This window comes from Apium graveolens, chromosome 7 (genome assembly GCF_009905375.1).
Source record: "Apium graveolens cultivar Ventura chromosome 7, ASM990537v1, whole genome shotgun sequence".
Classification (NCBI taxonomy): domain Eukaryota; kingdom Viridiplantae; phylum Streptophyta; class Magnoliopsida; order Apiales; family Apiaceae; genus Apium; species Apium graveolens.
This window is the reverse complement of record NC_133653.1, coordinates 73,700,788-73,772,876: the sequence shown is the minus strand read 5'-3', so window position 1 is coordinate 73,772,876 and position 72,089 is coordinate 73,700,788. Positions and strand designations below refer to the sequence as shown.

Sequence of the window (72,089 nt, the reverse complement as noted above, 5' to 3'; positions counted from 1 at the left end):
ACTTAGACTGTCAGTATTTTCAGTATCAGAATTTGAGTCTTCATTTTCAAATCTCAGCTGATCATGGTCAATGAAATCTTCAAGACCAGAAATCTTCTTGTCATCAAAAGAGACATTGATAGATTCCATGACCACTTTTGTTCTCAAATTATAGACTCTGAAGGCTTTTGTGGAAAGTGGATATCCAACAAAGATTCCTTCATCAGCTTTTAGATCAAACTTTGATAGCTGTTCAGGATGAGTCTTGAGAACAAAACACTTGCATCCAAATACATGAAAGTATTTCAGATTTGGCTTCTTTTTCTTCACCATTTCATATGGTGTTTTTCCATGCTTGTTAATGAGTGTTGCATTTTGAGTAAAACAAGCAGTCTGCACAGCTTCAGCCCAGAAATAGGTTGGAAGCTTTGCTTCTTCAAGCATTGTACGTGCAGCTTCAATGAGAGTTCTATTCTTCCTTTCAACAACTCCATTTTGCTGTGGAGTTCCAAGAGCAGAAAATTCCTGCTTTATTCCATGGTTTTTGCAGAACTCTTCCATTATCAAATTCTTGAACTCAGTGCCATTATCACTCCTTAAAATTTTCACAGAATCTTTGACCATTTTATCCAGATGTTTGACATGATCAATCAAGATAGATGCAGTTTCACTTTTTGTGTGCAAGAAATACACCCATGTGTATCTGGTGAACTCATCCACTATGACCAACGCATACTTCTTCTTTGCAATAGACATGACATTTACTGGACCAAATAGATCAACATGTAGTAGATGATAAGGCTCAAGAATTGATGATTCAGTCTTGCTCTTGAATGAAGATTTTCTTTGTTTGGCCTTCTGACAGGAATCACAAAGACCATCAGAAGCAAATACTGACTTTGGCAGTCCTCTCACAAGATTTTTCTTGACCAGTTCATTTATATTGTTGAAATTTAAATGAGAGAGTTTCTTATGCCAATTCCAGCTTTCTTCAATTGATGCTCTACTCATCAGACAGATTGAAGAACCATCAGTACTTGTTGAAAGCTTAGCTTCATAAATGTTACCACGCCTGTATCCTTTCAGAACAGCTTTGCCTTTAGATTTACTCACAATTTCACAGTGTTCTTCAAAGAAATTAACATGATAACCTCTGTCACATATTTGACTTATACTCAGTAGGTTGTGTTTAAGTCCTGAGACCAGAGCTACTTCTTTAATTATGACATTTCCAAGATTGATATTGCCATATCCCAATGTTTTTCCAATATTGTCATCTCCATAAGAAACACTTGGGCCAGCTTTCTCCACAAAGTCTGTTGCCCTTTGTTTCAGCAGCTTCAGAACTGCTCTCAGCACTTTCTTTATCAGCATTTGCCATCAATGCATAGTTTTCCTCACTTTCAGAGTCTGAGGTGTCTGTCCAGCTTTTCTGCTTTGTGACAAGAGCCTTGCCTTTGTCACCCTTTAACTTCTTGCAATCAGGAGATATGTGGCCTTTCTCACCACAGTTATAGCATTTAACATTGGTGTAATCTCCTCTGTCAGACTTTCCTCCTCTGCCTTCAGATCTTCTGAAATTCTTCTTATCAGAACTTATGCCTTTCCTGGAAAACTTCTTTCCCTTCCTGAACTTCCTGTATGCAATCTTTGTGATTCCTTTCACCATAAGAGCACACAGTTTCATCATCTCCTCATCAGCATCAGTCTCAGGCAAGCTTTCAGAATCTGAGTCATCATCACTTTCAGAACTTGATGACTCAGTTTCAGACTTTATGACAAGAGCTTTACCCTTGTCTTTCCTTGAGGAAGCTGCTTTGGGGAATTCTTCTTCAGCCTTAAGAGCAACTGTCCTTGACTTTCCTCCTTTCCTCTTGCTTCTTTGTTCCCTCTCAAGCTCATGAGTCTTGAGCATTCCATAAATTTCGTCAAGAGTTGTTTCATCAAGATTGTAGTTGTCTCTTATTGTCGTTGCCTTCAAATCCCAGCATTCAGGAAGAGCTAACAGGAACTTAAGGTTTGAATCTTCAAGATCATACTCTTTATTAATCAATGACAAATCATTCAAAAGTTTGACAAATCTATCATATAAATCATTCAATGACTCATTAGTCTTTGAGTCAAAGTGTTCATACTCTTGAGTGAGTATTGTCTTCCTATTCTTCTTAATTGTGTCAGTTCCCTGACACCTTGTTTCCAGAGCATCCCATATCTCCTTAGCAGTCTTGCAGTTGATTACCCTGTTTGACATTACATTATCAATGGCACTATGCAGTAAGTGTCGTACCTTGGCATCCTTAGCAATTGATGTTATATCTTCAACAGTATAATCACTCTTCTCCTTTGGTACGGTCTTTGCTGCTTCACCTGCAACTGCAACAGCGAGCTTGGTTGGTTTGTGAGGCCCTTCCTTGATTCTATCAAGGTATTCTGGATCTGTTGCTTCCAGGAACATGGTCATCCTTACCTTCCATATGGGATATTCAGATGGTCTCAGTATGGGAACCCTGATAGTCTCATACCGACTTTGAATTTGTGGCTTTGGAGGTTCTTCAGTTTTGGTAGGCTTAGTTGGAGTTTCTGTGTCAGACATGATTGTGTTTGGATCTTTAGCTGTATGTGTATTAACAGATAAGCTCTGATACCACTTGTTAGGTCACACACACTGTAGAGGGGGTGAATACAGTGTATAATACAATCAAATCCAACTTTAATATATTAAGTAACAGAAAACAAACTTTATTGAAACAATAAACTCTGTTACAGTATGGAACCGTTACCTCTCAGTGATGAACAAATATCACGAGAGCTGCTAGGGTTATAATGAATAAACTTCTCGAATATATGATAACACTTATAGTGTAAACCCTATGTCTGTGTTTATATACTACACAGTTACAAGATAATTGCTAATTGATATGGAATATAATTCTGCTTCCTAAAATATATCAATCAGATATCTTTTCTTCCAAGTATTCCATTCTTCACGGAATTCCTTCTTCATGCATATCTCTTCTTATGTTTATCTCGATCTTCTTTCCTTTAATCAGCTACTGTCCTTCTCTGATCATCCTTCAGCACTTAAGTTCTGATATCTAACTTCTGATAATTATCTCCTGATAATATAAGTACTGATATCCTTAAGTCCTGACTTCCAGTATAAGTACTGATCAACAGTTAAGTACTGATTTGTCCTGTTAAGTAAGATCTGAAATCTAAACACAAATTATATTAGCCATGACATTATCAAATATATCTAACAGTCAGAGATTTGGGTTCTTCTCAACAAAGTAAAAAGAAGCTCAGAATTGAATGAAGTTCTTCGAGAAAGGCTTAAAGAGTTTGCCAGCAGGGCTAGTCCTCAAGTGGTCAACAATCCTCATCAGGTGAGATTCTTTAAGTCTGATTGTCTTCAAATCTGTCAGCTAGATGCACAATCTCTTAAAGACTACTCAGCTAAGCATCTGGTCTGGATGGAACATCATTTAAGAATTGCTGGATACTCATCCATGTTGAAGACTCAAGTTGCTGCTTTGATTCAAGCTTATTGTGAAAAGAATATTAAAAGGTACAATCAGTTCAAGAATAAGCTGAAGTCAATTGGAGTTCAACCAGTCAGACCAGCAAGCTTCACTTTAGAAAAGGATCGTGTCTTTGACAAGGAGTTGCTTCAAGATTTAGAAGAAGGTGAAGTCAGAAGAGAAGACAACTGAAGTCAATTAGCTTAAAACTCAATGTAATATGATTAGAGCTTTATGAATCAAGATAGACTAATGTAGTTATATGTTCAGGCTAGAGGAACATCTATCTTGTATTCACTTGTAAATTTCTTTTGGAATCTGGAAAATGTTAAATATAATCCAGAACTTTTCTGCTATTTACTTTGCATTACTGTTTATATCTTTTTCTTATTTGTTAGTTGAGTTATCCTCTAGGTATTTGTTGTTATTGTCTAACAAACAAATAGGGGGAGATTGAAAGGCATATGTTAAGCCTATTTGTTTATTCGAGGATTTAACTCAACTCAAATAAGAATGTAATAAGTAAATAGTGGATCTATCATCGGAGAGATCTCACAAAGTAACATCTGTCAAAGGGTTAAGAAACATTGTTCATCTACAGACTTGAAGATTCACTGGAAGAAGCTCAAGTAATTGATCAAGCCTCAGTGATATAAATCAAGATTGTAGATTTAACCAAGTGACAGAGATCTCGTCAGGGTATCAATTAATTACAGGAATTTAATCTGAAGAAAATCAAGACTTGGAGAAACATCATAGAAGTTAGTCATTCATGAACCAGACAGTACATCGAGTGTCAACATTCAAGTGGTGAAATGGATTCAGTGATTTTTAGAAGATTGTCAGAAGAGTGGTTGTTGTTCAAGAATAGTATTAATTCTCTATTAATTAATTAAGTCATTTAAATTAATTAAGAAAATAAATTAAATATGCAAAGATTAATTTATTGATTAATTGAATTAATTGGTTAATTAATTCTGAATTAATATTATGCATTTTTCAGAAATGATTTTGAATTTATATTCAAAAAGAAAATCAGCAAAATAAATTTGAATTGGTATGACAATTGGATTGTCATACCGAAAGTCCTACCAAGTCTTTCTGGATAGTTCTACCAAGTCATTCTATTGTCCTACCGATAGTCTTTCCAAGTCAAGTAATTATCCTACCGAAAGTTCTACCAGTTCAAAGGATTGTCTTGCTAGTTCATTTTGGATAGTCTTGCTAGTTCATTTTGGATTGTCTTGCCGAATGTCATGCTGATTCAATTCGAGTGATCTGTTTACTTAAACAAACAGAAGCAGATCATTTTGTCAACACAATTGAATACACAACCAACCACTGAAGAACACAAAACAAACAGAAGCAGATAAATTATTATAAAATTCTCAGAGCATTTATTTCTAGCAGTTATTGTTAAATCCAATCCACTAGAAATTCTTTTGTTGTTCTTGTGTAACTATCTAGCGGATCAAAATCCCTAGAACTTAATCTCAAATCGCTTTTAGCATTTGATTCTAATTATTGCAAAAATAGAAAAAGTTCATGTCGAATTTATTCTAAATTTGTGATAATTAATTTGAGATTAATTCCTTGTAACAGATACCGTTGTTGTAACACATTTCAAGTTTAATAAAAGTTTTATTTAACTTGAATTTTGTTTCAATTTTTATTCCGCATTTTATTCGATTAAACGGTATAGTTTGTATTCAACCCCCCCTTCTACAAACATATTGGGACCTAACACAGGGGTATGCCTGATGATTGAAGGTCTCCTCCTGTATTCAACGGGTGTCCTCGTTGGGGATGCGGGGTTAACTTTGGTGTGTGCTTTGGGAACTCTATTCTTGTATTCAACGGGTGTCCTCGTTGGAGAACTTTGGAGTCATCCTGCACTTTGCACCCAAGAGCTTGGGATCACCTGTCCTGTTATCTGGTGGGTTATCCTCATTCGGGGGACAGGGACGCATCCGACATTTGGGGTGAACCGTGGTTATACCTGCGTCCGTACATCAAGGGAAATAGCTGTAGCGGAATGTTATCCTTGCGCAGGGAGATGCACTATCCGTGAAGTCCTGCAATTACGGACGAGCCTTGAGCCTTCGTGGTTGGGCCTCATAGTTGGACATTCCTAAAGCTAGCGGAAGACGGACTTTGGATGGGCTTCTACTGGACCTAGGAATAAGAAGTCTAAGTCCATTAGATTTCTTGTTCTACGAGAACTACGTTAGGCTTGATCCCTATATAAAGGGTACTAGGCACATTGAGAGGGTAAGAAGTTGAGAGCTGATAAGAGAGCAACCACTTACTCTGATCAATCTCAGCCTAAAACAACCATAAACCACCACACACCGCATGATTTTTCGGCAAAGAACCACCATCACATATCTTAGTTCCGGCGAGAAACCTCAATCTTTGTTATTACCAGATTCCTCCGTCAACAAATTGGTGCTAGAAGGAGGGGAGCTAATTAAGGTCGTAATCTTACGAGGAAAAGATGTCTTATAATCATGATGGGAGTTCTTATGATGGAAGTGACAGCAGATCTGAAGGAGAAGGCAGGAGACGCTACACTCGCCATGAACCTTACGTTCCCAAAAACATGGCGGATCCACCGAGAGCTCCGGATGTGGGGGGGAGACCCCCAGTTCTCATCAGCAACGCTGATATCTTGGAGCAGTTGTATCGCATGGGGGATACTCTTAACAGTTTTCACTCAAGACTGAACATGGTGGAGCGTCGGAGGACGAGGAGAGGTCGTCGTTTTCCCCGTCACGGTCATGCCTTGGGGAAAGCCCCTGTAGTTGAAGGAGATACCCAGGGCAGCGGGGAAAACCCGCGAATCACTCCGTGGCGCTGGGAATATTATGATGATGTCAGGCCTATTGTGGAGCTTGCTGATGAGGACACTGATGGTAGGGAAATGCCTCGCCTTGGTACCCAGGTGGTGCCACACCCACATAAGTCTGGGCATACGATGGACGAGCGTCGTCGTGCGGAAAACACTCAAAATCAAGATGAGGAAGGAAGGGATCTTTCAACCTTGAAAAGGAGGCTTGGCATAAGGTTGGAAGACGACGATTTGAGGATGTTGCTGGTAGAATGGCAAAGGGAAGGAAACGCCGGAGAAGCGAGGCCCCGTGACCAAACGCGTGTGCCCCCTGCATTCCAAAGGGATGACAGGGAGCGGCACCGCGAGCACGAGCGTGCCCCTCCGCGAGGAAGGCCCGGGAATTACTACCAAGGATATCAGAGGAATGGGCGAGGAAGGTTGGGATACCAACACGGAAGAGCACTCTTCAATGGTAGGAGAGGTGGAGCACCCTCCGCTGGAGAAGCCCCTGCCGTTATTCCCGTAGCTTCCCACAGTGCTACTGGTAATGAGTCCAGGGCGCGTTCTCATGACCGGGACGGCGGGCGAATTCAAGTAAGAATGCAAAATAACGATGAAATTCTGCAACGCGATCAAGAAAAACCTCGCATTCGGGAAAATGTTCAAAACCGAGATGGTAACATGCCACAGTCGCAGCCTCAGGGCGAGGGGCGGCGAGATCCACCGCCACACCCGGGGGGTAATCAAGGGGAATTGCAGCATGTCGCTGAGCAACCCCAACATCTTAATGTTCAAACCATTCTGGGAATAGGGACGTTTAACGTGAACGATCTGAAGAGATTGCTCAACCATCTTGAGGGAGGAAGGGTGACAGCAACTGTGCAGGCTCCTTCCCCTTTTGCTGCTGTTGTGAGGGAGGCGTAATTGCCTGCAGGATACAGGAACACGACCAATGACTTGCGTTTTAATGGGAACTCTGATCCCGTGGAATTCCTGGGGCGCTTTAATATTGAAATGGATGTATATCAAGTACCTGATTTGGCTCGATGCCGTCTCCTGGCGGCCACTTTTAGAGAAGGCGCTCAGCACTGGTTCAAAAACTTGGTCCAGGTGTGATCACATCCTGGGAGCAGATGAAAACTTTATTTTTGACTCAATTTTAAGCCGCAGTGAAGTACACACCACCTGTTACCACACTGGCTAATGTAAAACAGAAGGAAGGAGAAAGTTTAACCTCATACTTCAAAAGGTTTAATGCAGAATCCACTTTGGTGAGGGGTGCAACTGATGAGACACTAAAAATACTTCTTATAGCTGGACTGCATGTGGGAACGGATTTCTGGAAGCACCTGCAAGGGAAACCCTGTGTCACTAGCTGATGTGCTTGCGCAGACGGAATCATTCAAAGCAATTGAACAGTCGCTTGCAGAAACAAAAAAGAATGACAACACACATAACTCCAAGGGGCGATCCAAGAGAAGGGATAGATCCTTGAGCCCAGATTTTCGGCAGAATGCCAGAAGCCCCAATAGAGTAAACACCGTGAACACGCGGAGAGAATGGAGCCCGCCATCGAACTACGAGAGGAGGGTCAGCAATTATACGCCGCTGGCGGCGTCCATTGATCATATCTTTGAGGTAAATAAGGATAGAGGAATCTTCAAGAAACCCGAACGTCTAACTTCATGGCAGAGCAGAGACAAAAAGAAGTACTGTGACTACCACGAGTCTACCGGCCATGACACCCATGAGTGTCATCACCTGAGAGATGAAATTGAGGAATTGATCAAAGTTGGATATCTGGGAGAATGGATTGACAAGGTGAAGCGATGCAGGGGAATCGATGACAAGGGTAAGGATGAAAGACAGCCCCCGCGGGCGGAAGATGTTGAAAAAACAGCAGAAGTTAAGTTTCAGAGGGCTGGCAGTATCAGGGCGATTTTTGGAGGTCACCCTTTTGTTGGGGATAGTAATCGAGCATTGGAAAGAAACGCGAGAGAGGCGCGACATCCGCCGTTCACCAACATTCATAGCTTGGAAGACAGACCTCCGAAGAGCTTTAAGGGAGAGTCCGCTGATATTACGTTAAAGGAAAAAGAATCAAGGTGGGTACATCATCCCCAAAATGATGCGCTGGTGATTACCATGCTTATTGGGGAAATGAATGTACATCGAGTCTTCTTGGATAATGGGAGTTCTACGAACATCTTGTACTACAACACTTACAAAAAACTGGGTTTCCCGGATAGCGATATGTATTTTGAAGATGCGCACGTCTATGGCTTTACTGGGGAAGCAATGAGAGTTATGGGTTCGGTCAGGCTTCCCGTCACGCTCGGGGAAGGAGCTTTGTCAGTTACTCAAATGATAGACTTCAAAGTGCTGGATCAGGATTCCGCGCATAATGTATTGGTCAGAAGACCTTGGTTGCTGATAAGTGGCATTTTATACCACTTAGAACGTCTTAAAATGGCTTAAATTGGTGTCTTGAATTCAAGTATTTTGTGTATTTGATGCGTTTTTCTAGTGTTTATGCATTTCAGGGTATTAGTTGCATTTCGGGGGAGGAATCATCAAGAATAAGCCTTGGCATGTGTTCACCATTGCGAGAGGAAAGGAATGGGCAGATTACGGCGAAGAAACGGAGCAAACCTGGATTTTTTCCAGTAGAGGCCTGCGCGCCCGCGCAGCAATGCTGAGCGGCCGCGCAGCAACCTGCGCGCCCGCGCAGCTATGCTGAGCGGCCACGCAGGGTCGGGGAAAAAGATAAATTATTTTAGACTTCTACTTCTGTTTGGCTTCCAACTTCTATGTAATCTGAGTTTTATGGGACTATTATATAGGTAGATTTGAGACATTTTCACGGAGAGTATTAAGGGGATTATGTTTTAGATTGTGTTTTACGCAAGAAGCGAAGGAGATAAAGAAGAAGATCGATTTAGCACACCGCAACGAAGAGGGAGCATATATTCTTGTGATTCTTGTTTCGTTGTAACGTTGGATGCTAGTTTTCTTGCTTTGACTTATTTACTCTTGTGACGTACTCTGTTTTAATATAATTAGTTTAGTTATTATTTGCTTGTGTTTGTTTATCATGATTTCATATGAACCCATGATGGCGATAAGTTCTATTATGGGCTAATCCTGATCATGGGGTTGCAACGGATTTATTATGGAATTCTTTAGTTAATTGTTTAATACTTTAGTGTGTGATAATTGCATGATATCTAGTATTGGTTGTGCGTATTCGTCTTATGTGCGTCGCGAACATATAAGATAGGGTGTTAATCTCTTGTGAAGCGACGGTGGATCTTGAGATTTAGAACTTGCCATGCTAGCATAGGTTCATGTACGTTGTGCATGATTAGTGGGTAACTCTAACAGTTTTATTTGCTCTATGTAATCAAAAATGAATAACTTGTGCTTAAATCGTTGTGTTGTCAATTTCTGTAGACATATAGGAACTCAACATAATTGATGACTATTCAACTTCTATCTTAATTGTGGATGCTTGGTAGAATGGTATTAGTACAATGAAAGTTGGCTTTTATCAGTTTCGTGTTATTCGATTAATATCATCACTGTCACATGCTAAAGGTAATAACAATGGCTATAGAAGGAAGTAATAATGAAGTTGTGATCTCATGAGTGTTTTATTATTGATAAATTGAAGTGTTAGTTAAGTGGTTAATTAAGTAGTTAATTATAGTTAATATTTAATCAACAATTTTAAGTGTTATTATCTTAACATTGAGAAGTAATCATACATTGATGAGTGAGTTTAATTAGACAATAATTTAGTCTGATTCTCTGAGGGAACGAACTAGAAAGTATTCTATATTACTTGCGAACGCGTATACTTGCGTGAATATTAGCGCGTATTTTCGCCCTAACAAGTTTTTGGCGCCGTTGCCGGGGACTCGACGTATTTGTTTAGTTTATGTACTTACCATCATTGGTCATTAGGACTCAGTGATTAGGACGTAGTAGTTACTTACTCTTTTTGGTTGTGTTTCAGGTACTTTAGCAAGCGTTTATGCAAACTCGTTCTCGTGCTCGCAAGAGGACTTTAGATACAGCTGAGGAGACAGACGAAGTTCTTGATATTCCGGAGACGGTAGATTTTGAGGATTCGGATTCAGGAACTGAGCAGAAAGAACCAGTAAACATGGGAGATTGTATTGTTCAAGCTGATCCAGCTCTTATGGATTTTTCTCGGCCTAAAATTGATGACATTCAGTCAAGCATCCTTCATCCGGCTATTCAAGCTAACACCTTTGAAATCAAGCCGGGCACTATTCAGATGGTGCAGAATTCTGTTTCTTTTGGAGGAGCGGCAACTGAAGACCCCAACATGCACATAAGGAATTTTGTCGAGATCTGCAGCACTTTTAAGTATAATGGCGTGACTGATGAGGCTATCAAGTTGAGGCTTTTCCCATTCTCACTGAGGGATAAGGCTAAAGACTGGTTACATTCTGAACCAGCTGGGTCCATCACTACATGGCAAGATCTTGCGCAAAAGTTTCTGGTGAAGTTTTATCCAATGGCAAAGACTGCTGCTATGAGGAGTGCTCTTACTCAGTTTGCGCAGCAACCTACAGAATCTATGTGCGAGGCTTGGGAACGCTATAAGGAAATATTGAGAAAATGTCCACATCATGGAATGCCGGATTGGATGGTGATCACTGGTTTCTATAATGGTTTGGGGGCCCAATCTCGGCCCATGCTCGATGCAGCAGCTGGAGGTGCCTTATGGGCTAAAAGCTATACTGAGGCGTATAATCTTATCGAGACGATGGCTACAAATGAGCATCAAAACCCAACTCAGAGGATGACGTCAGGCAAGGTAGCAGGTATTCTGGAAGTTGATGCAGCCACCGCTATTGCAGCCCAGCTCCAAGCGCTATCAATGAAGGTTGATTCTTTGGCTACGTATGGAGTTAATCAAATAGTTATGGTTTGTGAGCTTTGTGCAGGTTCTCATGCTACGGATCAGTGTTCTCTTGTAAACGAATCTGTTCAGTATGTGAATAATTATCAGTGACAACAGCAGCCTGTGCCAGCGACCTATCATCCTAACAACAGAAATCATCCAAATTTCAGCTGGGGGAATAATCAGAATGCTATTCAGCCACCATATCAGCAAGGAGTGAGTAAACAGTTTAACCCACCTAGATTCCAGCAACCACAGCAGTATGCTACAAGGCAATCATATCCTCAACAGGGAAGTACAGCTGCACCCACTAGTGCTGATTTTGAGGAACTTAAGCTGTTGTGCAAGAGTCAGGCGGTTTCTATCAAGACCTTGGAAAATCAAATCGGTCAATTAGCCAATGCAGTGCTCAATCGTCAACCTGGCACTCTTCCCAGTGACACGGAAGTACCAGGCAGGAAGGAAGCTAAAGAGCAAGTCAAGGCTATTAACTTAAGATCTGGAAAAGTGGCTGATGCTGAAAAGGCAAAGGAAGTCGAAGCTGAAGTTAGAGATGAAGAATCTAAGCAAAAGGAGAAAGCGGCGGAACCAAGGAAGACTACTGTTGAACACACTCTGCCTCAGGCTAATACAGGGGAGAAACAGCTCTATCCTCCACCACCTTTTCCTAAGAGATTGCAGCAACAAAAGCTGGATAGACAGTTCGGGAAGTTTCTGGAGGTGTTCAAGAAACTTCACATCAATATACCTTTCGCTGAGGCTCTGGAACAAATGCCTAGTTATGCGAAGTTTATGAAGACTATTCTTTCAAGGAAGGTGAAACTGGATGACCTTGAAACCGTTGCTCTCACGGAAGAATGCAGCGCTGTTCTGCAACAAAAGTTACCACCAAAACTAAAAGATCCAGGAAGCTTCACCATTCCTTGCACCATTGGCAATCTGACTTTTGACAAGTGCCTTTGTGATTTGGGAGCAAGCATTAATCTGATGCCGTTGTCGATCTTTAAAAAACTGGATCTGCCTGATCTAAAACCCACATACATGTCGCTACAATTGGCTGACCGTTCCATTACTTACCCAAGGGGCATAGTTGAGGATGTGCTCGTCAAGGTGGATAAGCTCTTCTTTCCTGCAGATTTTGTTATTCTGGATTTTGAGGAAGATAAGAAGATTCCCATAATCTTGGGGAGGCCTTTCTTGGCTACTGGCCGTACCTTGATAGATGTGCAAAAAGGGGAACTTACTATGCGGGTCCAAGATCAGGATGTGACCTTCAACGTATTCAAGGCAATGAAATTCCCTACAGAAGATGAGGAGTGCTTAGAATTGGATGTGATTGATTCTGCGGTTACTTCGGAACTCGATCACATGCTAATGTCTGATGCATTGGAAAAGGCCTTAGTGGGGGATTTTGACAGCGATGATGAAGATAGCAATGAGCAATTACAATATCTGAACGCTTCTCCCTGGAAGCGAAAGCTGGACATACCATTTGAATCTCTTGGTACTTCTGACCTCAAGAACGCTGAAGGGAAGCTCAAACCATCAATAGAGGAAGCACCTACCTTGGAGCTCAAGCCATTACCTGAACACTTGAGGTATGCTTTTTTAGGTGATTCATCTACGTTACCTGTGATTATTTCATCTGACCTTTCAGGTAGTGAGGAAGACAAGCTCTTAAGGATTTTGAGAGAATTCAAATCGGCTATAGGATGGACCATAGCAGACATCAAGGGGATAAGTCCTTCATATTGTATGCATAAAATTCTGCTAGAGGAAGGTAGTAAGCCAACTGTGGAACAGCAGCGAAGACTGAATTCCATCATGAAGGAGGTGGTGAAGAAAGAAATTCTGAAATGGCTAGATGCAGGCATCATTTATCCTATTTCTGACAGCTCGTGGGTGAGCCCCGTACAATGTGTACCTAAGAAGGGAGGTATCACTGTGGTCGCAAATGAAAAGAATGAGCTCATCCCTACTCGAACAGTTACAGGATGGAGAGTATACATGGATTATAGAAAATTGAACAAAGCCACAAGGAAGGATCACTTCCCTCTTCCATTTATTGATCAGATGCTTGACAGATTGGCGGGACATGAGTATTTTTGTCTTCTGGATGGTTATTCCGGGTATAATCAGATTTGTATTGCACCAGAGGATCAGGAAAAGACTACCTTCACTTGTCCATTTGGCACATTTGCTTTTTGCAGAGTTTCGTTTGGGTTATGTGGCGCACCGGCCACCTTTCAGAGATGTATGATGGCTATATTCTCTGACATGATTGGAAATAACGTCGAAGTGTTTATGGATGACTTCTCCGTCTTTGGACACTCATATGATGAATGTTTGAATAATCTGCGCGCCGTACTCAAAAGATGCGTGGAAACTAATTTGGTGCTTAATTGGGAGAAATGTCATTTTATGGTGCGTGAAGGCATTATCCTTGGGCATAAGGTCTCTAGCAAGGGTCTGGAGGTGGACAAGGCCAAGGTGGGAGTCATTGAAAATCTTCCCCCACCTAATTCTGTGAAAGGAATCCGTAATTTTCTTGGTCATGCGGGTTTTTATCGGTGATTCATCAAGGACTTTTCAAAGATATCTAAGCCGTTGTGCAATTTGCTTGAGAAAGATGTGCCTTTCAAATTTGATGATGAATGTTTGGCAGCATTCGAGCCTCTCAAGGAGAGTTTGATCACGGCACCAGTCATTACAGCACCAGATTGGACAGAACCATTTGAGATGATGTGTGATGCGAGTGATTATGCGGTAGGTGCAGTTCTGGGACAGCGCAAGAAAAATCTCTTCCATGTGGTCTACTATGCGAGTAAGACTTTAAATGGTGCCCAATTGAACTACACCACTACTGAGAAGGAGCTTTTGGCTATAGTCTTTGGCTTTGAGAAATTTCGATCTTATGTGCTTGGTATGAAAGTAACAGTATTCACTGATCATGCAGCTATTCGCTATCTGGTTTCTAAGAAGGATTCGAAGCCGAGACTCATTCGTTGGGTGCTTTTACTTCAGGAATTTGAGTTAGAGATCAAAGATAGAAAGGGTACTGAGAATCAAGTAGCTGACCATCTCTCTAGGTTGGAGAATCCCGATTCTACTTCACAAGATAGGACGTTAATCAATGAATCTTTTCCGGATGAGCAGTTGTTTGCAATTCAGGAGGAAGAACCATGGTTTGCAGATATTGTAAACTATCTCGTCAGCAATATAATGCCTCTTAATTTGACATCCGCTTAAAAGAAGAAGTTTCTGCATGAGGTGAAGTGGTATATGTGGGATGAACCATATTTGTTTAGACAGAGAGCTGACCAAATCATCAGGAGATGTATCCCGTTCTGTGAGACGGAGGGGATATTACGAGACTGCCATTCCACGGTTTATGGTGGACATTATGGAGGTGAGAAGACGACAGCTCGTATTCTGCAAGCAGGTTTTTTCTGGCCTACTTTGTTCAAGGATGCTCATCAGTTTGTTTTAAGGTGTGATCGTTGCCAAAGAGTGGGAAATTTGTCAAGGAAGGATGAAATGCCATTAAATGTGATGCTTGAAGTCGAGGTCTTTGATGTATGGGGAATCGATTTCATGGGGCCTTTTATCTCGTCTTGCAATAATCAATACATCTTGCTGGCAGTCGATTATGTCTCAAAATGGGTCGAAGTTAAAGCTTTACCGACAAATGATGCAAAGGCAGTGCTAAATTTTCTTCATAAGCAAATTTTCACAAGGTTTGGAACACCTCGGGTAATCATAAGTGATGAAGGATCGCATTTTTGCAACCGTAAGTTCACTTCTATGATGCAGCGTTATAATGTGAATCATCGAGTAGCTACTGCCTATCATCCGCAAACAAATGGTCAAGCGGAAGTGTCTAACAGAGAGATAAAGCGCATTCTAGAGAAGGTTGTTTGTCCGTCAAAGAAGGATTGGTCTTTAAAGCTCGATGAAGCTGTTTGGGCTTACAGAACAGCATACAAAAATCCACTTGGGATGTCACCGTTTCAGTTGGTGTACGGTAAGGGATGTCATCTACCGGCGGAGCTTGAGCATAAGGCCTACTGGGCATTGAAGAAATTGAACCTGGATTTAGATGCAGCTGGTAAGAAAAGAATGCTTCAGCTTAATGAACTTGATGAATTTCGACTTCAAGCGTACGAGAATAACAAAATGTATAAGGAAAAGGTGAAGAGGTGGCACGATAGGAAGCTACATCCTAAGTTATTTGTGCCAGGGCAACAAGTTCTTTTATTCAACTCTCGGCTCCGACTTTTTCCTGGGAAGTTGAAATCAAGGTGGTCTGGACCTTTTATTGTCAAAACTGTGTTTCCACATGGAGCGGTGGAAATTTTTGAGAATGATTCGGACCAAGCATTCAAGGTTAACGGTCAGCGGTTGAAGCACTACTATGGGGACATGGCAAACCGAGAGGTGGTTAGTGCCATTTTGTTGACTACTTGAGAAAGGTACGGAACGTCAAGCTAATGACGAAAAAGAAGCGCTGCGTGGGAGGCAACCCATGAATTGTTGTTACAGGAACCCTTAGAAGTTAATAACCTATCCAAAAACACAAAAAAATCAGAAAACAGGGGCTGAAAAAAAAAATTCCAGAGACCCTCTGCGCGCCCGCGCAGCTATGCTGAGCGGCCGCGCAGGGGTCGAGTTCCAGAAAATTTTTTACAGTTCAGAAAAAAAAAACAAACAAACAAAAACACAAAAACAGTTTTAGCCCATAAACCCACGAATTGTTCCCACTACCCCATCATTTTATCCCTTAATTCCCAAACCCTAATCTAATCCACACCCTATATATACATACACATATCCTACATATCTCCCACAAAACTTCCTACACTTAAACCCTCTTACAAACATCAAAAATCAGTTCTTACACAATTTTATTCACGAATCAATGGCACCCAAGAGAGCACGCACTATTGACAGCAGCAGCACAGTTCCTACTGCTGATTCATCGAGGGGTACTGCTGCAAGGCCTCGGTTAACTGACAGAGCTGCGGAGGAGGAGTACACTAGGCTGTTGGGGAAGCCGATTCTGAAGGAGAGGGGGTTTTTACCATCAGGGAGGGATGGTGAGTTGTTGCCCATGATTGCAGAGAAGGGGTGGATAGCTTTTTGTGAGTCACCCGAAGCAGTACCAATGAGCGTTGTTCGCGAGTTCTACGCGAACACGAAGGCTGAAAAGAATGGGTTTTCTGTAGTCCGTGGGCTGACGGTTGATTATCATCCTGCGGCAATTTGCCGTGTGATTGAACAGCGAGAGAGGAAGCCCGAGGAGGAGAACTGGAATGAAAAGACTGCTGAGGATTTTGACTTGGATTTGATTTGTGCGACTCTCTGTCGACCGGGCACAGTTTGGAACCGCAGTCCAGCCAATAATGAGTATCGTCACTTTCCGGCGATCGCCATGAACAGGTATGCCCGTGCATGGAATGCATTTATATGTGCTAATATTTTGCCTTCTTCACATGCACACGAGGTCACAGTTGAGAGAGCACAGCTGTTGTGGGGAATTCTGAATGAGGAGTACTATGTGGACCTTGGTGAGTTTATCTACCAAGGAATTCTGAAGTTTTTGAGGGGAGCAAAGCATATGAACATCCCTTGTGCATCTACGGTTACGAAGCTATGCCGAGCAGTGGGAGTGAACTGGCCGGCTCATGAGCAGTTGCAGTTGCCAGCAACTCCGATTGATTCTGGCACTCTGAATGGGATGCAGGAGTGGACCGGTGGTGAGCCTGAGGAGCATGGGCTGGGTTATCGTCTTCCAGGAGGGCGTCCAGCACGAGGTGCTACTATGGCTAGGCCAGGGCGTGGTGAGGCTGGTTCTTCGAGAGCTCAGGAGGGTGCTGGGATGGGTGATGCCCAGTATAGGAGGCTTTCACGGCGGATGGATACGATGTATGAGACGCAGAGCAGGTTTGCTCAGGAGCTCACCCTTGCGTTAGGGACTACTTTTCGAGGCCTTGGAGCTGATATCCAGTGGCCAGTTTTTGGTAAGGACTCTGCATACCCGCCGCCTGACACTCCACCCACTGAGGGTGATGATGATGATGACTCCGAGTAGGTATACCTTGTGTTCCTTTCTACTACTTTCACTGAGGACAGTGAAGATTTTTAGTTTGGGGGTGGTAGTTAAGGAATATTGTGTGTGTGTCATTTAGTTGCATATTCATGATAGTTTAGTTCATATAGTTGCATAATTTATGCCATTTAGTTTTTTTTTATGAATGTCATGTAGCTCATGCATTTACCATGATCCCTTTTGCAATAAGTTATCGACTGAATTGTGATATTGATGTGAGTGTAGTGATAGCATTAAAGTGATATTAAGTTGTGTAGGTTGATATGCATGCTAGAAACAATTGTAAGTCCACCAAGTCTTAAAGAATGCGTAAGGGCTAGATTGTTGTTATGATTTGGTTGTTTTCAAGGTCAATCTACTTATTATGCTTAGAATGCGATTATAGGTTCTTAGTGATAAAGACATGAAAAAGAAAAATGTTGGAGAAAAAATATGGAAGTTGTTGCTAGTTGTGGCTAGGCGTCAAATGGCTAGTAGCCGGCTCGCATATGTTGCAAGTAGTCTAGGGTTGAGCAAGATGGAGCGAAACGCACTTGCTCAAAAGTTATAAAAAAAAAAAAAATTGCATAATTGATCAAGAGTGGGCTCTTTGGTATTCGAGTTATTAAGTTCTTAGGGGACTTTGTGCCTAGTGACCTAAGGCTTTTAGAGTCTGGGATCCGCTAACCTAACGCTCGTTACATGGATATCATTGTATAAGTCTTTTGTGGACCTCACTCATTGCACGGTCAAATAAGCATTTGAGTTGTAAATAAAAAGCACGATTCCGTAGTAAGCTCCAGAGTTCTTGTAGTGTTGTATATCACTTTGTGCCTAGAACTTTTATTCTTTGTATAATCGTAGAATTGCCTTGAGGATAGTCTAGTCATAGTAATTGGTCTAGTTCCGAAGCATATCTGTTAAGCATTTGCACACACCACGTTTCTGGCTGTATGTCCATTTGCATGAGTTTATTGATCTTTAGTTGTCTAACTGCATTCGTTGAGATGTGACAATTTGGTTGGTTAATTGTAGTAAGGGGGATCATTGCATTTTCATATAGATTGCATTCATGCATATTTTTATTTGTTTTTGAGTCTGTGACGCTTGAGGACAAGCATCGATTTAAGTTTGGGGGTGTGATAAGTGGCATTTTATACCACTTAGAACGTCTTAAAATGGCTTAAATTGGTGTCTTGAATTCAAGTATTTTGTGTATTTGATGCGTTTTTCTAGTGTTTATGCATTTCAGGGTATTAGTTGCATTTCGGGGGAGGAATCATCAAGAATAAGCCTTGGCATGTGTTCACCATTGCGAGAGGAAAGGAATGGGCAGATTACGGCGAAGAAACGGAGCAAACCTGGATTTTTTCCAGTAGAGGCCTGCGCGCCCGCGCAGCAATGCTGAGCGGCCGCGCAGCAACCTGCGCGCCCGCGCAGCTATGCTGAGCGGCCGCGCAGGGTCGGGGAAAAAGATAAATTATTATAGACTTCTACTTCTGTTTGGCTTCCAACTTCTATGTAATCTGAGTTTTATGGGACTATTATATAGGTAGATTTGAGACGTTTTCACGGAGAGTATTAAGGGGATTATGTTTTAGATTGTGTTTTATGCAAGAAGCGAAGGAGATAAAGAAGAAGACCGATTTAGCACACCGCAACGAAGAGGGAGCATATATTCTTGTGATTCTTGTTTCGTTGTAACGTTGGATGCTAGTTTTCTTGCTTTGACTTATTTACTCTTGTGACGTACTCTGTTTTAATATAATTAGTTTAGTTATTATTTGCTTGTGTTTGTTTATCATGATTTCATATGAACCCATGATGGCGATAAGTTCTATTATGGGCTAATCGTGATCATGGGGTTGCAACGGATTTATTATGGAATTCTTTAGTTAATTGTTTAATACTTTAGTGTGTGATGATTGCATGATATCTAGTATTGGTTGTGCGTATTCATCTTATATGCGTCGCGAACATATAAGATAGGGTGTTAATCTCTTGTGAAGCGACGGTGGATCTTGAGATTTAGAACTTGCCATGCTAGCATAGGTTCATGTACGTTGTGCATGATTAGTGGGTAACTCTAACAGTTTTATTTGCTCTATGTAATCAAAAAGGAATAACTTGTGCTTAAATCGTTGTGTTGTCAATTTCTGTAGACATATAGGAACTCAACATAATTGATGACTATTCAACTTCTATCTTAATTGTGGATGCTTGGTAGAATGGTATTAGTACAATGAAAGTTGGCTTTTATCAGTTTCGTGTTATTCGATTAATATCATCACTGTCACATGCTAAAGGTAATAACAATGGCTATAGAAGGAAGTAATAATGAAGTTGTGATCTCATGAGTGTTTTATTATTGATAAATTGAAGTGTTACTTAAGTGGTTAATTAAGTAGTTAATTATAGTTAATATTTAATCAACAATTTTAAGTGTTATTATCTTAACATTGAGAAGTAATCATACATTGGTGAGTGAGTTTAATTAGACAATAATTTAGTCTGAGTCTCTGAGGGAATGAACTAGAAAGTATTCTATATTATTTGCGAACGCGTATACTTGCGTGAATTTAGCGCGTGTTTTCGCCCTAACAGTTGCGAGCGTTCAGGGTGATAACCTCGATACATCACTTGATGATAAAGTTCCCAACACCAAACGGAGTTGGCAGTCTGAGAGGGTCGCAGTATGAGTCACGCGACTGCTACCATAAGGCTGTTAAAGAATTTCGCAGGAGAAGGTACGAAGGAAAGGGTCTTCCATTTGAGGATGTAGAGGATGTTTATACAAAACCAAGCGGAGAGGTTCTTGCCCACTATTTCGTAGAAGGCCCCGAAGAGGAAGAAACCTATGTCTCTGAGAACTCTGTTCGAATGCGGGGGAATGTTTCGACGATCCGTAGCATGGAAGAAGTGATGGCGAACCATGCAGAGAAGATCATACAGAAGGAGGTTAACGGAGAAAAGTTGGAAGGAAGAAGTGAGATTTTGCAAGGTCTCGGAAATAACTTTAAGATGGATGCTCCTCAAAAGAAGGACGCGCCCTTGAAGAATAAAAATAGAATTGAGGTTGATGCTCCTCCAAATGAGGACGCGCCCTCTTCACCTGCATTTCATAAATCTATGCCTTGTCTTGAGGTAGATGCTCCCACTCATGAGGACGCGCCCTCAGATGCAAAAGTGGAAGTCGAAGATCCCCGAGACTTTGATTTCGATTTGGATCCCAGGATCCCTATGCCCGCCGAAAAGACGGGACCGGCCGAAGACACAATATCTGTTCCGGTTGACAAAAATGACCCGAGCAAGGTTTTGAAAGTGGGATCCCAGTTAGATGATGAAATGAGAGGAAGTCTAACCCGCTTCCTAATTGTAAATCTTGATGTCTTCGCGTGGAGTCATTCAGATATGATAGCAATCAACCCAGAAGTAATGTGTCACCGTTTGAATATCTTCCTGAATTGCACGGGCATACGTCAAAAACGCCGCCCAGTAAATGGGGAAAGGGCGATAGCATTAAAAGAAGAAGTAGACCGGTTGTTGGAGGAGGGGCTAATTAAAGAATCGTTTTACCCTGAATGACTTGCAAATCCAGTGCTGGTGAAGAAGCCAAATGGGAAGTGGAGGACATGTGTGGATTTCACAGATCTCAATAAGGCCCGTCCAAAGGATAGCTTCCTGCTCCCAAAAATTGATCAGTTGGTTGACGCGATGGCGGGACATGCGTTGCTGAGTTTTATGGATGCATACTCCGGTTACAATCAAATTCCGATGTATGGCCCCGATCAAGAACATACATCATTCATTACTGACAGGGGTTATACTGTTACATAGAAATGTCATTTGGTTTGATTAACGCGGGCGCAACCTACCAGCGGTTGGTAAACATGATGTTCAAGGATCAAATCGGGGGAACCATGGAAGTGTATGTGGATGATATGCTGGTAAATTCCAAAGTGGCGAATGACCACATCAAGCATCTGATGGAAATGTTTAACATTCTAAGGAGGTTTCGCATAAAATTAAACCCTAAAAAATGTGTGTTCGGCGTGGAGTCGAGCAAGTTTCTCGGATTCATTGTCAACCATAGGGGAATTGAGGCCAACCCCGCAAAGATCAAGGCATTGTTGGATATGAAGTCACCCACCAATGTGAAGCAGGTGCAGAGTTTGACTGGGAGGATTGCCGCGTTAAATAGATTTGTCTCCAAGTCGTCAGATAGATGCAAGGAATTTTTTAAGGCGATTAAGTTAGCAGGGAAAGACTTTGTATGGACATCAGAATGCGAAGAGGCTTTCAAAAGAATCAAGGAGCAACTAGGAAACCCTCCCATGCTGTCAAAACCGTTAGATGGAGAATCTCTGGTACTGTACCTTGCAGTGTCTGAATATTCAATCAGTGCGGTTCTGGTGAGAGAGGAAGATGGGCAGTAGTCACCAGTGTACTACGTGAGCAAGCGGATGCACGACGCTGAAACTCGCTACACAAGCATGGAGAAATTGGTCTATGCCCTAATTCTTGCATCAAGAAAATTGCGGCCGTATTTTCAAGCCCATAGAATTGAAGTCCGTACGGCATACCCGCTACGATAGGTCTTGCATAAGCCGGAGTCATCAGGAAGAATGCTGAAGTGGGCTATGGAGTTGGGACAGTTTGATTTGGAATATGTGCCCCGAACAGCGATTAAAGGGCAAGCCCTAGCAGATTTCTTGTTGGAATTTGATTCTGAAATTGATGACAAAGCTTTGGTGACGCTACATCCACCTCATGCTGAGGAGTCTTTGGAGGAGTTTCCACATCCCTGGTGGATCTTGCATGTGGATGGGGCAGTTAACAACGGAGGAGCAGGTTCAGGTATAGTACTTGTGTCTCCAGAAGGCCACCACCTGATGAGCGCAATTCATTTCAAGTTTTATGCAACGAATAATGATGCGGAGTATGAAGCGTTGATTAATGGCCTGAAGATTGCTTTGGAAATGGGGGTGCGAAACCTAATTGCAAGAAGTGACTCGGAGATGGTGGTGAATCAGGTGAACGGGGGATTTCAAGCGCGAGGCCCCCGAACAGAATTATACTTGAGATGAACACAGCGCCTGATTGGAATGTTCAAAGAAGTTAAATTGGAATGTGTTCCGCGGGAGAAGAACAGTAACGCGGATGCTCTAGCAAAAATGGGGTCGCAACAAGAGGCTGTGTTGTTAGGATCCATCCCTCTTGAAGTCCAGGAGATCCCCAGTATCCCAGAGATAGAAATTATGCAAGTGGATGAGGCTCCCAAGGAAACATGGATGACGCCCATTCTGGCTTACATTTGCGAGGGAACACTCCCCGAGGATAAGTTTAAGGCCCGTCGACTCCGCTATCAGGCTGCAAGGTATGTGATATATGACAAAGTTCTGTACAAGAGAGGGTTTAATCAACCTCTGCTTAGATGTGTTGACAAAGAAGAAGAAAATTACATCTTAAGGGAAGTACATGAGGGAATCTGTGGCAATCACTCGGGGGTAGTTCGTTGGCAATGAAAGTTTTGCGCCAAGGATATTATTGGCCCACAATGAAAGAGGATGCTACAAATTTTGTCAAGGCATGCGATCGCTGCTAGCGCTTTGCAAACTACTCATCTATGTCGGCGACACTCTTGACGCCTATGGCAAGCCCATGGCCGTTCGCCATGTGGGGAATTGATCTTATCGGAAAATTACCTAAAGCTAAAGGGGACGTCAAGTATGCAGTGGTTGCGGTTGATTACTTTACTAAATGGGCGGAAGCTATGCCACTGGCCACTGTCACCGCAAAGAAAATCAGAGATTTTATTTTTAACTCAATTGTGTGCAGGTTTGGAATCCCTTACAAGCTTGTCTCTGACAATGGAAAGCAGTTTGATAGCAAGGAGTTGTGACAACTATGTGAGGAGTTGAAAATCAAGAAGGAGTTTGTCGCGGTCTATTATCCTCAAAGCAATGGACATACAGAAGCTGTTAACAAAATAATAAAGCATACCCTCAAAACCAAACTGGAGGAACGCAAAGGAAATTGGCCTGAAGAACTCCCGAAGGTAATGTGGTCATACAACACTACACCACGATCTACTACGGGAGAAACTCCGTTCATGCTGACTTACGGCTATGAAGCTATGGTCCCCGTGGAAGTAGGATCGGGGTCGCTTCGCAGAGATTGTTACAGAAAGGAAGATGCCGAGGTTAATCAAAGGCTTCATTTGGATCTCTTAGAGGAGACGAGGGAAAATTCTCAGCTAAGGCTCGCAGCGTATCAGCAACGCACCGCAAGGTATTATAATAGGAAGGTAAATGGACAATTGCTGAAGGTGGGAGATTTGGTACTTAGGAAAGTGATGCCCAACACGAAGAACCCCCAACATGGAGTGTTTGGAGCTAATTGGGAAGGACCGTACAAAATAAAGTCCATCCTGTGGAAGGGGACTTATCACCTTGAAGATATGGAAGGGAAGCTGGTTTCGCGAGCTTGGAATGCGGAACATCTCCGAAAGTATTACCAGTAAGGTGCGGCTTTGGCCCCTTACATACCTCTTTTATTATATATTTAGGAGCTATGCCCGGATTATAGGCTAGAATTAAATAAATTCCTCCTAGCCTAGGGGGGTAGTGCATGTACTACTTACCTTAGAACTAGTTGAAGGGTCATTTTTTCGAAATAATTTCCCCACAGAGCATAGCCGTGGGACTGGTACACTTTTGACACCAGAGCGCATTATAAATAAAATTTTGAAATTTTCCAAAAAGTTATTTGCTTGGTTTGCTTGGTTGCATGATGCGTCCTAGACATAGGGCGCGCCCTAAGTGATAGTTCTACACAGGTGTTAACTAAAGTAGTGGCTGTCAAAAGGAATAACCAAACTCAAGTAAAATGGAACTAAGAGGTATACTATTTTCAAGGACGCGCCCAAGTTATATTGGTTGATGCTCTTTCAGTAGAATGTTTCCTTAATTTTGACAAAACAAAACAAGTCCTTACAAAGGACGCGTCCTGCCTGAGGAACGAAGTACTTCTTAAAGAAAAAGGTTAGGCGCGTCAAATTATTAGGACGCGTCCCATTGTGCTTTATTCCTTGGCTAAATACACAAGTACAGCGTAGTGGTATACTCATAAAGACACGTTCGAGTAGAGAGGACGCGCCCACTACGGGCATTTGCTTGACTTGTGTTAGTAGAAGAAATAACAATATGTCAAATGTGACGCGTCCCAAACACAAGGCGCGCCCATATAAATGATAGAATAGAATACTTAAGTAGGAAATTGCATGATTAAGGCAGAGAAACTTCATAAAAGTACAAGCGAATGAAATTCAGAAATAATCATTACAACTTGTAAAGCTTCAAGGGGTCCGCACCCTTAAAAACAGTTCAGGAAAAGTACATAAAATATATAGGACGCGTCCTAGGCAGGAGGCGCGTCCTGAGGCTTATCTTGGTCATCTGCAGGGGGAGGTTGGGTCTCAATTGGAGTAGGAGCAGGGGACGCGTCCTCTTCCTCTAAACCCAGATAAATTCTCTTACTTTTGATAGAATCTGCGGCCCTGACCCTGAAATCCTTGACCCATATCTGGGTGTCTGCATCAAACTTTGAAAAGGTATACTCTGGGTCATTTGTAATAAATCCAGAGCACCACTCTTCAAACCCAGCCTGGAAGCCATGCTGGTAAACTAGCTTTTTCTCCTTTGTCCATCCATGCAGCCTATCATCATTCAGAGTGTCAAGTTCCAGCTGCATGGTAGAATTCAGCACGATAACACTGTCCATCGTTTTCTCCAAAGAGGAGACATTGTTTTCCAACACAGCCTTTTCTGATTCAAGACGCGCCATCTCCCCCTCTAGGCGTTTGATCTCAGCGTCTTTCTCTTGGACAAGCAGGGTAATGTATTTTTCCAGAGATTTAACCTTGTCTTCAGCCTGGCTCTTTGCAGTGTCGGCGGCAGCAAGACGCGCCCTAAGCCTTGCAGCCATATTAGCACTTTGCCTAGTGTGCAAGTGAAGCTCAGCTGCAGCCCTCACCATGGCCTCTTCTGTCTGCTGTTCTGTCCTGAAGGTCCAGCCTCTTACTTCGTCCTCTGTGAAATCTCCAGCTAAGGACGCGCCCAGATATCGAAGCACGAAGGATTGATCGTCTGGCACTACCTTTTGACGTTTGGAGGGCGCGTCCTCCACCTTCTCAGGGATGTCTAGCACAGCGGTGTCGACTATCTTTGGTGGAGGAGAAGGAGTTGTAACAGGAGTGGGGTCTTCAAATCAGTCTTTGCAGGGGCCTGTTTCCTGGCCCTTAGCTTTTTGAAGGCCCCAATTGCGAATCCTTTGGGAAGAGAGGCCATATCTGTGATATAAATATGAAAAGGTATTAGTTTAAGTACAAGAAGACACGTCCTGAGAACAAGACGTGCCCATATTATGATATAAAATTCTACATGCATGACATATATAGACGAATGCAAAAATGTATAGATATATGTGCCTCCTAGAGAAGTGACGCGTCTTACCTAGGACGCGCTTCGGATATATGGAAAAGCATAAGTAACATTAATAGCAAACACAGAATTTTACAAAAAAAAGACGCGCCAGGGGGGTAGGGCGCGCCCAAGGTGACAGCGCAGATGTAAAGTAGCGTTTATAAGTCGGGTTAGAATTAAGGAAAGGTAAGCATAAAGAGACGCGTCCTAGAGCCATGACGCGTCCTACGTATAATAATTCCTTACCTTGCTCTAAGTCCACCTTTTTGTTGATGTCTGGCTGAATAATTTCTGTGGCTTGGAGCCCTTTGGATTTTTCGGAAGCAGTGAGAATGGGTTTCCCATTATGGAAGTCTCGAAATTTGCAGAGAGAACCCACTCGTGGAGACAAAGCTCCTATTTTCTTCAAATTTTCTTCAGTAATCATGTCCTTGAGGTTGAAATGTTTCTCAGCATACTGCAATACCTTCTCTGCTCTCTTTTTCCTCCTTCCTGTTAGCTCTTTCTGAGTCCTTTTGTCTAGAGAAGGGAGAGTAGGTTACAAAAAGAAGAGAAAGAAAGTTATAAAAGGTAAGACGTGCCCTGATGCAGAGGACGCGTCCGAAATATTGAACTTACTTGGTTCCAAGTTCAAGCGAATGCGCGTCCTCTTGACATCATAAATGTAGAAAAATGGCTCCTTCAAGTCTCGCTCATGGCTGATTTTACCTTCATTAAATCCTTTATTGTTCAACCATTTGTTGACAACCAGGAAATGGTACCCGAGAATTCATTTCATAATGCTGTAGAAGAAGCTAAATTCTTTCATTGAGGGCGCACCCAATCTCAGGTTATGGTACATAATGTACAAAGCCCAGGCTAACTTGTATGAATTTGGTGATAGTTGGACTGGGGCCACATCGTACCATTTCAAAATTCTCTTAATGTATGGATGCAAGGGCGCGCCCACACTCAAGGAAATTAAATTTGGTGTAAGCACCATTCTTGGGATCCTTTGGTTCCCAATGTTGAAGATGTGCGGCCTCATGGTTCGAAGAGGGCGCGCCCAGATGCCCTCTATGTCATAGTATTTCATGTGCCATTGGATTTCCCAGTCAGTTGCAGTTGAGTTAAGGGCTACACAGGCTAGCTTACCTTCTTTTTTCCTTCTGGCATTTTTCTCTGCTTCAGTTAGGGCACCAAGCCTGGCCCAGTCACAATCCATTTCAACGTCTAAAGGTTCCCAATGTTCCGGGGGAGAATCAGATTTTTGGGGGGACACGGGATATGTCTCGGGGTCGGGAACCCTCCTTTCAAATTCACTTACACTGAGAGGGGACGCGTCCTGAGAGGGAGTCGCGCCTTGGGAATCTGACGCGTCCTGAGAATGGGACGCGTCCTCGTCTGAAACAGCTATTCCTCGGGGCTTTTGGCTTGTGGTAGGTATAATCTCATCGTCCGTCCAATCTTCGATGGCGGCTCTAGCATGGAGAATTGGGGTTCTTTGTCTTTTAGTTCCTTTCTTTTTCATTCTTGAGCTTATGGGGACATGATCCATGGAATCAGAACTGGAATCTGACATTATAGAGTTCTTTGATTTGAGGGAGTCGAAGACGCGTCTTTCTGCTTCGAGAAAGGGACTCGTCCTGTGAATTTCAGGGAAATCGGTTTTGAAAGAGATGAGGTGCGGGGAATAGATTCCAATGCGTTTGTTGAGGACTTTGAAGGGGTGAAATGGTGAGGAAGAAGACGCGTCCTCCAGCTGTAAAAGAAGGAATAAACATTTGAGGATGCGTCCAAAAAAAATGAATAATGAATGAATCATGAAGAAGAAAGATGCTAGAGATATTCGAGGACGCGTCCTAAGAATCTATTGTGTGAAATGCACTACCAACACGCGTCCTAGTAAGGTGTTGCCCCTATACGACTTTTAGTTAAAACGGCTTAAACATATGCCTTTAACAAAGGAAAATAAGACGCGCCTTGACAGGAAGACGCGTCCTACGTGGTTACAATGCGGTGGAATATTAATCGAATATTAGCAATTTTGGGAAAAATGTGATAAAACCCTAAAAACATGTAATTCAAGGATCAATATAGCAGAATATGGAGGTTTGATATATATACACATATATATACACGACGAAAATGAAGAACAGTACATGGAAACTCAAAGCATATGAACGGTTTTTTGCTCATTAGAATCGATTTACTCAATCAAATAAGGAAGTAAAAGAAGATTTGTGTACCTTGTGAGTTGGCGGTTGAGTTGAGCTGAAGAAATCAGGAAATGGCCGGCTGGATCGTCGGGGTTTTTGAACTTAAAGTTTGAAGACGGCGGTGATGGTGGTTTTTTGAGAGAGAGAAAGATGAAGATGACGGTTCCCTCCTTGGGTATTTATAGAGAAAGGTATAGCTGACGTGGAGGACAGCTGTATACTGCAAGTACAGAGTAAATGGAAGGCGCGTCATAGGCAGTTGACGCGTCCTGTGAACCAAATTTTGTTGCTCGGGATCATGGATAAAAATTCCAATTTTGTTTTTAACTGCAAATGGAATTTGGGGGGTAGTTGTTATACCCGAAATTCGGCATTGAATTGACTCGGGTCAAATGCGGCTTACATACGGTCAAACCCGGTACAGCGGTGGAAGGATAGGACGCGTCCTGGCCAATAGGACGCGCCTATATTTGATTTGATGCTTTATGGTCTGGTGATAGCGAAGCTTGGATCTGGACGCGCCCACTTGCGGTAGACGCGTCAACATTGGAAAAATTACTTATTAAATGTGATATTGCGGCAATGGAGGTTGGAGGACGTGCTTGTCTCCATAAGGACGCGTCTTGTCACTTTGGCATGCTATAAGGAACGGTTGAGGAAGAAAAAGGGGTGAATTTATAAAGGTCAGGACGCGCCCAGACTCTGAGGACGCGTCATGTGTTGGTCAATGTATTCTTAATGGTGACTTCAGGATAAAACATGCGTGGAACGGAGCAATGGAGAGTTATTTTTACTAACGTATTTGTTGCAGGTACTCTTTGAAGAATTCCCTCCTTGAGACGGTCAAGGAGGGGGATGTCCGTGAAAAGCTAGAAGGCCTCCAGGGGTATGCCTGATGATTGAAGGCCTCCTCCTGTATTCAACGGGTGTCCTCGTTGGGGATGCGGGGTTAACTTTGGTGTGTGCTTTGGGAACTCTGTTCTTGTATTCAACGGGTGTCCTCGTTGGAGAACTTTGGAGTCATCCTGCACTTTGCACCCAAGAGTTTGGGATCACCTGTCCTGTTATCTGGTGGGTTATCCTCATTCGGGGGACAGGGACGCGTCTGGCATTTGGGGTGAACCGTGGTTATACCTGCGTCCGTACATCAAGGGAGATAGCTGTAGCGGAGTGTTATCCTTACGCAGGGAGATGCACTATCCATGAAGTCCTGCAATTACGGACGAGCCTTGGGCCTTCGCGGTTGGGCCTCATAGTTGGATATTCCTAAAGCTAGCGGAAGACGGACTTTGGATGGGCTTCTACTGGACCTAGGAATAAGAAGTCTAAGTCCATTAGATTTCTTGTTCTACGAGAACTACGTTAGTCTTGATCCCTATATAAAGGGTACGTAGGCACATTGAGAGGGTAAGAAGTTGAGAGCTGATAAGAGAGCCACCCTTACTCTGATCAATCTCAGCCTAAAATAACCACAAACCACCACACACCGCTTAATTTTCCGACAAAGAACCACCGTCACGGATCTTAGTTCCGGCGAGAAACCTCAATCTTTGTTGTTACCAGATTCCTCCGTCATCATGGTGAAAACTGGAAAGAGGGTTCTGCATGGTTCATGACAGCAATAATAAATCTTTTGAAACTTCTTAAGCAATTTCTCATCCTCTGCATCTCATCTTGTCTTATCTCATTCTATTTCACACTCTTTCTCGTGCATGTGTTCTTCTCTCTAAGGTTACAAGCTAAAATTTACTCTGGACTCTGGAGTGTACAAGTAAAAATACTTTCCAGAATAAGAAAAGTTTGTATGAAACTAATCTATACTCCTTATTAATAAGCGAAACCATGTATAATTTGGTACTAAAAGTAGCAAAGTACCAAAGTACCAAATTTTGGTACGTACCTGACATAAGTTGATTTCTATTCACAATAAACTTTATTTTTAATACAAATTGACTTCTATTTTTTGTAAATTTTATTTTCTTTTTAGTTAGTGTTCATCCAAAAATTTATTAAGTTACGTTAAATTAAGTAAAATAACTTATATTTATTTTTAATTTTAGAAAAACTACAAATTACTAAGTAAACTACTAACACGAATTGACTTATATGCTCTGTAAACTTTATTTATTTAGAAATTATATTAAAAATTTATTAAGTTACGTTAAATTAAGTAAAATAACATATATTTACTTTTATTTTGAAAAACAACTAACTACAAAGTAAACTATTAAAACAAATTGACTTATATTCTCGCTAAACTTTATTTTCCATAGTATTATTTTAAAGATAATTAAGAAATAGCCAATGACTTTGGTAACATTTATTAACTTTTAAATTGAAAATTAATGATTTAACGATTGTATTTATTACTGTCCATCACAACGTTTATTTACTTTAAATTAGAAAATATATTTTAACAATAACAAATTTATGGGCTGTATTTAGATTATATTAAGTAATATTAAATTATTATTAGAGATACTATTCGTTTCACAAAAATAAAACTAATATGCTAGATTTCTATATCAAATAAAACAACGCAAAACTAGAATTGTAGTGAAAAATTTCATAAGTAATTCGATTCTTTTTAACCACATAACTATTTTTTTGCAAATACCAATTTAATATTTATATTAATATATTAATTTAATTCGTGTTTCGCACAAATTATGAATAATACTCTACAAATATTAATTCAATATTTTTAATCTCGGACCCGTGTTTAGCATGGGTTATCAACTATCTATACTAATAATGAAACCATGTTTAAAACCTAAATCTTGGTACTCACTAGAAAATTATACAACTATTTTTAAAATTTTATGTAATAAAATATCAACTGACAAAAATTATCTTCCTGCAAATTTTATTTTCCCTCAATTTTTATTTGTTGCTAAACATCCAAAGCGTCGGTTTACTTAAAATAATCATATTAATAAGTTAACATGTCATATTTATATAGGTAAATAATTAGGTGCATGCTAACTAGAACTATACGGTGAAATTTTAGAGTTACACTTAAATTCGATTTTTTTAACTATATATTTTAACAACATTTTATATATTATATTTAGATTTGTATTTTGCACGGATTATGAGTTTCAGTTTTATACAAATAATAATATGATTCAATTATTTTTAATTTTGAGCCCGTGCTTCGCACAGGTTACCAACTAGTATAATTTGAAGAGGAAACTTAATACTTTACAAGATAAAATTGTGTGCTTTTGAGACTAAAATTTTCATTTGCTGATTGTTAAATAGGGCTATAATTCGAGCCGAGCTTTTTTGAGCTCGACTCGAACTCGACTCGATTAACTCGGTTCGACTCGAACTCGTTATCAAGTTTGAGCTCGAACAAGATTTTAGGCTCGATTAAAAACTTGTGTCGAGCCGAGTTTTTTTGAGCTCGACTCGAGCTCGAATCGATAAACTCGAACTCGACTTGAACTCAAACTCGGGTTAATTTTTTAATATTTTATTAATATTTTATTTTTTATATATGTTATTACTTATGTTATTAATATTACTTATGTTTTTCTATATTTTTATTTTTTTCCATTAATATAACTTGATGCTATTTTTATTTGTTATTTACATGATTAATGATATTTTATTTTACTTATATTATTAATATGACTTATGTCTTTCTATATTTGTTATTTACATGATTGATAATTTTTTCTGGATATGTATATATATTTTGATATTGGTAGTCCTTTGTCACTTTGTGTATATTTGAGGGGACCCCTTCCATACTTTTATTTGTTTGAAAATGTTTGCATTTGTTTTTTTTTCAAGCGGTTGCTTCAAAGTTCAGATGCCTTCCTATATATTGTCCCTATTTCTACCCAAGGGTGTTTTTTTGGTCAACCTGAATATACTTATCATGTCTTCCGTAACTTCATTACGATTCTACCATATTTGATTAACAAACTTAACAATTAACATTTTTGATCACATTTTTAGTCTATCAATCTTTCATGTAACATTTATTTTGTTTCAAAACTAATTTTATTTTAAACTGAATAAGATTTGTATTGCATCAATTATTAATATTTTATAGAAAAATAAGAATTTATTAATTTGAAAGAGTAAAACAAAAAAGAATCAAGTTGGAGTTGAAGCAAGTAAAATTGTTATTGAGTTCCGTTTGATTTTATTTTAAAATAAAAAGGACGGTAACGAATTTTACATCAAATAATCTATTCAATATAGGGTTTCTATTTTTTTGTTTAAATCATGAATCTATATAATATTCCTTTATTTTTGATTCAAAAGTTATCATTTATTTCAAAATCTAACGGTCCTTTATAGTAATAATATATTACTACTATATTGATATTTTATTAAAAATTCGATTCGTACTTTTGATAGTTGTCTAAATTTTAATTGAGATGTCAACTAATTAGAATTAAATTTACAGTTTAGTGATAAGTTAATAGGTATATTATACAACTATGATATAAATTACACCAAAAAAAGTTTTATTATGATGTATTTCTATTAATTAAAATTATTATTTTTATAATTGTTATTTATTAATATTTAATGTCTATTGCGTACTTTTGTTTTAAAAAAGATAAAAATTACTTTTCTCCCCCGAGTCCCGATAATAATAAAATTATTATTTTACTTTATTTATCATATATCTAAGATTTACAATATACAATATAGAAAAATAACTACATTTTTAAGAAATATAAAGTTAAACAAAATTAGTAAAATAGATGATTTGAAAAATTATACTAACAAAGGTGTTGTTATTTGTTTTCTAGTTTATACATGTATTTGAATATGTTGTTAGATTTACCTCAGAACACATGTATGTTATTTTGAACATTTATTTATTGTTATTAATATTGAAACTAATATTTTTAAATTATAAGTCAAAATTTCAAAAAAGAAATATTTTTACGAAGGTAAAAATAAAACTCGAATAACTCGATAAGAATCCGATAACTCGAAAACATGTTAAAAACTCGATAAACTCGTAGGCTCGATAAACTCGATAAGGACTCGATAACTCGAAAATATGTGAAAAAACTCGATAAACTCAAAAACTCGTTAAGTTTGAAAACTCGCGAACTGCTCGAACTCGGCTCGTGTATTACCCGAGCCGAGCTCGAAAACACAATTCAGGCTCGATTATTTTCAGTCTCGACTCGACTCGATAAAAAAAAAGCTCGAACTCGACTGTAAAAAACTCGAACTCTGCTCGAATTACAGCCCTATATGTTAAAGATCTAATTGGTCTTTAAAATGTACTGAGGATATTGGGCCCGTTTGGGTTTTTTTAAAAAATGTAACTTATGACTTAAATTTGAAAAGTGTCATATAAGTGATATGAAGATCGTAACTTATAAGCTATTTTGGTGTTTGGATAAATTTACGTATTTGTTACTTATATTTTGATAATATGTTTGGTAAATTATAACTTATAAGTTATAATTTTTTTTCAAAAATAAAATAAAAATGTAAATTACAAATTATATCAATTAATATTTTTAAAGAATATAAAATAGAAAAGAGAAAATTTAAAAACAAGAATAATGACCTCGGGATAAAATTTTATAATATACAATATTTATCTTGATGATAATAAAATTATATTATTGATCCAGTCTTAAATTATTAATTAATATTTTTAATACATGAATATAAAATATAACATATATATTTTAATTAAATAAATAAATATTTTTACTATACAACAAATATATGCTGGGGATTACCTAACTGATCAAAGAATGATATGAAGAAAGTACGTGATTCTTTAACTTTGTGTTTTTTGCCATGTAAGCCCAATATATGATCATTCCCAAAGTTTGCCAAACGATTCAAGTTCTGTTGAAATGGGCTTTAGCCCATTTATGGTGGGAAAATGAAATCCCAAACAGGCACATTAATAGATTAGTGTATTGTGGTCCTTTTCCCTTGACTTGCACTCTGCTGACTCGTGGTGAAATTAGCGTGGATTACGGTTCGTGGTGCATGATTCATGGAGGTCTGTGCGTTCTTGTTCCTGGTGTTTGTGGGTGCATCAATGGTTTAGCTGTAGAATATTTGTGCGACTTTGTTTACCACTGACTTGCGAGCATAAACGTTGACCATTCTAAGCCTAATTTAAAAAATGGAAAATGCTTGATATACAGAATAATTTTGTACATAATGATGTGATGTGTTTTATTTGGAAAGAGCCCCTATATTTACATCAATAAAACTAATTAAAATACCGCACATCAAATGTCATGTCATTATGTAAAAATATTTTAATATTTTCACCGTTTAATTTGTTAGTTTGAGGGGGAAAGTTGTACCTTTCTCTTCTCTATATATTTGTGTTCAGCTCTCATCAGAGAGAGTTAGTTTTTTTTTGGCGAGAGAGTTAGTTTTATGTAAATACATTTTTCAGTTAGTTTTCAATGAGATAGAAGAGTGATTGCTCCAAATATGCTTATCTTCTCACACTTCTCTACCACTATTTAAGAATCTAAATTACTCGAAAATATGTACATTCCCTGTTTTTCTGCAAATATATGCTAATCACTACTTCATTTATCGGTGCGGGTAATGTTTTAACTTGATTATTGGCTTCAATTACCACTTCGATGTCAGTCGAAAAAAGTTTGGAAATTGTACATTGTGGTTTTGGTTGAAGTAGTTGTAGTAGCAAAGCAGGAACAATTTGATGATCCTTCTAGATGTATACTTCTTCCTTTGCCTATTGTTGACGGAGGAATTTGGGAGCAACAAAATTTGAGATTCGCAGCCGGAAACAAGATCTGTGATGACGGTTTTTTGTCAGAAACGTGAACAGTAATCGGTGGATCCGATGAACAGTATTCGTCGAAAAAGATGAACAGTGTTTGGTGGTTGTGATTATTGGGGGCTGAGATTGCTTAGGTTTAGTGGTGGCTCCTTTGCGCTCTCGCTTCTGACCTCTTACAATTTGCCTATGTATCCCTATTTATAGGGAATCAAGCCCACGTAGTTCTTAGGGAACAAGAAACCTAATGGGCTTAGATTTCTTAACCCGAGGCCCAATAGGAAACCCACTGAAAACCGTCTTCTACTAGCTTTAGGAATGTCCGCCGATGAGGCCCAACCACAAAGGCCCAAGGCTCGTCCGCGGCTTCGAGACTTCATGGATAAGGCATCTCCCTGGCCAAGAATAACCCTCCGCTACCAGCTGTTTCTCTAGTCCGCGGACGCAGGTATAGCCGTAGTTCACCCCAAATGTTGGACGCATCCTTTTCCCCCGATAAGGAGCCCCTACCAGATTACAGGACAAGTGATCCCAAGCTTTTGGGTGCAAAGTGCAGGATATTCCAAAGTCTCCCAACGAGGACACCCGTTGACTACAGAGACAGAGCTCCCAAAGCACACACCAGATTTCACCTCACATCCCCAATGAGGACACCCATTGACTACAGGAGGTGGCCTTCAGTCCAGGCATACCCCTGGAGGTCTCTGACCACGGACACCGCCTTTCCTTTAGATGTGCTACAGGAAGGAGTTCTTCAATAGAGTACCTGCATCAAATAGGTTAGTAATAACATTCTCCATCTTCCTTGAATCTTCCAAAGAGTTCGTACAAGAAGCATGTCAAAGTTACATTATGTGCCAAGTAGAGGTTAAGGGCGCGCCCAAACATTTCTGTGTGATGGTGCCGCCTTGTGTCATCAGCCTTTGACCTCCTCTTTTGTCATTTTATATTATAGGGTGCGCCGTAAAATATGCACCGTTAGGGCTTGCCCTAATTCTATCCAAGTAAAGCTAAGGTAAGAGTCTGTCAAAGTAATCATGTCTGAGTAATCCGTCCAAAGAGCCTTTCTCACTTAGGGCGTGCCCTAAGGCTCACCATGGGACAAAATTCAATCAAGGAATTCCTCACTCACTCTTCAGTAATTGGGCACGCCTTCTCTTTCTTTTAAGGGCGCCGTCCATTATACGGACGATTATAATTTCCCATCTACCCATTTCTCAATAAGGCGCGTCTTCATTACATAGGGCGCGCCTACTATCTTTTTATGGAAAGTTAATCTTATCTTTTCCTAGATTTCAGGTGTTTCTCCTTCGATTTTGCCTATTTTATCTATCTCAATCTGAATATTGTTTATACCAATTTTCGGGCATAACAACTACCCCCAAATTCCATATGTCATTGAAAATGGGATTGGAATTTCTCTTTTATCTCTTAACAAAATATGTATAAACAATTTTCTAGTATTACTTAATGGGGCGTGCCCTAAACAGGGCTTGATCTGTTTAGAGTTCCTACTTTCGCGCATCCCAAATTTCAAACTGCTGTCAAACTTATGAGGCGCGCCTTCAAGAGGGCGCGTCCTAAAATTTGAAATAATTCGAAACGGTTTTCCTTATTCTTCGGGAATCGTGATTGACATGACAGATTTGACAGCTGTACTCTTTACCTATAATTACAAGTCACCGTCAGTCATTTTTATTTTTACTTTTACTCTTCCCTTTTTTATTTTCTCTTTCCTCACCAAAAACTTCAACTCCAACTGCGAGCTTTTGCTCGAAACCAGCCTTCTCTGTTACCACTCTCCCAATCTTTTCCAATCAATTTCTTCTCCATTCGAAAAGGTATGTGAAACTTCTTTCTTTTCTGAATTTCATCACATAAGTCACATTGCATGCCACATTATCTCTTTAACTTCCTTAACTGTTCTTGATGATATACATAAAATGGTGTATGTATCTGTGTATGTATATATATAATTTCGAATTTTTACTGATTTAGATCCAAAATCATTGGGTTTAACTTTTAAATTTGTGTTTTTGAGAATTTCAATCGTTAGTGTCCTTATGCCTTAAAAACCATTACTTACGATCTGCACATGACCATCTGTTCCTTTAAAATCCGCCAGCAACTTAGGACGCGCCTTATCTTTAGCCTCTTATAATCTGTAAATGACCATAATAGGGCGCGCCTGTTTGTAGTAAAACACATCCTTATGAGTAAACTAGGATTTTCTTTATGGCGCTCCTTCTCATGAGAAGGCTTGTCTTAGAAGGAAGTTGACATAGATCATAAGAAATACTCTTCTCTTAAACCTCCCCCTATCTTTCCTGTTTCCTTTATACTTTCGTATCTAGTTCTTTCCTATCGGGCACGCCCTCAACATTTCTTTTGGTTTTCTTGACAGCTGGAAGACGAGGGCGCGTCCTCTCCTTTTCACCCTTTCAAGGATTTCCTTACCAATTTGGGAATCTATTCTCCTCCAAACGCTTACTTCGACCCCCAGCCTCCAAACGCTCACCATACTCCTGAATTTCTGAACCGGGTGGCGCGCCTTGTTCAAGATTCTAAAAAGGGTACCTTAATGGTAGATTTTTCAGACAGTTCGTCCACGGACAACATTCCTTTATCTCGTAGACACAGGAAACAGAAACTTGTCCAAAAAGAGAGGTCTCCAGCCCCAACCAGTACAGAACTGGACGACGATGACTGGTTCGAGAGTTTGAACGCTGACAGATATAGAGGGGTTGAAAGGGGCGTCAATGTGGACGCAGGGCCTTCCAAAGTTTCCTATAAGGCTATTTCTCCAAGCCTATCCCCTCAAATACCACAGGGCGTGCCTACCTCTCCCATTCCTGAGGGCACGCCTGAAGTAAATGCATCACCACTCTGTGATGAAGAAAATTTCTTTGATGAGGACTCCTTCCAGTTTTCCACCTCCCCTGAACCTTCTCCAATCCCCTTCCAACACTGGGAAGTTTCTGACAATGAATTAGACTTTGATTGGGAGGAATTCGAACCATGCAATGAAGCTGTGAAGAAATGTTTCAGGAAGGAGCATGGGAAGCTTTTCTGCGTGGGCCTGTCCTCAGCTTGTTCAGATGAACAACTAGGATGGCTCATGGAGTTTTATGATATGGAGGGCATATGGGCGCGCCCTTTAAGCATGATGCGGCCCCATATATTCAACTATGGGAGGAACTTCAAAATCCCTAGAATGGTGACCAGCCCCAAGCTGGTATCTTTGGGTATAGGAGCGCCCTTACATCCCTACCTTAGGGAAGTGAGAGAACTATATGACGTGGCTCCACTCCAACTTTCTCCCAACAACTACAAGTTTATCCTGGCTTTGTTCATCCTTTATACGGACTTGGGTTTCCCCCAGCCGTCAATGGCTGAAGTTACTTATTTTTTCAATCTAAGAAAGTCTGACCACGGGTACTACTATTTTGTTGTAGACAAGCAGCACAACAAGAAGGGTTTTTCCTCTGGCAAGCTTAGCCATGAAAAAGGTTGGTAGGAAAACTTCTTTTACTTGTACGACGTTCCCAGAATAAGGATAAGATTTAACAAGTCACCAAGTAAGGGCGCACCCTTTCTTTCTTTTCCTTGCATTATTTCTATGTTCTTTCTTCCTTTTCACATCGTTATACTTTTTTAGACAGACCAGTGGCCAAACCTCTTAAGGGCGGGCCTAAAAAACGTGCTGAAGCCCTTCTTAGAGTGGCTGCTGACAGGTGGAACTTAAAAACCTTAGTCACCCGGACCAACTTGATGCGAGTAGGAATCCTTTCTGACCAAGTAGGAACGAAGTGTAAATATGTAAAATTTAGGAAAGGTGCTCCTATTTCTCGCGTCATTGACTTAGATAGTGAAGAAGAGGCTGAAGAAGAAGAAGAAGAAGAAGAAGAGGCAGAAGATAGCTCCTTTCAAGGCCAAGATCCTTCAGGTTCATTAATTATAGAGCCTAAAGGCGCGCCCTATACAATTGGCGCGTCCTAGTTTCTTTTCTATTAGCTTTTGTATTAGAATATTAGATTAACGTGGCTAGTCTTTCCGCCCCTTAAGGCACGCCCTTTCACTTTAGGCGTAGAACTTTATGCATGTTTATCAATGTTATCTTTATCAATTGCCTTTATTTATTACTCTGTTCAGCACATTTAACTATCACGTTCAATTAACATGTTCCGTGTTTTATACAGAAATGGTTCCTCCAAGAATCCCCAAATCTTTTGGGGCGCGCCCTGGTGACAAACCTAGGCCCAAGCCAAAGAAAGATGCTCCTGTAACACAGGCCTCCATTCCAACTTCTGCCCCCATTCCTCAAACAACACATGTCTCTAAAAGGCCCATAATTGATCTTACAGAGAAGCAGGGCGCGCCTAAGAGGCATAGAGCAGAGGGCGCGCCTTCTGGCTCATCTGCTTCTTTGAATGCTCTTGGCCCCATGGGTTCCCTTCACGTCTCAGATGAAGAAGTGGAACAGTGGCAAACCATGGATTTGGGAGATGCCGCTCATGCCTCTATAAAGGCATCTTGCTAATTGTTCATCACTCTACCCGAGTGGTGGAAAAACTTATTAAAGAGGGGGCGTGCCTAGAGAGGCTGCAGGGTGACAATAACATTATGAGGAACACTCTCAAAGACAAGGACTTTCTGCACGCCAAGGACATCAAAGCCAAAGATTCTGAAATTTCCTTTCTCAGGGATGAGGTGGCCAATCTTACTTCTCAGCTAGAGATTGCCAACAAAAAGGCCACCTCTCTCCACACTGAGCTTGGTGGAGCCAATTTGAGGATTGAATATTTGGAGGAACAACAGAAAATGGGTTGGCCTGATGAGAAGAGGGAAATGGCTGATGATACATTTGCCAATGGTTTTCACTTCTACAGGGTTGGTTTTGTGGCCAATGACCTTGATTACACTTTTGAGAAGTTTGGGGAAGAGACAGTTGCTGAGATGGTGGAATTTAAGAAGGAGCATGCTGCTAAAATCAAGGCAAGGAGGATAGAACTGGGGTTGGAGGAGGAAGAAAGTGCATGCGCGCTACAAGATGAAATCCCCAAGGACGCACCTGAAGCTGATCCTACTGTTCCTCTTCAATCTATTCCTCCAACAGACCAGTCTCAAGGCGCGCCTTGATTTATGTCTTTTTTTATCTGTACTTAAGTTTCAAATACTTTTGAGGAGCCAGCCCTCTTTTGATGCTGTACAAAGTTGTGCGACTTATTTTTCTGCTACTCTTTTGCTTTTGCATCATGACATTTCGTATGGCTCAATGTTAATTTTATCTTTTACTTTGATTTTTCCTTGGCCATTTTATGTTCCCATGAATCATGTCACTATAGGGCGTATGGGCGCGCCCTTTGACGTATTTTCGGGTGTTTTTTCTTTTTATGTGATCTCAAAATTGTCCCCTTTCTCGTAACATTTCAGCGATGAGGGCGCACCTTATTTCTTTTGCAAATAACACGTACTTTTTCGTGCCAGTAATACTTTTGCGATATTTTACTTGTGTCAGTCCAAAGGCGCGCCTTAAGCTGTAGGATTTTTACCTTAGCTTATAATGTGTAAAATCCTTTCACGTATGCACACTGTGTTATCTTGATTATAAGGTAACAACTATTAGATAGGGCGCGCCTCAACATAGGGCGTGCTTCTGGCGTTTTTTCAAATGAGATTTTCATGTCAAGTAGATAAAGTAATTTGAAGTAACTTTTCCCTTTCATTGATAATGCGCTCTAGTGCATAAATTACACCAGTCCCATGGCTACGATGCTCTATGGGGAAATTATTTGAAAATTTTCTTCCTTCTGCTAGTTCCAAGGTTCGCAGTCACATGTACTATCCCCCTAGGCTAGGAGGAATTTATTTGCTACTAGTCTATTACAAAAGAATCAAATAAGAAAATAAGGGGGACACAGCCACACCCTACTGATAATACTTCCGTAGATGTTCCGCATTCCACGCTCGAGGAATAAGTTTACCATCCAGATCTTCCAAGCGGTAGGTTCCCTTCCAGAGTATAGCTTTAACCTTGTACGGTCCTTCCCAATTAGCTCCAAGCACCCCGTGCTGAGTTATCTTAGTGTTGGGCATAACCTTTCGCAACACAAGATCTCCAACCTTGAACGACACGTATTTTACCTTTTTGTTGAAATACCTTGCGATTCTCTGCTGATATGCAACAAGCTTTAATTGAGAGTTCGTTCGGGCTTCGTCTAACAAATCCAAGTGAAGCCTCTGGTTAATTTCTGCATCTTCCTCAACAAACACGTCTCTCCGGAGGGATCCGGCTCCTACCTCTACGGGAACCATGGCCTCATACCCATAAGTCAGCAGAAAGGGAGTTTCTCCTGTGGTCAATCTAGGGGTCGTATTGTAAGACCAAAGGACCATGGGCATCTCCTCTGGCCAATCTCCTTTTTTCTCTTCTAACTTTGATTTCAAGGTATGTTTTATGATTTTGTTTATAGCCTCCGTCTGACCATTACTCTGCGGATGATAAACTGCGGCAAAGTCCTTTTTTATTTTCAAGTCCTCACAGAGCTTCCTTAACTCTTTACTATTAAACTACTTCTTATTGTCCGAGATGAGTTTGTAGGGGATACCGAACTTGCATACTATGGAATTGAAAACAAAATCCCTTATCTTCTTTGCCGTGATCGTGGCTAGTGGCATAGCCTCTGCCCATTTGGTAAAGTAGTCCACAGCCATCACGGCGTATTTCACACCCCCCTTTGCATTGGGTAATTCTCCAATGAGATTAATTCCCCACATGGCAAAAGGCTAAGGACTCGCCAATGAGGTAAAGATGGATGCCGGGGCGTTGGAATAGTTGGCAAATCGCTGGCAACGGTCACAAGCCCGGACAAAATTGAAGGCATCTTCTCTCATAGTTGGCCAGTAGTATCCCTGTCTGAGTACTTTTAATGCCAAGGAACCACCCCCCGAGTGATTGCCACAAATCCCTTCGTGCACCTCTCTGAGAATATAATTTCCTTCTTCCATATCCACACAACGTAACAGTGGCTGGTTATATCCTCTCTTGTATAGTACCCCGTCATATTCGACATACTTTGCGGCCTGGTACCGAAGGCGTCGAGCCTGTAGTTTGTCTTCTTGTACAGCTCATGTCTGAATATAGTTATGAATGGGGATCATCCAGCTTTCTCGTGGGATTTCTTGCATTTGAAACACCTCCACCTCCGGAATACTTGGGATTTCTTGGATTCCCAAAGGGATTTGTCCAAGTTGGACGTTGTCCATCTGTGACCCCATCTTGGCCAAAGCATCTGCATTGCTATTTTCTTCTCGCGGGACACTTTCTAGCCTGATACTTAAAAACTTTTTCAATAGGTGTTGTGCACATCTCATATATAACTCCGTTCGAGGTCCCCGGGACTGAAAACCTCCGTTGACCTGGTTCACAACTAATTCGGAATCGCTCCGGACTATCAAATTCATGGCCCCCCACCTCCAGAGCTAGTTTCAGACCGTTGATCAATGGTTCATACTCAGCATCATTGTTAGTAGCGTAGAATTTGAAATGGATAGCACTCATCAAACTGTGCCCTTCCGGAGTGACCAAGACAATCCCGGCACCTGATCCATTGTTGTTCACGGCCCCATCGACATGTAATATCCACCAAGGGTGTGGTAGTTCCTGCCTCTTTTCATCATGAGAACTTCCTTGCGAGGTAGGTTCTGCCAACACTATGGCCTTGTCATCAACTTCTGCATCGAACTCAAGTATGAAATCAACTAGCGCTTGTCCCTTAATTGCAGTGCGAGGACAATACTCCAAATCGAATTGTCCTAGCTCTACTGCCCATTTTAACATTCTCCCTGATGATTCAGGTTTATGTAGAATATGCAGAAGCGTATAAGCGGTGCGAACTTCTATTCGGTGAGCCTGAAAGTATGGTCTTAACTTTCGTGCCGCAAGAATGAGTGCGTACACCAGTTTTTCCATGTTGGTATACCTGGTTTCTGCATCTAGCAACCTTTTGCTCACATAGTATACGGGCCACTGGTGGCTTGCTTCTTCCTTTACCAATACCGCGCTGACGGAGTATTCAGACACCGCCAAATAAAGAATCAATGTTTCTCCGTCTTTTGGCTTGGCTAACATCGGAGGATTTCCCAACTGCTCTTTGATTTTCAGAAAAGCTTATTCACACTCAGGAGTCCACAGAAAATCCTTTCCCTTTCCTTTGATTGCCTTGAAGAATTCTTTGCACTATCCGATGACTTTGAGATAAATCGATTCAGGGCCGCAATCTTTCCTGTCAGACTCTGTACTTGTTTGACGCTGGTGGGAGATTTCATGTCTAGCAGAGCTTTGATTTTTGCTGGGTTAGCCTCAATCCCCCGGTGGTTGACCATGAATCCCAAGAATTTCCCCGACTCCACACCGAACACACACTTCTGTGGGTTTAGTTTCATCTTATATTTTCTCAGAATATGGAACATTTCAGCTAAGTCGGCGATGTGGTCTTCCGCCCTTTTCGACTTTACGAGCATGTCATCCACATACACTTCCATCGTCTTCCCAATCTGCTTCTTGAACATTTTGTTTACCAGTCTTTGATAAGTGGCACCGGCATTGATCAGACCGAATGGCATTTCGATATAGCAATAGAGCCATCTATCAGTAATAAAAGAGGTGTGCTCCTGGTCAGGCTCATATATAAGAATTTGGTTATACCCGGAGTATGCGTCCATGAAGCTGAGCAAGGCATGTCCTGCCGTGGCGTCGACCAACTGATCGATTCTTGGTAGGGGAAAACTATCTTTCGGACACGCCTTATTCAGATCGGTGAAGTCCATACACGTTCTCCATTTACCGTTGAGCTTTTTTACCAGCACCGGGTTTGCTAGCCTTTCTGGGTAGAAGGATTCCCGAATTAGTCCGACGTCCAGGAGCCTCTCTACTTCCTCTGCCAGAGGTATAGCTCTCTCTCCGCTTACGGCCCTTCATTTTTGTGAACCCCTTTATGCTTGGGGTAGATATTCAATCGGTGGCACATTATCTCTGGATCAATTCCTACCATATCAGAATGGCTCCATGCAAATACATCAAGGTTCGCCAAGAGAAATATTGAAAGACCCTCCTTCAACCTTGGTGCCAACTGGGATCCTATTCTCAAAACCTTACTCGGATCTTTTTCATCGATAGGGATTACAATCGTATCTTCTTTTGGCCCCATCTTTTCCGTCGGCATCGGTATTCGGGGATCCAGGTCAGGCGAATCATGGATTTCATTATGACTTCTTTAGAAGGCGCGCCTTGCATAGTAGGGGCATCAACTTTCTTGGTATGTTTTGTGGTAAGGGTGCTCCTTTAGGGGGAAGGGCATCATCATGTTCGAGGCTTTACAAGATATCGAATCTTCCTTCTAACCGTTCCCCATTGAAATGTGTTTGGACTATGGTGTCCATTGCCTCCTCTTCTTCCAACATCTCAATTCTGATTGTGTCTTCCAAGTACAACATTGTTGGGGGCAGCCCGGAGGGATGCTCATCTTTTTGCTCAACATAATAGTGGACTCGAATTTCCTCGATTGGTTGCTCAATGCTATAATCTTGATCTACGTCTGAAGTATCTTCGGTGTGGGAGTCTTTTCTAAAGCCTCTCATAGCTTGCCTGTAGCACTCCCGAGAGTCATACTGAGAACCCTTTATACTTCCCACCCCATTTGGCGTTGGAAATTTGATGGTTAGGTGGTGGATTGAAGTGATAACTCTCATCTCCCGCAGATAAGGTCGTCCCAACAACACGTTGTGGGACGATTCCTGATTCAGGACCTTAAATTCAAGCATCTTTGTTGCCGACAACGGGCTTTCCCCCAAAGTACATGGCAGCCGAATTGATCCCATGACTCTAACTCATGCGCCTGAAAAGCCATAGACCCACGAGTCTTCCCCTGACATATCCTGATAAGGTAGTCCCATCTTCTTGAAGGTGCTGTAGTAGAGGATATTTGCCGAGCTTCCATTATCCACGAAGGCTCTATGGACATTTTTGTTTCCGATTTGGATGGAAATAACCAGCGCATCATTGTGGGGATGATGTACCCATCGGGCATCTGCTTCCCTGAAGGTGATATCCATGGACTCGCCCTTAAATACTTTGGGCGGTCGAGTTTCCACCCTATGAATGTCTGTGAGAGGCCTGAACTGGGCATCCCTAGCGTATCTTGCCAAGGCTCAGTTACTACATTCCATCCCGAGATCTCCCCCGTAGATTATTCGGATACTGCTATCCCTGATAAATTTATTTTCCTCTAGGGTATCATTGTTCGACCCGCGCGGGGCTCGTCTTTCTTATTCTTTTGCTTTGTCATCCTTGTGCTTCCTTACTTCCTTGACTACCCATTCACCAAGGCATCCTTCCTTGATAAGCGCTTCGATTTCATCTTTTAAATGTCGGCACTCATGCATGTTATGTCCAGATGATTCATGGTATTCGCAATACTTTTTCTTGTCTTTGCTTTGCCATGATGATAAAGCTTCAGGTTTTTTATATAGCCCTTTATTTTTGTTTACTTCGAAGATATGCTCGATAGATGCAACCAAGGGCGTGTACCGGCTTGTTCTGTAGTCATAGTTTGAGGGAGGACTCCATCCCCTCCTTGTGCTCGCGGTATTTACCCGGTCTGGGCTTCGAATACTTCTTTTGTACCTTGGGCTTGGAGACCTATCCATCTTCCTTCCTTTGCTTCTCTGACTTGACAGCGAAGTCGGTTGCACTTCTGTCAGAGATTGTTCTATAGCTTTAAACGATTTTTCCAAAGCAAAGACATCTGCTAGAGTAGCCGGATCTTTCCCTTGCAAGTGCTTCCAAAAGTCCGAGCCAACCCTTAAACCTGCGATTAAGAAGCTTTTCAGGGCTTCGTCTGATGCTCCCCTCACGCTACTAGATTCAGTGTTGAACCTTTTGAAGTATGATGTCAAGCTTTCATTTTCCTTTGCCTAACATTGGAAAGAGTTGTGACAGAGGGCGTGTATCTCACCGCGGCTTGGAACTTGGTTAAGAACAGAGTTTTCATCTGATCCAATGAGGTGATCACTCCTGGCCCGAGCTTTTGAAACCACTGCTGAGCACTTTCTCTAAAGGTTGCTGCCAAGAGACGACATCGAGCCAAGTCCGGGACTTGGTACACATCCATCTCTATATTAAAATGACCCAGGAATTCCACCGGATCTGAGTTTCTGTGGAAACAGAGATCGCTAGTAGTGTTGCGATACCCGGCCGGCAACTGTGCCTCTCTTACTGCCACCGAAAATGGGGAAGGGATTTCAGCTGTGGCTGTCACCCTGCCTTCCAGGTGGTTAAGTAGCCTTTTTAGATCTCCCAGATTGAAAGTTCCCACGCCTGGAATGGTCTGCATTTGAGGCTGCGGACCTTGGGGTTGTAATGGAGGTACCTCCACTTGATTCCCCCCGGGAGGGGCTTGCTGCTGGTTCGTGTTCTGGGCGTCTTCGGGTATCACAATTACTTCAGGATTTCGTCCCTGATTTCTCCCTTAATTTTCTTCTCGACCTTGGCCGTGGCCCCGAGCCGTACTGCGATCATAGTTTTGTACATTTCTGTGATCATCATGTTCCGCATAGTCGTAGCTATCTGCTCGGTTATTCCAGCAGGAATCGAGGTGACCGCGGTAATTATCGCGACGGTATCCCTCTAAGTATCTACCTCGGCCTCCACCTCTTCCTCTCCATTGAGGCCTTCTTCAACGATCGTTTCCATACCCACGCCCATATCGATCCAGCGATCTGCGGGGAGGAGCTCTCTCATGATCGCGGTGCCGCTCCCGATTTTTCTGGAAATTCAGGGGCACACGCGTTAGATCGCGGTGCCGCTCCCGATTTTCCTGGGAATTCAGGGGCACACGCGTTGTATCATGGGGCGTCACATCTCCACGATCAGCTTCTTTCTGCCATTCAAGTAACACCATTCTTAAATCATCATCGCCCAAGCGGATCCCCAAGCGATCTTTCAAAGCTGCGAAACCCCGCTGCTGATTCTCCGGCATCGAATCCGTCTGTCGGCGTTCCTCAAGACTACGTCCAGACCGGTGTGGATGGATGGCTTCCTGGTTATCCGCCCGCAGAATTTCCCGACCATCAGCATCTTCTTCTACTAGCTCGATGATTGGGGACGTGTCATGGGAATAGTCCAAGCGCCGCGGGGTTATCGGCATACGCCCTCCTTCGAGCGGCCATGGCCGGCTGAGGCATCCCTATCAGTCATGGGTGCTTTTCCAGGTCCGTGAGTTGCACGGCCACGACGAAGACCCCTCCTGGCCTTGCATCGCTCCACAGTGCTCAACCTTGAATCGAAACCATTCAAAGCATTGTCCATGCGATACAATTGTTCCAACAAGTCGGCGTTGCTGATGAGCACAGACGGCTGTCCCCCAACGTCTTGCGTAGCACGATCAATCATTGGTGGAACGTATGGTTCATATTCATAGCCGTGATCAGAATCTTCTTCAGAACTTCCATCATAAAAACTTCCATCACGATATTGAGACATCTTTCCTCCCAGATGCAGATCTTGATTAGCCCCTCCTTCTAGCGCCAATTTGTTGACGGAGGAATTTAGGAGCAACAAAGTTTGAGGTTCGCAGCCAGAAACAAGATCTGTAATGGCGGTTTTTCGTCGAAAACGTGAACAGTAATCGGTGGATCCGATGAATAGTATTCGTCGGAAAAGATGAACAGTGTTTGGTGGTGGTGATTATTGGGGGCTGAGATTGCTTAGGGTTAGTGGTGGCTCCTTTGCACTCTCGCTTCTGACCCCTTACAATTTGCCTACGTATCCCTATTTATAGGGAATCAAGCCCACGTAGTTCTTGGGGAACAAGAAACCTAATGGGCTTATATTTCTTATCCCAAGGCCCAGTAGGAAACCCACTGGAAACCGTCTTCTACTAGCTTTAGGAATGTCCGCCGATGAGGCCCAACCACAAAGGACCAAGGCTCGTCCGCGGCTTCGAGACTTCACGGATAAGGCATCTCCCTGGCCAAGAATAACCCTCCGCTACCAGCTGTTTCTCTAGTCCGCGGACGCAGGTATAGCCGTGGTTCACCCCAAATGTTGGACGCATCATTGTCCCCCGATAAGGAGCCCCTACCAGATTACAGGACAAGTGATCCCAAGCTTTTGGGTGCAAAGTGCAGGATACTCCAAAGTCTCCCAACGAGGACATCCGTTGACTACAGAGACAGAGCTCCCAAAGCACACACCAGATTTCACCTCACATCCCCAATGAGGACACCCATTGACTACAAGAGGAGGCCTTCAGTCCAGGCATACCCCTGGAGGTCTCTGACCACGGACACCGCCTTTCCTGTAGATGTGCTACAGGAAGGAGTTCTTCAATAGAGTACCTGAATCAAATAGGTTAGTAATAACATTCTTCATCTTCCTTGAATCTTCCAAAGAGTTCGTCCAAGAAGCATGTCAAAGTTACATTATGTGCCAAGTAGAGGTTAAGGGTGTGCCCAAACATTTCTGTGTGCTGGCGCCGCCTTGTGTCATCAGCCTTTGACCTCCTCTTTTGTCATTTTATATTATAGGGCGCGCCGTAAATTATGCACCGTTAGGGCTTGCCCTATTTCTATCCAAGTAAAATCAAGGTAAGAGTCTCTCAAAGTAATCATGTCTGAGTAATCCGTCCAAAGAGCCTTTCTCACTTAGGGCGCGCCCTAAGGCTCACCATGGGACAGAATTCAATCAAGGAATTCCTCACTCACTCTTCAGTAATTGGGCACGCCTTCTCTTTCTTTTAAGGGCGCGCCGTCCATTATACGGACGACTATAATTTCCCATCTACCCATTTCTCAATGAGGCGCGTCTTCATTACATAGGGCGCGCCTACTATCTTTTTATGGAAAGTTAATCTTATCTTTTCCTAGATTTCAGGAGTTTCTCCTTCGATTTTGCCTATTTTATCTATCTCAATCTGAATATTGTTTATACCAATTTTCGGGCATAACACCTATCATTTATTATTTCTGTATGATACACATATGAAGCTGGTAGTCGATCATATCTTCCAGCATCAGAATTGCATTTGCAAATTTAGTCTTTAGAAAATTATCATCGCGATGCAAGATGGTACATAAACTTCAAATATAGTTTTCATTGCTTATACTCCTTTGATTAGTAGCCATGTCACTGGGTTCAGCCACCCATCAAGTAGCCGCGTCTCTGGGTTCAGCCATGAAAATTGCATACCTCTCTGTTTTTAGTTTTAAATAGTTTCGGAGAAGGGGTTGTGTGTTCTTATCTGAAGTGTGAGAGAAAAACTAATGAATTTTAAGTAACTGACCATTCAAGAAAAAAAGAAATAAACAGTCAAACAGACAAGTCTAGCTAGATTATCTAGGTGGTGGTTTTTTTTTTGTTTATGCACAAATGATGATCAACATGTTATGCATGATAAAACATGGGACTGAGGGTGTGTAAACTAACAATACTAAAATGTTTTTGAGTTCTAACAACAAAAAAACAGGCATCTGAATGAACCATTGATCTTCAAAAGACATTCTCTTTTTTAATTAATTACATACGCACAACCTCGCGCAAGGGATACACAAGCTCAACCACTCTACCAACAAGTTTGTTGGCCTTTAATAGGCATTGATGATCAAGTAGTGTACATATAGAATTAAATAGTTCTGGTTTATATACTCTGGCAAACATAAGCCGCAAATTCTATTAAAAACATGCTTATTATTGTATTAATCAGTCTCCTTCTAACACAATTACTTGTGAGGAGTCCGATACAAAACTTTTATGATCCTGTACATATCTTTAACTTATTATTTCTCATATGTCTTTCCAAGCAACACCAATATATTCCACAATTGAAGACGCATAGTTGTTGCAAATCTAGCTGGAGTTCTCAACTGAGTCGGATAATTATGCGGCATGTCTATTCTCGAGCTGAAATGATGACGTCTTGCGATACATATGCAGCCCAGGCTTCCTGTTTAAGTACATAAAACGAACCATAATGAAACGTTGTGATTTAAAGAGTTTTTGTGCTACAAGCATCATTCATTGAAATGGCGCCGGTGCGCACACACTACACACACAGTATTTTTTATCACACAGAAAGACACATGGTGCACTCTTATGCAACAATTTACCTGTAAGATTGGAAATATTTTTTGTGCGATGTACTTTTGTAAGAGAGTTGCACTTCTTTGTTGTAATTTATCCGGATGAAGACAAAGTCGAGCTTTCTGGTAAGCTTTCTTTACATGCGAGCTCTCGTACAGGTTCATCAGAGGGATCGGATACCAACCACTACTTGGCCATAATATCTGAATGTTTAGAGCAGAAAAATATATTAAATTCCTAGTTAGCTTATAAATTAGGATATGATCACATGTAGTAACAAACTATAACTAAGATTAATCTTACATCATGTAGTGTTAAGAGCAGCAATTCGATGTTCTTTTCTTTTCCAGATGACCACAACTTAATCTCTTCTTCCAACAATTCCATCTCCCTCTGTACATGATAAATTCAGAGTATGTGTCAAACTTTGCGATGTTTTTGAATTCTTTCAGATCATTGATTACAAAAAAAACAAAGGAACTTACAGATTCATCTGTTTTTCTTTCTTCTTCTTCTGTTTTCATCTTACTTGGAAATTGGAGGACAGATCTTTCTGCAATATTTTTTCATTATATTATTAGTAGCTTCTAAATTAGAAAATTATTGAATGTTTTGTTGGTAAAGTTACAAGCTACATTACCAGTCATGTCAGCAGATGATTTTTCTGGTGAGCTATGCGACTGATAGCTCTCTTTAGCCCATGCGATTGCTTCATCAACCCCTACTCCTTCATCTGTCCTTTCCCTATAAGTAGATTGAATTTCAATAACATAGGAGCTGCTAATCTCATCGTCGTCGTCGTCATCATCATCATCTCCTTGTTTGTGAAGTTCACTCATGTAGTCATCTTCGTCTACTAGGGACACTTTGACACTAGAATACGAATAAGCACCTCGGCTCATGCTTTCCGGTGAAGATGCCCTTCTTGAGAAATTAAAGATTGTGCTTCTGAAATTCTCACTCTGTTGGTCATCAGCAAATCGTTTGGAAGGACGACTGTATGGAAAATACGGAGGTTCATCATATCTTTGTTGTTCTTCATGCATCATAGTGGATCCGTCCCATTTCCGTTCTCTTGTTGGCCTTCATGTTAAAAAATAAAAAATCTATCAGATTCGTACCAAATGAAAAAATATAGACAGCACACGTCAAAAAAGATTCCGCATGTTTTTGCAAAATTGTTGAGCAAAAACACTGTTTATTACCATTTTTAATGCAAGATGTTAGGTCCAAAATCAGTTTTCAAAATAGTTATAAATGTTAAATATAAATATATCCCTCCTCATTTACAATAATAGCATCGATTATATTATTTTATATTATCACATCATATTTATCATGTCATTTTGTAACAATTTTATAAATTTTTTTTACCGAATTACTGGTTTTTAATTTTTAAATTTTCCTTGAAACTAAAACGAACATAGTTGTCATGGAGAGAATGATGTTAATTAACATTAATCCAATGGGAACCGAGGAGTAATATTTTTACAGGATTGCATACCTGAGCTTGGAAGCATAAACAGGCGAATAAATATCATCATCACTGATGATTGGCGGACGGAACGGACTACATTCCTCCGTGCTCAGTACGGAAGCTGATGATGAATTCGACTTGGATCTTGACCTCGATCTCCGAACCTCATTAAAATCCATCCTTAAAAAGTCACTGCAAAACTCTTCGCTCCTACGGCCACCTGAACCAGCGCTGCCTCTTTGAGTGGCCGGGATTTGAAACTCCGGCAACTTCCGGCTTCCTTTCTCAGTGCCAATTCTCACTGGATTATGGAAAATGTCATCGTACAAGTAGACCGACCGATCGAATTGGCGGGAAGAGACCGTACGTGGTGGCCCGCCAAACACGTCGTCGAAGTCTTGCGGGTGTAGAGGCTTTGAGTCCCGGTGGAAGCTTCGCCGAGAAGTTTTTTCGGTTGGTTTCCGGCGGAAATTCATATCGGAAAGGTAGAAATATATGAAGTGTGAGGTAATGTTATATATTCGCACACACTCACACTTTATATTATGTAGGCAGAACTTCGTACTAGTATGTATTGTATTAGTTTTTTTGGCTGCATGGGTTTGTATAAGAGTGCGCCTTGATATATAGGCATATGCATGCAAGAATCAGGGTAAGATATTTTCTTTTTCACCGACCGAAAATGCTAGGGTCCTAATTTTTTTTACTATAATATTAACAAATTCGTGATAATTTCGTTGCCACTGTAAGCAACATTGACTTTAAGTTCGAGTCCAACTGACTTTTCGAATTTAGACCTAGTTTTATTTGAATTCAGTACATGCTTAACTGAATTTGGCTCGGCTTAAATTAGCTAATTAACTAAACGAGCTAGTATTTGTAATTTTGTTCAAATTTCTGTTCATACAAGATCGACATGCCAGTTCTTATTGAGGTAATATTAAAATTTTTGATAAGTAGCATTTAACAACGGAAAATGCTTTATGCATAAAATAAGATATAAAACTTTTTAAAGCATATATCTACACGTAATTGGTCATGTGGCAAATCGAGAACTGATCCTTAATTTAAAGAGCAACCCCAATGATTAGCACTTGCTATCCCAATATATGAACTTCATTAATTTAATAAAAAATATTTAATTAAAATATATTAGAAAAATGATATTTTATACATCATTATGATTATAATAAAATCATAAATGAAGTTGACACCAATTTTTGACACCTAGTATTAACACATTTGATATGCCAGTGACATATGTGAATTGTAATATAGTATTAACAAAAATGTTAAATCACATGATGCCTGGGCACCCCACATTGGAGTGCAGTTTCACCTGCAGCGGTAGAAAACTCTTAATGAGTTTACATAAGAAAACACAGCAAGTTAAAAGAGAAAACTTATATGTATACCCCCACAAGTTAGGCAGACACTTGGCGAGAGGTAAGTGCTAAGTGACATGTAAATAGGTTAAAGTGAAGCTTCTTTTGGCTCCTTGTGTGGAGAGCGATGAGCTAATAGGGGTCCATCGTACACTGGTATCCCACCTGCTACGCCCCCCCCCCCACTTCCTTTTTATAGAGGATTAGCTTCAGTCCAACATTTTTGCACATTTTGCAATCAATAATATTTTTATAATAATGAAATAAATTTATTAATTAGTAGTAGTAGTATCTATTACATGCATGTAATAAGGATATAGATACAAATTCATGGATACTCATTACAGAGTACTTGACACCAATATAGTCTTAGGATTCGGTTCATTTCCTCAAATGACTAATGATTTTTTTTAAAACTATTTTGTGTGTGCACTTTTGTGTCTCAGCTTGTGCGTGTTGTGGGTGTCAACATGATGGTCAATCTTAACATGCTTCTTAAACTGTAATGATGTTTTGTTTTAGTGGCAATATGCATGCCCCCGAATCACACTCTGATTCGCAAGTCTTTAAAATACATTACCTTTGCACATTCTTTGTCTTCATTTTTTTTTTTAATATATAGCCTGCTGTGAAATCTTAACAGAATTTTCTTTTGTCTTAATAATTGTTTTGCTTGTATCCCATGAGAATATTTTGCTTTATGGTAGGTGTCCACTATAAAGCAAAAGCTCATATAGGACAGTCTATGTGAGGTTAAGTTGTGTTACAAGTTAAAACCTTTGAATTATGTAACACACAATTAATTGTGTTATTTCTTTACAAGTAGAGCCGGCCAAACGAGCGGTTTGGATCGGCCCGCTCGCTATTCGGCTCGCCAGAAATTCGTACAGTTCGTCTCGAGATGTACCGAGTCACTATTCGGATCGAACCGATAATTAAAATGAACCGAGCACGAGTTAACAATCTGAAAACCGTAACCGGCCCTTAACCGGACCGGCCCGGCCCGCTTTAACCGCCAACGAAATTGCAAGCACGAACCGGCACGGCTCGAACCGGCACGGCTCGGCCCGCAAGTCCTGGCCACGCTCCGCTGCAACGGTCACAGGTTGCAACGGTCACCTGCTGCTCTGCTCTGCTGCTGGCCTGCTGCTCACAGATTCACAAAAACTCATTCTAACGGCTAAATTATTAACGGTCCTTATCTCTATAAATTCTCTCCTCACTCTCAATCTCTCTTCACTCTTAAACTCTCTCTCGATCTCTCACTCTTAAACTCTCTCTTCACTCTCTCTTCACTCAGTTGTCAACTTGTCATTCACACGTTTTCCGTGTTACAGTCTTACAGTCTACATACATACAGTCATTCACAGACTCACAGTTTCACACACACTCAGTCACATATTTTCCGGCGAGGTTTCTTAATATCCGGCGAGGTTTCTTAATTTTTCGGCGAGTTTTCAGGCAACATTACAGTTTTTCAGCCAACATTTAAAGTAAATGGATGAAGGGAGGGGCACCCAGTCATCTCAAGACTCGAGTCAAGCACATTCCATGCGACCCCCTCGACCTAATACAGAAGCCGGTAAAATTTATATATTATGTTTTTATTTTCGTAAATTTATAAATTTCTGTTTTTTTAAATTATTAAAATCGATTAAATGTGTTATTTTTGATCCTGTGTTTTATGATTTTTATGATTAAATATTAAAATCGATTAAAATATTAATACAGAAGCACATTTCATGTTTTTTATGATTTTTTAAAATCGATTATTTGAACTTAGAATTATATGTTCGAATTTTCAGAATTTTGTATTTTTTTATTTTTATTGAAAATTCAAATATGTTGCTAATCTATTTTTGTTAAAAATTTGCAGGGAGTTCTGGTACTACTTCGAGACATTCCTCGCACGTTTGAAATTATTTTTCGAGACAAGTAACACCGGAGGATCCCAACAAATTTAAATGCTTTTGTTTACTTTGTATTCAAAGCGGCCGAAATCAATCCCCGTTTCTTCACTCTAAAGGTGTCGGTAGAAGAGTATTGGACGAGAAAAGATCAAGTCTTGCACCGGATGTGGTCAAGATATGTGTTTGCAAAAAGGATTGGGATCAAGCGGCAAAGAGACAACAAGGGATGAAAAAAGATGATTCAGACGACGAAGATGATACTTGGATGACGATGGACACTTCATCGGAATCAGGTTTGTCAGCAACGATCCACAAGAAGCAGAAGAATTTGAATAGTTGATAATATTTGTTTGCCTTGTATTTTTAAAATTTGTTATATTTCGTATCTTATTTAAAATGTAAACACGGTTTGTTTCGTTTTTTAGAGAGGAGTCCTCTCAAATCAATTATAACATTTTTTTAATTAATAAAATTTATAGAGGTACCGTCCTCTTTTCCTTATAAATATGTTAGTTTTATAAATTCAAAAAAAACACAATTTTGAAAAGAAAAATTGAAGTTACAAAAAAAATTGTTTCTTTCTTTTTGCACCACTTATTTGCTTTTTTAAAAATAACAAATTTATTTTCATCATAATTCGTAGCCATCTAAATATTATCTAAATATAAATTGATAAATATAAATATATATTTATCAATTTTTCAATTTCTGATTAGTATTCACAAACATGTACATTCGCCTGAATTCCTAATAAAAAATTAAAAAAAAACAATTGAATTCGCCTTTCCACTTTCCACTATCCAGAAATAAAATGATTACATAATATCTGTTTAGTTTCTTCCACCAGCTAACTCGCCTGAATTCGCTTGAATTCGCCAAACGAACCGCTCGCATTCGCCTAACTCGGCTCGCATTCGTATAACTCGCCTAACTCGGAAAACTCGCCTAATTCACAAGCCGATCCCGGGTTATCACTTTATCAAACCGGCACGACTCGGCTCGGCTCGTTCACTTCTACGTGCCGTTCACAAGTTACTGACTAATTAATTCGGCTCGCTTGAAACTCGGCACGGCCCGGACGGCCCGACCGTCTGGCCACCTCTATTTACAAGCACGGCATGGTGATCGACCCAACATTTTAGAAAGTAATGGATTAAAATCATTTGGACACAAGCTAGACCAGTACTGGATTAAAATTTGATTTTTTTTATAATTATGAGGTATAAATATATATAGGGCTACTCCAATAAAACCAATTTAGAATAGAAACTAGAAATCAAATATATTTTTTTAAAATTAATTCGAAATATAACATATATGGTATGCAAATCGATCGTTGAGAGATGTAGAAAAATACAGTGAAATCGGATTTTTAAAAAAATTTACGATTTGACAGAAAATATCAAATTGAAAAACAGGGGGAAAAGCTGAAATTGGGTGTGGGAGGGTGCAGAGTAGTTGGATGTTGTAATTTAGGGGGCCATTAGATTAGGTAGATCTAATGGCTTAGATTAGTTTTAAGTTTGTGTTTTAATTTTAGTTTGTATTTGATCATTCTCCTCTCTCTATATATATATAGGTTAGGTTCTATGGAGTCCCCTATTTAATCGGAGTCTTTGGAGTCCATATATGTTCTGCAAGTAAAATATAGCTTAAATTGTTGCAAAATGTATTATTTTTCGAATGATATTCTACAAATATCATAATTTTATTGAAAATCTTGTAGATTGCATAGATTTTACAAGTAGAACGTTACAAAATATATTATTCTACAAAACATGCTTAGTTTGCAGAATATAAATGTTCATGTTGCAGAACATACATATTGTACTTGTAAATATATGAGATTTGCATGATTTTATTGAAATAATGATATTTGTGAAACATGTTTTGCAAGATAACACGTTTTAGAAGATATTTTATTTGCAGAACATAGATGGACTCCAAGGACTACAATTAAAAGGTGGACTCCATAGAATTTTACTCTATATATATATATATATTCTATAAAATTCCTACTATAAAAATTTTAAGTGTCCCATTAATACTAGTAAATCTTTTCTAATTTGATTCCTATTTAATTTTAATTATAGTTATACAATCATAAGTGGGAGTTAATGATTAAAATATTAATTTTTGGTACTTAAGTATAAAAAAAATAGAATAGCCTAATGAAAGTGACAAAAACAAAATTTTAAATTTGAATCACTTCATAACATATGTATTTAAGTACATGATGTTCCAGAAAAATTAGATTCAAGATCCGTCATTGCTTTGACATTCATCCGCACGCAATGTTTATTGTTTTTACGGTTTTTTTAATATATGCCCAAGGGCACATCATAGAAAATCTCTTGTTTTTATTTGAAAATCTATGAAAATCTATGATCGAGTCTGACTCTCGTGCCCCTTATTCGAATTATCAACCTCTTACTAGCGTTTGCGATAGTCTATATTAGCATATACTCCTATAAAATATACATGCAATATACGTGCAACAATAGCATGTGATACCAGGCTTAGTGAAGATTCATGTCCTGTACAAGTTTAATTACAGAGAAGTTATCAACTCATCTAAAAATTTAAAATAAATTTGATTTAATTTATCATTTTTATTAATTAACTAGTTCATTTAAAATTTATTCATCTAAAATGGACATACCCGTCATTCAAAATCTCATTTTAATTTAGTCAAAAACTAAAGTATAGGCGTTCATTTTTTTTGGATTAATAATCTGTTTTCACTTTCTAATAAATTATGAGAATTTTGGAAATGATAAAATTTTCTGTCGAATACATCTATGATTTCATTTTGATTAACCAGTTTATCAAAAAAAATTAAGGTGGTGGACGATAGCATAACGGGAACTTATATTGGGCTCGTTTGGTATTACTTAAAAAATGTAATTTATGACTTAAAGTCGGAAAATGTCATGTAAGTGATATGAATATTGTAACTTATAAGTTATTTAGGTGTTTGGATAATTTTATGTATAAGTTATTTATAAGTTGATAATGTATTTGGTAAATTATAACTTATAAATTGACTTGACAATAAATATAAAATTAAAAAGATATTAAAAATTGTAAAATGTAATGTAAATTACTAAAAAAGAATTAACAAAATATTAATAAATTTACATAAACTTAAGTGAGAATATAAAGGCATACATCAAAAATAAATAAATGAGCCAATTTGTAATGTTGGTAGTATAACAGAAAATGTAGAAATGGAGATGAAGAAAGTACGTGGGTCTCAACATTTCATTTATTGGATATTTAAGTTGTAAATGATCGTTTTAGTAAGGTCCTCAAACATCATTAGACAAGTTGGAATGGTCATTTTGCCTATATATGACACTTATATGGCCTGCCAAATAGCCACATTATATTTCAAACACATCCCTATATAAATTGGAATTGTCTTTGTCGTTCATCAGGATTTAAAAAAAATGTGCTACGGACGCGGTAAATTAATGATTTCCTCCCTGAAATGACCTCAGGAGAAAATATCAAAAGGTAGTAGTATAGTGTGGTGTAATTACAAAGGGGCAGGTGAGGAAAAGGGTGGGTGTGATGCCTCACTTGAAGACAATTCTTGCTGTGTGGTGCTGCCTAAGGGTGATTGATGGTGTTTTTGCAAAGCTTTAGTTGCCCCCCCAACTTTTTCTATACCATCTTTATATGCCAAAACAAAATACATGAACATTTATCACCAGTCTTACGCAGTGTTGTAAAAATCGCCGATTTTGACGATTAATCGATCGATTAATCGGCAATCGGCAGGCCATCGATTTTTTCTGGGAAAAACGTTTTTGAACAAATCTGGTCAAAATCCGATTAAAATCGGGTAAAAATTGAAAAATCGGATCGCATCTTGTCAAATCTTCGAAGCTTAATAATCAAACAACACAAATTAAACGCTGATTATGTGTATCTGATATATACATACATACATACATACATATATATATGTGTCTTTGAGTTTAATGATATGAGCATGATTGTAAAAATCGGTAATCGGCACTAATTGGTTTAGGTACCGATTAGGGATTAATCGGCAAATCGGGGATTAATCGAAGGGATTAATCGGAACAAAAATCGGATATATTTAAATATTTTAATAATATTTAATATATTTATCTTATTTATTATGAAATATATAATTCAAAAATAATTTATAAATATTAATCGGATTTCAAAAAATAGATCGGCCAAATATTTTTTAAGGATTAATTGGGGATTAATCGGGGATTTTTAGAACAGTGGATATGAGTAGTGAGATTATGTTAAAAATGAATCTAAGCTGTGGTTTTGAGAGGTAATAATAGATGTTTTTGTTACACGAGACTCAGAGAGGAGTTGAGTATAACTGATGATGATAGAAGGCTATGAAAGAAGAAGATGAATAGAATATGAGATGGTTAGCCGCACCTGTGAAAGTTATACCAAAACCTAATATCCCTCTCAACCCGGATAAAGTATTTGTTTTAGTGACATGGACCTAGCAAGCCTATGGGCCATATTCAGGTCAGCCCAAATTCTATGCAAGACAACAATCTTAGTATATTTATATATAACATATAAATAATATTTAAATAATATTAAAAATGTCTCCAATTTATGCTCCGATTAATCGGTCCGATTAATCCCCGATTCACCGATTAATCGCTAATCGGTGCCTAAACCGATTAGATCCGATTACCGATTTTTACAACACTGGTTGTTAGGAATATGTGTATTAGTTTGATGATAAGTTAAGCAAAACACTTAAGTAGAAATCTAGTGTTTGTAGCCTCAACGGATAAGACCATCTTGGCTATCCGTTGAAGGAGTAGCTTTACTTAGCAATAAGTTTAGTATTGTAGCACATTTCACTCTCTGGTATCAAGCTGTAATTCTTAGATGTTGTTAGGAAATAATCAGTCATGTTGACTACTAATGGATGTACAAATAGGAGGGCTAATTGTAAATATTTCATGCCTTGTAATTTTGTATAAGTGAAGAAGTGTCAACGGATATTGAAGACCTTCAACGGATAAGAAACAATGCTTCAACGGATAATATCCATCAACGGATAAATGCTTCAACGGATAATATCCATCAACGGATAAGTGCTTCACGGATAAAGACTTCAACTGATAATGCATCAACGGATAAAGCTTCAACGGATAAAGCCTCAACGGATAAGGCATCAACGGATGAAAGCTTCAACGGATGTTTAGTTCATTAGCAGTTGATAGTGACAATTCACAAGCTGACAGAGGCACATGGATTGACAGAGACATACTGGAATGTGGAAGCCTCTAGGAGGAATCAAGAAAATGCAGCATTTCCATTCTGATGCAAACAAGGAAGTATTCAAAGATTTACAGATTACTCTAGATTGCATTGGATAGAGAAATGAAGAAGAAACTTGTGAAGAATCTTTTCAATTGTATTTTACAGTTTGTCTTCACTTGTAAACTTGGTGATATATAAACCAAGTAGCAGCTAGTAATTAGATATGAATTTTCCTTGAGCTGTTTAGAAATATCAAAAGAGAAAATCATCTAGTTTGTACTAGGAAGCAACTGTGATTTAATTCTTTGAATCACAGATTTTCTGAAATAACACATCTCTGGTGGAACAACAAATCCACCAGAAAAGTTTTTTTTAAAGTTCTTTGTGTTCATTATATTTGTGTTTGAATATATATCTGTCTGCATCAGCTTCAAGCAATTCACACACATTTGATCACTCAAACACTTAGCCTTAGAAACTGCTCAAAACTTGAAAAAGTTTTGAGATTTACATTCAACCCCCCTTCTGTAAATCTCATTGTTAGTCCACTGGGAATAACAATTGGTATCAGAGCAAGCTCTTAACATACAAAGAGTTTAAACTGCAGAGTTCAACTCCACATATATGACTATTGCCTTCTCTCTCAAAGGTAAGGACTATTGCATTAATTGTGATGATTTACAATCTTGCTTTAAGTTGCCTGAGAATAATGCCATGACACCACACACTGATAAAGATGTCTCTGCTATGCTAGATTCCATAGGCTATGCTTTTGATTCTGCAAGTTTAGGTAGTATTAGAAGGAAAGGCCTTAGGAAAGAATGGAGTTTTCTCGGAGATGCCTTTATTAAGGTTTTCTCTGGGAAGATTAGCAATTTTGATGCTATCACTTCATCTCTTGTTAATATGCTCTATATGCTAGTTTCTGATAGGTACTTTAATTTTAGCAACTGTGTTATTCTAGAATTAGGTTCCAGATTAGGTAACAAAGCTAATAGACCACATAACATCTACTATGCTAGATTCTTTATGTTATTGGCTAACCATGTTGCTGAAGGTTTGGTTATATCCAATGAGAATAATAAACTCAAATGCTGGGCACAAGAGAAAAGGGTCCTTGCAGACCTTTTGAGAATGAACCTCAACAGCCAGGTGCCATTGATATACTTGCCAATCATGAATGCACCACAGGTAAGTGAGGTAAATACTTCTATAACTCCTACTACTTCCGACCCCACCGTTTCTTTGCCTTCTAGTGTGGCTATGGAACCTGTGTCTTTGTCCAAACAGGCTCCTACCAAAGCCACCAAATCTAAAGTTTCCAAAGTCAAGTCAAAGAAACCTACCTCTGTTGTTTCTCAAAAGACAACAGTTGTAACAACTACCATAAACAATGAAGAGAGTGAACAGGGTGTGAGTGGTGAGGGGAGGGGTGAACATCAAAAAGCCCCCCAGGATAAGGTGGGAGAGGTGAGTGGTACCCAAACCAGCCAAGCCACAGTCTCTCAAAAGACTGTGGTGGTTCAAAAGGAGTCCAGCACATCCCTAGTTGCATCCTCCCAAAAGGATGTAACTATTGAAAATAGTCCCCAACCAGGGACACAGAACAAAAGAGGGAGGGACACTGAAGCCACACATTCACCATTTAAAGCCTTTTCAAGGAAGAAGAAGGCCAAAACCCTAGTTTCCACATAAGGGACACACAATGTTAGATATATTTGATAATGTCATGGCTAATATGTTTTATGTTCAGATCTTATTTGAACAGAACAAATCAGTACTTAACTGATCAGTACTTATACTGGAAGTCAGAACTTAAGGGATATCAGTACTTATGTTATCAGGAGATAGATATCAGAACTTAAGTGCTGAAGGACGATCAGATAAGGACAGTAGCTGATTAAAGTTAAGAAGATCAAGATAAACATAAGAAGAGATATGCATGAAGAAGGAATTCCGTGAAGAATGGAATACTTGGAATAGAAGATATCTGATTGATATATTTTAGGAAGCAGAATTATATTCCATATCAATTAGCGATTATCTTGTAACTGTGTAGTATATAAACACAGACATAGGGTTTACACTAAAAGTGTTATCATTATCGAGAATATTATTTACTATAACCCTAGCAGCTCTCGTGATATTTTGTTCATCACTGAGAGATAACAGTTCCAGATTGTAACAGAGTTTATTGTTTAAATAAAGCTTGTTTTCTGTTACATAAGTTCTTGAAGTTTGATTTGATTGTAATAAACACTGTATTCACCCCCTCTACAGTGAAAGTGTGACCTAACAAGTGGTATCAGAGCCTTCTGTTAACACACATACAGTTAAAGATCCAAACACAATCATGTCTGACACAGAAACTCCAACTAAGCCTACCAAAACTGAGGAATCATCAAAGACATCAACTCAGAGTCGATATGAGACTATCAGAGTTCCCATATTGAGACCATCTGAATATCCCATATGGAAGGTAAGGATGACCATGTTTCTGGAAGCAACAGATCCAGAATACCTTGATAGAATCAAGGAAGGCCCTCACAAACCTACCAAGCTCGCTGTTGTAGTTGCAGGTGAAGCAGCAATGACCGTACCAAAGGAAAAGAGTGATTACACTGCTGAAGATATAGCATCTATTGCTAAGGATGCCAAGGTACGACACTTATTGCATAGTGCCAGTGATAATGTAATGTCAAACAGGGTAATCAACTGCAAGACTGCTAAGGAGATATGGGATGCACTGGAGACAAGGTGTCAAGGAACTGAAACAGTTAAGAAGAACAGGAAGACAATACTCACTCAAGAGTATGAACACTTTGACTCTAGGACTAATGAGTCATTGACTGATGTATATGATAGATTTGTCAAACTCTTGAATGACTTGTCATTAGTAAATAAGGAGTATGATCTTGAAGATACAAACCTTAAATTCCTGTTAGCTCTTCCTGAATGTTGGGATTTGAAGGCAACAACAATAAGAGACAACTACAATCTTGATGAAACAACTCTTGATGAAATCTATGGAATGCTCAAGACTCATGAACTTGAGATGGAACAAAGAAGCAAGAGGAAAGGAGGAAAGTCAAGGACAGTTGCTCTCAAGGCTGAAGAGGAATCCCCCAAACCACCTTCCTCAAAGAAAGACAAGGGTAAAGCTCTTATCATAAACTCTGATACTGAGTCATCAAGTTCTGAGAGTGATGATGACTCAGATTCTGAAAGCTTGCCTAAAATTGATGCTGATGAGGAGATGATGAAGCTGTGTGCTCTTATGGTGAAAGGAATCACAAAGATTGCATATAGGAAGTTCAGGAAGGGAAAGAAGTTTTCCAGAAAAGGCATAAGTTCTGATAAGAAGAATTTCAGAAGATCTGAAGGAAGAGTAGGAAAGTCTGACAGAGGAGATTACGCTAATGTTAAATGTTATAATTGTGGTGAGAAAGGCCACATATCTCCTGATTGCAAGAAGACCAAGAGTGAAAAAGGCAAAGCTCTTGTCACAAAGCAGAAAAGCTGGACAGACACCTCAGACTCTGAAAGTGAGGAGAACTATGCATTGATGGCAAATGCTGATAAATCAAGTTCTGAGAGCAGTTCTGAAGCTGCTGAAACAAAGGTACCTCAGACTACTTATGCTTTTCATACTGATGATATTAATGAGTTGAGAAGATATCTTAAAACCATGTTTGTTAGTTATAGAGATCAAACTTTAACATGTGAAAGATTAACTTCTGAAAATCTTGCTTTTAGGAAAAGAAATGATTTCTTAGAAAAAGAGTTAGTCATGTTCCATCAAACTCAGCAGGATAGAGATGATGCTTTTTATGTTAGGGATGAAGTGCTAAAAATGAATGAATCTCTAAAAACTGAGTTAGAAAAGGAGAGAGAGATTATAAGAACTTGGACTAACTCTGGCAAAACAACTCAAAATTTACTAAGCAGTGGAAACTGGAAAGAGGGCTTAGGCTATGGAGAAAATAAAAATGAAAAAGGAACTGTAGAAATTAAGCCTGTTGATAAGCAAAAGCCGAAGATAAAACCTGTTAAGTTTGTAACTGAAAAATCTGAAAATGAGAAATCAGAAGTTAAAAAGGAATTAGCTTCTGACAAACTAAAACAGGAAAAGACAGCTGAAGTTAACATAGGCTTAATGACAAAGAAGCAGCTTAAACATAAGCTGAAAGATGTTAAGAATGCAAACAAGGTAAAATCACATAGGAAAAACAGGAATGGAAAGGAAGGTGTGAATAAAAGCAATAACTATAAATCTGTTCCTGATGCTCCTAGGAAAGCATGTCATAACTGTGGAAGTTCTAACCATCTGGCTTCTTTTTGCAGGAAGAATAAGAATATTAACTCCTTATCTACAAAGTCAGGAGTTAAGAGTCAGTCTGTTAGATACAAACCACAAAATCCTTGTTTTCATTGTGGTAGTTTATGGCATTCCATTTATACTTGTAAGGAATATCATAGTTTGTACTATGATTATTATCAAATAAAACCTTCTTTAAAGAAAGTTTCTGTTGTTCCTTCTAGTGTAAGTTCTGATTCAAAGTCTGGTAGTATAAGTTCTGATAAGAAAACTGTTAACATAAAATCTGATGCTAAATCCGCTGCAAATGTTAACAAACCTAAAAAGGCCAAAGGATCCAAGCAAGTCTGGGTCCTTAAAACTAATAATTAGTGGTCTTTTTGATTGCAGGGCAACAGGAAAAATATTTTAGTTCTGGACAGTGGATGTTCAGGACATATGACTGGAAATAAGGCCCTGCTATCAGACTTTGTGGAGAAAGCTGGCCCAAGTGTTTCTTATGGAGATGGCAACATTGGAAAAACTTTGGGATATGGCAATATCAATCTTGGGAATGTCATCATTAAAGATGTAGCTCTGGTCTCAGGACTTAAACACAACTTACTGAGTATAAGTCAAATCTGTGACAGAGGTTATCATGTTGATTTCTTTGCAGAATATTGTGAAATAGTTAGTAAATCTAAAGAAAAAATTGTTCTGAAGGGATTCAGGCGTGGTAACATTTATGAAGCTAAGCTTTCAACAAGTTCTGATGGTTCTGCAATCTGTTTAGTGAGTAGAGCCTCAACTGAAGAAAGCTGGAATTGGCACAAGAAACTCTCTCATTTAAACTTCAACAAGATAAATGAACTGATCAAGAAAGATCTTGTGAGAGGACTGCCAAAATCAGTGTTTGTTCCTGATGGTCTTTGTGACTCATGTCAGAAGGCTAAACAAAGAAAATCTTCGTTCAAGAGCAAGACTGAATCATCAATTCTTGAGCCTTATTATCTGCTTCATGTTGATCTATTTGGTCCAGTGAATGTCATGTCTATTGCAAAGAAGAAATATGCGTTGCTCATAGTAGATGAGTTCACCAGATACACATGGGTGTATTTCTTGCACACAAAAAGTGAAACTGCATCTATCCTGATTGATCATGTCAAACATCTGGATAAATTGATCAAAGATTCTGTGAAAATTTTGAGGAGTGATAATGACACTGAATTCAAGAATTTGATAATGGAAGAGTTCTGCAAAAATCATGGAATAAAGCAGGAATTTTCTGCTCCTGGAACTCCACAACAAAATGGAGTTGTTGAAAGGAAGAATAGAACTCTAATTTGAAGCTGCACGAACAATGCTTGAAGAAGCAAAGCTTCCAACCTATTTCTGGGCTGAAGCTGTGCAGACTGCTTGTTTTACTCAAAATGCAACACTCATTAACAAGCATGGAAAAACACCATATGAGATGGTGAAGAACAAGAAGCCAAATCTCAAATACTTTCATGTATTTGGATGTAAGTGTTTTGTTCTCAAGACTCATCCTGAACAGCTATCCAAGTTTGATCTAAAAGCTGATGAGGGAATCTTTGTGGGATATCCACTTTCTACAAAAGCCTTCAGAGTCTATAATTTGAGAACAAAAGTGGTCATGGAATCTATCAATGTCTCTTTTGATGACAAGAAGATCACTGGACTTGAAGATTGCATTGATCATGATCAGCCGAGATTTGAAAATGAAGATTCATATTCTGATACCTCAAGTCCTGACAGTCTAAGTCCTGATACTATAAATTCTGATGGATTAAACTCTGATGTTATTGAAACTGTGGTGACTACGTCAAAGGAAGATGCACCAATGCAGGGGGAGCAGACTCAAGATATTATCACATCTCAAGAAGCATCAGAACATACATCTGGCTCTTCAAATTCTGATTCGTCAAGTTCTGATAAGCCAAGTACTGACAGTACTGAAAATCTAAATACTGAAGGATCCAACTCAGAGAGCATAGTTTCAGGGGGAGCATCAGAAAATGAAACCGAAGACAGCATGAATCATGGGGGAGCATCCAGTTCTAGAGAAAATCTTCCATCTGCAAGGAAGTGGACAAAATCACATACACCTGATTTGATAATTGGAAATCCTGAGGCAGGTGTCAGAACTAGAACAGGTACTTCGAATGAATGTCTTTACAATTCTTTTCTCTCTCAGTCTGAGCCAAAGAAAGTGGAAGAAGCTCTTCAAGATGCTGATTGGGTGCAAGCAATGCAAGAAGAGTTGAATGAATTTGAAAGAAACAAAGTCTGGACCTTAGTGCCAAGACCCAAGAATAGATCGGTTGTTGGTACAAAGTGGGTATTCAGAAACAAAACTGACAGTGATGGCATAATTGTAAGGAACAAGGCAAGGCTGGTTGCAAAAGGATATTCTCAACAGGAGGGAATTGACTATGATGAAACATTTGCTCCAGTTGCTAGGTTAGAAGCCATAAGGATATTCATGGCTTATGCTGCTCACAAAAAGTTTACTGTCTTTCAAATGGATGTGAAAAGTGCTTTTCTCAATGGAGAATTGGAAGAGGAAGTATATGTTGAACAACCTCCAGGATTTGTAGATTCCAAACATCCAGATTATGTCTACAGGCTTGATAAAGCACTTTATGGACTTAAGCAAGCTCCTAGAGCATGGTATGAGACTTTAGCTCAGTTTCTTCTGGAAAGTGGATTCAACAGAGGAACTATTGACAAAACACTGTTCTATCTCAACCATGGCAAGGACTTACTTTTGATCCAGATTTATGTTGATGATATTATTTTTGGGTCTCCAAATGACAAACTTTGCAAAAAGTTTGCCAAACTAATGCAGTCAAGATATCAGATGAGTATGATGGGAGAACTTAGTTATTTTCTGGGCCTTTAAGTTAAGCAGAGTGAAGAAGGAACTTTTATTTGTCAATCTAAATACACCAGAAACTTGCTGAAGAAATTTGGAATGCAAGACTGTTCCAGTGCATCCACTCCCATGGCCACTGCAACAAAACTGGATAAGGATACTGGTAATTCAGTAGATATTACTGATTACAGAGGTATGATTGGCTCACTTCTCTATCTAACTGCTAGTAGACCAGATATCATGTTTGCTACCTGTCTTTGTGCAAGATTTCAAGCAGATCCAAGAGAACCTCACTTAACAGCTGTAAAAAGAATCTTTAAGTATCTTAAAGGAACAGTTGATCTATGATTATGGTATCCTAGAGAATCAGATTTTAAATTAATAGGTTACTCAGATGCAGATTTTGCAGGTTGCAAAATTGACAGGAAAAGCACAAGTGGTAGCTGCCAATTTCTTGGAGGCAGGTTGGTTTCTTGGTATAGCAAGAAACAAAAGTCAATTTCCACATCAACTGCAGAAGCAGAGTATATTGCTGCAGGAAGCTGCTGTGCACAGATTCTTTGGATGAAGAATCAGTTACTGGATTATGGGTTAACATATTTCAAAATCCCTATTTACTGTGATAATCAAAGTGCTATTGCTATGACAGGTAATCCAGTTCAACACTCTATGACAAAGCACATCAGCATCAGGTACCATTTCATTAGGGAACATGTAGATGAAGGTACAGTGGAATTGCATTTTGTTCCCACAGATCAACAAGTAGCAGATATCTTCACAAAACCACTGTGTGAAGCTACCTTTTCAAAATTGGTAAATGAACTTGGAATGATTTCAGGTTCTTTCTCTAAATCTGCTTAAACTTGTTCTATGTTATCAGACTTTATGATCAGTATTTACAGAATTAATCTCTTTGTATATTCTGTGCATTAATTGATAAATGTCTTTAAGTACTGACTGTTGTCTGATATATGTTTCTAAACTCTGATAAGTGATATGTCTGTTTCAGTAACTATTCAACCCTATGAGGATAATTGTGCTAGATACTGACCTACTAGTCTTCAATAAACAAATGATCCCATGAAAGAAGTAATTATTTCTGTGGAAATCTTATGACACAAGCAAATTCTGATACTTGAGCTTAGTTTAGTTTACTTTGTTCATCTTATTACTAAGTCCCAAATTAGAATAATGCTACTCATCTGTTTAAGTTCTGATTCTAGTAAAACTGCTGAATGTACTAAGTGCTGATAAACCTCACTTATCAATAGAAAAAGAAAAAGAATCAAAGAATAATATCAGGTACTCCTTTGAGATCTAGAGTAAAAATGTGAATGGGACGACCCAAGTGCATTGCTGGTATTAAGTAAATATGCATTAGAAAAGCAAAATATTTTCTTGGTGACTGTTCACACTCTATGATTACTGGAGAAATACTCTGATAATAGCATAAATTCTGATAAACAGTCGTGACTCACTTACACTGAGAAGCCACTGTAAAATAGAATTTCAAAAGATGCATAAAATTAGCACAAAAATAGTTGAGGTGGACTCATGCATGAACTCATTTATCAGTAGGTTTCAGGATAATGACAGCTCTTTAGCAAAATTTTAATTATGAGTTATTTCTAAGATGTACTGAAGTAGATCAGACTTTACTCTTTGTCTGTTATTTAGCTTAATACACACACACATCACTCCATATGAATGATGAAATTTCTGTGGTGGTCTATGTTATTTTAGATAAACAGTCATTGTGTCACTTTTGCACAAATTCTGAGGACAAGTTCTAGTTACACGTTCTGATGATTAAGTTCTGACGTTCATAACTAAGAACTTGGCTGAGTATTTACTAAGATAGATATTCCTTGTTCGAGTTAAGACATTATGTTCTGATGACTGTTAAGTTCTGGTATAGGTCTAAGTTCTGATTTTTCAGTCTAACCCTTTACTTGACTTATCTGTGAGTAAAATTTGGTAACAGTCTCAGCTCAATTTCGAAATGTTGAAGTGGAAGATTAATAGTCTATGGTTAAAACATAATGGCACTCGTCCTTGAACAGTTCACTCTTGTTACATGTGCACATTCCTTTTCCAATGACTGTTATTCTTTTTCAAAGTCTAGGGAGACGAGGTAGAATTAATTCTACCTGTCAGCATTAAATATCTTTGCGTCTCTTGGCATTCTCTTGCCTATATACACAGCCACTTCACATTAGTCTTTCCATCACACACACTTATCCTCCTTCTTCTGTCAAAAACACAATGGTTCGATACAACATGTTTTTGAACACACAAACCATCACAATGGAGCTCAGTTGTGCCGAGTGGCAGCAGGAGTGGCATATCACAGCCATTCCTGAGGAGATCTGGGACTCTGTCCCACAGGAGGTGCTGGCTCACCTTCTATTCTTCGAGATGGATTACCATCACCATCTGGAGCGCCTAGAGGAGGAAAGGCGGGAAGCTATCCGTCAGCAAGAGCGAATCATACGACTCGCCATCTTGTTTGTCGAAGATAGGAAGAGGAAGATGACTTAATCTCGTCTTCTTCCTGTTCTTCTTCATCCTCAGCTTTGTCAGGCTTCTTAGCTAGGACTAAAGCTGTTGACGTTAGAATTAGAAGCTTAGGGAAAAATCTTGTACTGATGTAATTTCTATTTCATATATGTATTGACTTGATATATTAATGAAAACTGTTTTTACTTCAAGATTTTGTCTCTGAGTTATTTTATCTGTGTTGTTAAATCCTGCTTGATATTCTGATGACCATTTAAATTTTGTCTTTATTTAAGTTCTGATTCTTTGTCAGCACTTATTCATCGAAATTATCTCGGTCATTTTTAACATGATTCATTTTCAGAATATTAATGTTGCAGTGAAAAATAATTCAATCAGTGCTAACGGTTTTAATTTTGAATTAAAACTGTGTCTCTTGATAACTGAAATGGTTTTTTCCTTGAAACAAGGCAACTGGGTAAGTAATCATTCCTGTTTTCTCGAGCCCAGTAACTATCCGTTATTACTGCATGTCTGACAGGTGTCCAACGGTAACATTTTTTTTCAGAGTATAAGAACAACAGAGAGAAGATTTCTTTAATCTTTTATTTTCTTTATACTTTATCTCTCTTCTTACTTTTACTCTCTTTCTCATTCTTTCTCACGTTGGTTTTTCATACAGACATTATTTCAAATACCTAACAGGCATACTTGAATTTCAATATTTTTTTCACATGGCACCAAATGATTTAATCATTGATGGAGCAAAGTTTGTTCCAAACAACTATGCTGCAATTCTTGATCATGCTGAAGCTCCATCTGAATTGCATTTTGTGCAAGATCTTCTTGCACATAGTGAGGTTGGGTACGCCTTAACTCAGCCTGAATTATTTTCAAGTCAACAAGTTCTGCGGTTCTGGAGGACTGGAGTTTATGATGATGGTGGTAAACGAGGAACTCCCAGTATTATCTTCCAAGTGGGTGATTCTTCCTATGTAGTCACTCCTGGTACAGTACGAAGAGCATAACATCTTCCAGAAGATTGTACTTTCTCTATACCAGAGGAATCAGAACTTCGGGGGTTAATGACTGATTTGGGATATGAAAAGAGTCTGACGAAACTTGGACAGTTGAAACGGGCTAATATCAGAAGAGAATGGAGTTTCTTCTTCGATTGCATCACCAAGGCTTTTGGCAACAAGTGTTCAAATTTTGATGCCATCCCAATTCTGAGTCAGCACATCGGGTATGCTATTATCCATCAAACTCATTTTGACTTTGCAACTGGAATAATTGGTTTTATTGGGGATAGGATGACAGAGGATCGAGATGTTGTTTATTTTGCTAGATTCTGTCAACTTATTTATACGTATTGTACTGCTGAACCCCAGTTAGTCAGCACTCAAACCCCACCTTTTAAGGTTGCAAAAAGGTACTTTAACGACCTGATAAATGCTGACACAAAGAAATCAATGGTGAGACAATTACAGATTCCTCAGTCTGTGAAACAGATTCTGGTAAATGCTGATCCTGCTACTTACAAATCTGTTTACTCAAATGTTCAACCAACTCACCATAACCAAAATCCATCAACCTCAGTCCCTACCTCTCATTCTACTCAACCTACCCTCAGAACTTATCTCAAATCCTATCTCTCCACTTCACAGACTGCTCAACCTTCTTCTTCAGCACCTACTGTGAAGCCTACATCCTCTAAGCCAAAGAGAACAAAGACTGTTCCTCAAACATCTCAGAAGAAGAGGAGGATTACTTTGAGAGATGACTCAGATTCTGAGGATCAGATTCTCTCTTCAGAACCTGTGGTAAATGAAGCTGAGAAGGTAACTTCTCAGAAGGATTCTGCAATTGGGGGTTCTAGGCTTCTCAAGAGGCTTAGACGTATGACAGTTCCTGAAACTCCTAAGGAATCCAAATCAACAAGGAAGTACAAGAAACAGAGGGCACAGAGGCCAGTTTCAGATGATGAGGAGGAAGCAGCTAAGGAAGGGGATCAGGAATCTCTGATCTCACAAGACAAGGAATTTGCTCCAGTTACTTCTTCTCCATCAACTCCATCTCAGGAACCTGTATCTGACAAGGCTAATTCACCTTCTATGTCTCTTGTTGATCCAGGCACAAGTGTTGAAATTGATATTCAGAACTTGGTTGTGCCTGACATACTTTTCTTAGAAGCTCCAACAGCAAATAATCCTTCCACAACACCTGTTACTGATGCTGTTCAAACTCCTGAGTTATCACGAACACCTTCTCTGCATCAAGATGCTGATGATCAGATTTTAGGTGAGCATCAGGATATGGCTGTTGATCAGAACTTATTATCAGATCAGCAATTAGAGGATGTTGAAGCCTCCATTGCTACTCACACAGTTGTCTTA

At 39.7% G+C, this 72,089-nt stretch overlaps 4 protein-coding genes and 1 non-coding gene across 5 annotated transcripts; 1 reads left to right on the top strand and 4 right to left on the bottom strand.

Annotated features, from left to right (window-relative positions):
• Positions 1-10,894: 10,894 nt before the first annotated feature.
• Positions 10,895-11,001, bottom strand: LOC141675689 (small nucleolar RNA R71). The gene has a single exon (XR_012556330.1). It is a non-coding gene; the product is annotated as a small nucleolar RNA R71 (small nucleolar RNA).
• Positions 11,002-22,462: 11,461 nt separating this feature from the next.
• On the top strand, positions 22,463-22,882 carry LOC141673754 (uncharacterized). Its single transcript, XM_074480495.1, has one exon. The coding sequence runs from the start codon at positions 22,463-22,465 to the stop codon at positions 22,880-22,882; it is 420 nt and encodes a 139-aa protein (XP_074336596.1).
• A 19,053-nt stretch (positions 22,883-41,935) lies between these two features.
• LOC141673753 (uncharacterized) lies at positions 41,936-42,938 on the bottom strand. The gene is made up of 2 exons (XM_074480493.1): positions 42,217-42,938; positions 41,936-42,137 (listed from the first exon to the last, which is right to left on the bottom strand). The coding sequence occupies exons 1-2, from the start codon at positions 42,936-42,938 to the stop codon at positions 41,936-41,938; spliced, it is 924 nt and encodes a 307-aa protein (XP_074336594.1).
• A 2,195-nt stretch (positions 42,939-45,133) lies between these two features.
• Positions 45,134-46,200, bottom strand: LOC141673751 (uncharacterized). Its single transcript, XM_074480492.1, has 2 exons — positions 45,823-46,200; positions 45,134-45,781 (listed from the first exon to the last, which is right to left on the bottom strand). Exons 1-2 carry the CDS (start codon positions 46,198-46,200, stop codon positions 45,134-45,136), a joined length of 1,026 nt encoding a protein of 341 aa, XP_074336593.1.
• Positions 46,201-49,337: 3,137 nt separating this feature from the next.
• LOC141671940 (uncharacterized) lies at positions 49,338-52,013 on the bottom strand. Its single transcript, XM_074478396.1, has 6 exons — positions 51,451-52,013; positions 50,587-51,029; positions 50,432-50,499; positions 50,250-50,339; positions 49,973-50,149; positions 49,338-49,809 (listed from the first exon to the last, which is right to left on the bottom strand). The coding sequence occupies exons 1-6, from the start codon at positions 51,897-51,899 to the stop codon at positions 49,756-49,758; spliced, it is 1,281 nt and encodes a 426-aa protein (XP_074334497.1). The 5' UTR covers positions 51,900-52,013; the 3' UTR covers positions 49,338-49,755.
• Positions 52,014-72,089: the final 20,076 nt, after the last annotated feature.

Excerpts from the sequence above, each read along its gene's own strand:
- LOC141673754 (XM_074480495.1), top strand. The coding sequence starts at position 22,463 with ATGTTCAAAGAAGTTAAATTGGAATGTGTTCCGCGGGAGAAGAACAGT.
- LOC141671940 (XM_074478396.1), bottom strand. The coding sequence starts at position 51,899 with ATGAATTTCCGCCGGAAACCAACCGAAAAAACTTCTCGGCGAAGCTTC. Across the intron at positions 50,500-50,586 it reads ATCATCTGCTGACATGACTG|AAAGATCTGTCCTCCAATTT; the intron begins GTAATGTAGCTT and ends AAAATATTGCAG. Across the intron at positions 49,810-49,972 it reads AAATATTTCCAATCTTACAG|GAAGCCTGGGCTGCATATGT; the intron begins GTAAATTGTTGC and ends GTACTTAAACAG.
- LOC141673753 (XM_074480493.1), bottom strand. The coding sequence starts at position 42,938 with ATGTTAGCCAAGCCAAAAGACGGAGAAACATTGATTCTTTATTTGGCG. Across the intron at positions 42,138-42,216 it reads TGTGAACCAGGTCAACGGAG|GCTAGAAAGTGTCCCGCGAG; the intron begins GTTTTCAGTCCC and ends TTTAAGTATCAG.
- LOC141673751 (XM_074480492.1), bottom strand. The coding sequence starts at position 46,200 with ATGCAGACCATTCCAGGCGTGGGAACTTTCAATCTGGGAGATCTAAAA. Across the intron at positions 45,782-45,822 it reads TAACCAAGTTCCAAGCCGCG|GCAAAGGAAAATGAAAGCTT; the intron begins GTGAGATACACG and ends TTCCAATGTTAG.